Source organism: Brassica napus, chromosome C9, assembly GCF_020379485.1.
Source record: "Brassica napus cultivar Da-Ae chromosome C9, Da-Ae, whole genome shotgun sequence".
In the NCBI taxonomy this organism is placed as follows: domain Eukaryota; kingdom Viridiplantae; phylum Streptophyta; class Magnoliopsida; order Brassicales; family Brassicaceae; genus Brassica; species Brassica napus.
The window spans coordinates 45,379,234-45,440,181 of NC_063452.1; the positions used below are offsets into that span (position 1 = coordinate 45,379,234).

General features: G+C 42.4%; 3 protein-coding genes and 2 long non-coding RNA genes across 12 annotated transcripts in view; all 5 read right to left on the bottom strand.

Moving 5' to 3' along the window:
* LOC106417431 overlaps nucleotides 1-326 on the bottom strand; it is a 979-nt gene extending 653 nt beyond the window's left edge. The window contains exon 1 of the mRNA XM_013858240.1: nucleotides 33-326. Coding sequence (XP_013713694.1) covers nucleotides 33-326 — 294 coding nt within the window. The remainder of the gene's footprint in view (nucleotides 1-32) is intronic.
* Nucleotides 327-22,282: 21,956 nt separating this feature from the next.
* Nucleotides 22,283-24,673, bottom strand: LOC106408801. 8 transcript variants are annotated; one of them, XR_007328722.1, is made up of 9 exons: nucleotides 24,340-24,673; nucleotides 24,149-24,252; nucleotides 23,887-24,032; nucleotides 23,702-23,814; nucleotides 23,470-23,539; nucleotides 23,323-23,383; nucleotides 23,090-23,234; nucleotides 22,933-22,987; nucleotides 22,283-22,654 (listed from the first exon to the last, which is right to left on the bottom strand). It is a non-coding gene; the product is annotated as an uncharacterized LOC106408801 (long non-coding RNA). The 8 variants fall into 8 exon arrangements; XR_007328720.1 differs by having other exon boundaries at nucleotides 23,470-23,548; XR_007328719.1 differs by having other exon boundaries at nucleotides 23,470-23,548; nucleotides 23,696-23,814.
* Nucleotides 24,674-29,285: 4,612 nt separating this feature from the next.
* Nucleotides 29,286-34,719, bottom strand: LOC106416626 (FHA domain-containing protein PS1). Its single transcript, XM_048768642.1, has 7 exons — nucleotides 34,238-34,719; nucleotides 33,906-34,126; nucleotides 33,054-33,752; nucleotides 30,676-32,916; nucleotides 30,462-30,597; nucleotides 29,796-30,160; nucleotides 29,286-29,716 (listed from the first exon to the last, which is right to left on the bottom strand). Exons 1-7 carry the CDS (start codon nucleotides 34,518-34,520, stop codon nucleotides 29,465-29,467), a joined length of 4,197 nt encoding a protein of 1,398 aa, XP_048624599.1. The 5' UTR covers nucleotides 34,521-34,719; the 3' UTR covers nucleotides 29,286-29,464.
* A 16,683-nt stretch (nucleotides 34,720-51,402) lies between these two features.
* LOC125592931 lies at nucleotides 51,403-56,074 on the bottom strand. The gene is made up of 2 exons (XR_007328723.1): nucleotides 51,824-56,074; nucleotides 51,403-51,699 (listed from the first exon to the last, which is right to left on the bottom strand). It is a non-coding gene; the product is annotated as an uncharacterized LOC125592931 (long non-coding RNA).
* Nucleotides 56,075-56,952: 878 nt separating this feature from the next.
* Nucleotides 56,953-57,967, bottom strand: LOC106417429. Its single transcript, XM_013858238.1, has 2 exons — nucleotides 57,555-57,967; nucleotides 56,953-57,505 (listed from the first exon to the last, which is right to left on the bottom strand). The coding sequence occupies exons 1-2, from the start codon at nucleotides 57,965-57,967 to the stop codon at nucleotides 56,953-56,955; spliced, it is 966 nt and encodes a 321-aa protein (XP_013713692.1).
* Between the last annotated feature and the right edge of the window lie 2,981 nt (nucleotides 57,968-60,948).

Genomic DNA, 60,948 nt, shown 5'->3' on the forward strand with positions numbered 1-60,948 from the left:
TGATCGACGACCAAGAATTCCATGATTTTTACGACGCTCCCAGCTTTAACCAAGAGGTTGATTGAGCCAAGGGTCATAGTAGCGTCTCCTGAGAGTCCGAAAATTGGACTGGGACCTTCTGTGATGGCGCACAGGTCGATTTCCATTCTCTTGAGGGTGCTTTTATAGATAATGTTGGCCGAGCATCCGGTGTCGACCAACACTCTTGCTACGACGATGTCCTGGATTGTCAGTTCGATGACAAGGAGATCGTTGTGAGGTTTGACCTGGTCGGCCGTTACTATGTCCTTGAAAGAGACGACATCGTGAGCTACTGGAGCGGACATCTTGTATCTTTAATCTTTAATCGTTTGTGATTTTTGAGTTAAAGAATTCGACCCCCCCCCCCTCCTTCTAGCGCCAAACTGTGGGAACCGGAATTCACACCGTCGATTTTAATGAATAAGTATGGAGGAAAATCAAGAAAACCCGATTTTCCCTGAAGGTCTGAATTCTGTGCGTAATCACTTTCAGAGCGTAAAAAGATAGATAGCAAGATAAAGATAAATAGTTGCTCGGAGGCGTTTTATTAATGAAATAGTATGAATACGGGACGTCTCCGAGAGTAGTAGAGATATGCTAACTAGACAAAAGCAGAACAGAAAGGCGGCAAAACGTTCTAAGCCTTGCCTTGCTAGTCTAACCACCTAAGTTCTAAGTTCCCTAAGCTAGTAGGAGTTCTCTAAGTCTAAATTCTCGGATCCCTTTTCTTATGCTCCAGCTCTCCTTATATAGTTGTTTTAGGTCGGTGGCCCATTTACTCCTTTGCCTTTGGGTCCAAGTTTATCTCTTTTGGGAATATTCCATTTTTTCGTCGATCTTTGTAGTTATCCTCGAATCTTGATATTTATCTTCGGAAACTTAACGTTTATCCTACTTCCGTGAGTTAGGATAAACCGTCATAACTCCCATTGGGCTCGGGTCCCTTTTAAATCGTAGATTGGCCTCTAGACACGTTTAGATTCTCTCGGGCCGTTTTTAGGCCTTCGGACTTTTCTACGATTTTAGTCGTAAAACTTCGAGAGTAAATCTGATCGAGACGAAACGAGAGGTATATGATCCATGTTGGGGTCAAAAACGGTTACGACGAAGTTAACATTCAAAACGTCCAAAGAAGAAAACGAAAAACCTTCTTCGACAAATACTTTTTCGAAATAGATTCTTCCTTACGAAAAGCTTTTCGGAGGAAACACGAGACATCAGACAAGAGCTCGAAAAGGGTCACTACGTAGCGACCGAGCGTTCATCCCGCTCGGTCGCTACGTAGCGACCGAGTCTAAGCCGAAGCTCGGTCGCTACGTAGCGACCGAGCGTCTGTTCCGCTCGATCGCTATGCAGCGACCGAGCTCTTCCGAAACGTCGATACGACATTAGTCCATGCATTCTCGTCTACCCTTCGATGATATCTATCGAAGACCGTATCAAACCCATTTCATGTTCCCCGCCATTCTAAGTTATCGATCAAACTTTACCGAACAAACCGCAGAAAGTTCGTTCTTTATCGAAAGAAGCCGTAATAAACACTTCGAGTCAGAAGACGGCCCAAAGGGACCTAAGACATGACTCGAGGCCCAACTTACAATTTCTTAACCAACAGCCCGTAAGCCGCATGACGGTTTACGCTTGGTTCGCAAGGAAAGATAAATGTCAAGTTTCCGCAGATAAATACAAAATTTTGAAGATAATTACGAAGATCGGAAAAAATGGAATATCTCCATTTTTATGCTATGGCGGCTTAAGGGCAGAAGAGGAAAAGCGTAAACCGACCGAGGAGCCAGTATATAACGAGTCCTAGGCGAGAGGCATGGAAAGGACTTTTCTCAGAGCACACTTAGAACTTAGAGCAATTAGGCATATTTCCGTTTTTGTTATTCGAGCTGCGACTCAACTAGGTTATTGTCGTCTTAGGGTTTTAGAACTAGGAATCTCGCCGACAGCTCTCGTAGCCCAGGCTCTTACCTTGTTGTAACGCTCAAACGCGAATTCGGAATAAATCGACTTTGCTCTCTTTTCGATTTCTTACACTTTATCGTTGTTATTATTGTGTTCTGATTGCTTGGCGTGTGGTATTAGCAGATATCCGGGACCTCTGGGAAATTAGGGTTTTCCTAGTTTCCTTATTTAAACGGAAATCGACAGTGCGAATTTTGGTTCCCACAGTTTGGCACTAGAAGGAGGGGGGTACGGATCAATCTAACCCGCAAAAGCCACTCAACGATCAGGAACGATATGCAAGACTCAATGTGTGCGAACGTCATCACGTTCAAGGGGGGAGCAACAGTCGATCGAGCCAAACCTCGAAACGATCTCCTTGTTATCGAACTGACGATCCGAGATATCGACGTCGCTAGGGTAATAATCGACACCGGAAGTTCGGCCGATATCATCTTCAAAGATACTCTCGAGAAAATGGGGATCGATCAATCCGAAATTGTGAAGTACCCTAGCCCACTACTGGGACTTTTGGGAGAAACGACCATGGCCTACGGGTCGATTAATTTCGCAGTCAAAGCCGGAACCATGTGAAGAGTCACAGAGTTTCTAGTCGTTAATCGTCCCGCATCTTACAACGTTATCATGGGAACGCCATGGTTGAACACCATGCGTGCCATCCCATCAACGTACCATCTTTGCCTCAAGTTTCCAACCCCTAACTGAGTCGAGGTAATATGGGGAAACCCAAGAGTATCACAGGTGTGTTACGGCGCAGAACAAAAACGAAAAAGACCAGACCTCGAGACCACTCCTAGAAAAACGGAGAAAAAGGTCTCCAACCAGGATTCGCGAAGTCAATATTCGGGTGAACTCTTCTGGCAGTCTCGTAACATCACGGCTCTAGAGAAAAAACGCGAACCAACTTGCGAACCTGTGGTCACAGTCTGTCTCGACGAAGCATCTCCGGAACGATGCGTCGAGATCAGAGCCAATCTCCGCGAGCCTTTGAGGACAGAGCTCATAACCTGTCTAAAAAAGAACCTCAATACTTTTGCATGGGCCGCGGAAGATATGCCAGGGATTGACATTAACATAACGTGTCATGAATTAAATATCGATCTGACCTTCAAACCCGTCAAAAAAAGGCGGAAGCTAGGACCTGAACGGGCTTCCGCGGTCAACGACGAGGTCAAAAGTTGCTTAAAGTCGGGTCAATAACGGAAGTGAGGTATCCAGACTGGCTCGCTAACCATGTAGTAGTCAAAAAGAAAAACGGAAAATGGCGAGTTTGCGTGGATTTTACCGACCTAAACAAGGCATGTCCAAAAGATAGTTTCCCTCTACCACATATCGATCGATTAGTAGAAGCAACGGCGGGAAACGAACTTCTGTCTTTCATGGACGCCTTCTCAGGTTACAGCCAATTATGATGAACCCTGATGATCGCGAGAAGACTGCGTTCATTACCGATCGCGGAACCTATTGCTACAGGGTAATGCCCTTCGGCCTCAAAAACGCTGGCGCAACTTACTAACGACTCGTGAACCGTATGTTCTCTAAACAACTCGGTAAAACGATGGAGGTTTATATCGACGACATGCTCGTCAAATCCCTCAAAGCAAAGGATCACGTATCACATCTCGAGGAATGTTTCGCGCAGTTAATTCCCATAACATGAAGCTCAACCCGACAAAATGCAGGTTTGCCGTGGCATCATCGGAATTCCTCGGCTACCTAGTCACATTCCGCGGCATCGAAGCTAATCCAAAACAGATCAACGCACTGATCGAGATGGCTTCACCGAAGAATAAGCGGGAAGTCCAAAGGCTGACCGGTAGAGTCGTGGCACTTAACCGGTTTATTTCACGATCAACAGACAAGTGCCTGCCCTTCTACGATGTCTTACGGGGAAATAAAAAATTTGAATGGTCGGAAGAATACGAAAACGCTTTCCAACAGCTGAAGCGGTATTTAGCTTCCCCCCTAGTCCTTGCAAAACCTGTGGAGGGGGAACCTTTGTTCTTGTACATCGCTGTATCGGCAACAGCTATGAGCGGCGTGCTGATCAAGGAAGAACGCGGCGAACAGAAACCTATTTTCTATATAAGCAAAACCTTGCTGGATGCCGAATCTAGATACCCGCTAATGGAAAAATTAGCATGCGCGGTCGTAACATCGGCCCGAAAACTAAGACCATATTTCCAATCCCACACGATCGTCGTCCTCACGACTTTTCCCCTACGGACGATTCTGCATAGACTCGGGCCGGTTGGTCAAATGGGCGGTCGAATTGAGCGACTACGATATCGAGTACTGACCGATAACAAGCGCAAAGTCACAAGTGCTTGCGGACATCTTGGTCGAACTACCGACAGAGACCATAACCAACGAGGAACCAAATTCCACTTGGCTCCTTCACGTCGACGGATCCTCGTCCAAGCAGGGATCAGGCATCAGAATTCGCCTCACATGTCCGACGAGCGAGATCTTAGAGAAATCATTCAGGCTGGAATTCCACGCCTCAAACAACGAAGCCGAATACGAAGCACTCGTCGCAGGGCTGCGTTTGGCTCATTGCTTGAAGATACGAAACATCCACGCTTACTGCGACTCCCAGTTAGTGGCAACTCAGTTCAGCGGAGAGTGTGAAGCCAGGGACGAACAGATGGACGCGTACCTCAAACTGGTCCAAAAAATAGCTCAAAAGTTTGACTGTTTTACCCTTACGCGAATTCCCCGTTCCGAAAATGTCCAGGCAGATGCTCTCGCGGCCTTAGCATCAAGTTCTGACCCAGGACTTAAAAGGATAATTCCGGTCGAGTTCATCGAACATCCGAGCATCGGACCACAAATCGTCGTCAACCTCATAGAAGGTCAAGATGACAAAGAAGAAGAAGTTACAATACGACCGCAATCGGAGCAATCTGATTACGGCTGCGATACCCCCATGGCTGCAGACAATTCGAGACTAAATTATCAATGGACACCTGCCCACCGAGAAATGGGCAGCCCGCAAAGTCCGAACACAGGCCGCGCGCTACGTAACAGTGGACGGCGAAATTTACAAATGGAGATTCTCCGGACCACTCAAGGTGTGCCTGCAAGGGGAAAAAGCGAGAAAAGTGATGGAAGAAGTACATTCTGGGTCCTGCGGCAATCATTCCGGCGGAAGATCACTGGCAGTGAAAATCAAGCGCCATGGATACTACTGGCCAACGATGATCGGAGATTGCGAGAAGTTCGCACGAAAATGCGAAAAATGCCAGAGGCATGCTCCAACCATCCGACAACCAGCCGAAGTTCTCTCCTCCATCACATCGCCCTATCATTTTATGCGCTGGGCCATGGACATTATCGGTCCCCTTCATAATTCAAAGCAAAAGCGTTTCCTTTTAGTCCTCACCGATTTCTTTTCAAAATGGGTAGAGGCAGATTCATACGCAAGTATAAAAGATGTACACGTCGAAAGTTTCGTATGGAGAAACATCATCTGTAGGCATGGAGTTCCTTACGAAATCGTAACCGATAACGGATCTCAGTTTATCTCCACTCGGTTCGAGGCGTTCTGCGAAAAATGGAAGATACGACTTAACAAATCAACGCCCAGATATCCGCAGTGTAAAGGACAAGCTGAAACGATTAATAAAACCATTCTCGACGGACTGAAGAAACGCTAAGAGGCCAAAAAAGGCAGGTGGGCCGACGAACTCGAGGGAGTCCTCTGGTCCCACCGTACCACCCCGAGGCGAGCAACAGGAGAAACCCATTTCGCTCTGGTGTACAGAACGGAATGCATGATTCCCGCAGAAGTAGAGTTCCCCGATGTTCGAAGAAGATTACTTCCCGAACGAGAGGAGCTCGACAACGCAATGCTCGTCGACGATCTCGATCACATTAACGAGCGCCGAGATCGAGCGCTCATCCGTATTCAAAATTACCAACACGCAGCCGCAAAGTACTACAATTCCAACGTACGGAATCGCAGATTTAATCAGGGAGATCTGGTCCTTCGCAAAGTCTTCCAAAACACCGCTGAACGAAACGCGGGAAAACTCGGAGCAAACTGGGAAGGACCCTATAAAATCGAAAAAGTCGTCCGACCGGGTTCCTACGAAATAGCCAACATGCAAGGCATAAAAATTCCAAGGACTTGGAACGCGATGCATCTCAAAAAATACTATCACTAAACAAACCAACTCACGATGACCGAACTACGAGACGGCTTGATCTCCATAAGGAGTACGTAGGCAGTTTGTCGAAAGGCAAATTCAGCTGTCCCCCCTCATTAAAAGCGGGGGGAGTGGATACGTATACTCGTATACTCTCAAACTCGGAAACATCCGACCACGCCTTCGATGTTTCGGACATTTCTTAACCAAACAAATTATCTTTCATCCGCAAAACATTTTCGATATTCGAAAATAAATCAGCCGTTAGGAGAAGCAGCCTTTGGCATTGCGAGACGTCGCGAGAGATGCCTCGAGGGTTACTTCTTCCGAACGACGAAAACGGACACTCCGTCAAAAAATGACGAACATTTTAACACATATCTTGCGCAAAAAACTCTAAACGACGGCATCTGCCGCCAAGTTCGGTGCTGATCACATCGAACTCTTGAACGTCCTAAACAGACATAGCCATCTCACGAAGATGACTCTCGTACATCCGACACAAGGATAATAGCGCTATAAATAAAACCCGAAATTTTGGTCCAGCCCTTCCGGTTGGCTTAAAAATTGTCTCCGGAGAGATGCTCGATTCATATCTAACAAGTCATATAAGCCGAGAAGCTATCGCAGACTTTAAATCGGTACGAATCAGGTTAAAATCGCGACAGATAAATCGATAGCCGGCTAGTCACTGCATAAAATCTTAAAACCGAAAGTAAACCTAGGTCTTGCCCTAAACCCAGCGCACTGGTCTCTAACATCTCAAGGCATGATATCCAAAAGATACGAGATCCCAAAACCATGCCTCTATGTTTATATTCGACATCTTCAGATATCCCGCGAAGTCGATATCTCGCGGAAAAACTCTCGAAACAGATCTCGAACGAAACATTCACATCGAAGAAGGATATGAGACGACAACTCATCACCCTTCTTCCACGCCATACGTAAACTTATGAAAAATGCAACTCAATCATCTTGTCATAAAAAGAAAGCGGCAGGGATTCAAAGCCACATACGGCCAGTCCCGAAACATGAAATGAGGCCATTTAAGGCCGAAACATCAAACATAGAAAAAAAATCTCTCCGCAAGAGATCTAACCAAAGTCATCCTCAGAACTCACTCTCCCTCTTCACCCGTCGCTTCGTCCAAGCGTGGAGCCACATCACCTCCGCCTTCTCCGAGCACCGGATCTTTCCCCCCTGGGCCTTCTGAACACGTCGGAAGAAAGCACGCGGATCTCATGTCAGCTAGGATGAGATCAAAATCTCCATCCACGACTGCCAAATATCCCTTGCAGCCGGACAGTCGGGCCTCTTCGGCCTCTAAGGTCGGAGGAGTCTCACTCTGGAACGACTGAACCACGGCCATCCCGCCCTCAATCGTCGCCAAGGCTAAATCCCTATTCCGGATGCACTCGAGGGAGCTCAGAAAGGCGGAGATCTTCGCCAAGCGAGCCTGAAACTCAGAACGAAGGGCGTCGTTGGCCCCTCGAATCCCGCGGCTCGCTAACCCTGCATCGCCCTCGATCTGACGCTGAAGACGACTCACCTCCGAAGATTTGGCCTTCCTGGCTTTCTTTTCCTCAAGCAATGAACTTGCCGTCTTCCCGAAGTCCCTCTCGAGCTCCCCTATCGCGACCTCGAGTTTCGACACTTTCACGGAGTGAGAATCCTTGACAGCCGTCAACATGGCCTCAGTTTCAGACCATCTACCCTGCAGCTCCAACAACTCCCCGGCGAGACGACTAGTCTCAGAACCGCACTCGCTGATCATCTCGTCGATCAACGACATGAACTGCAAAATGAGAAGAAAGTTACGGATCCGTTGTCTTTCAGAGAAATATGTAACAATCAAGAGAGTAAGCGAGCGACAAACCTTTCTGCGAAGCTCCGACTGTAACACCCCCGAACCGTCCTAGGCATAGGTCAACCCACCGGCCAACAATCAAACAAGAACATGACCGACGGACGACCCACACCAAGGGTGGGAGATGAAAGGCCAACCGGCCAGCCAACAATCAAACAACAACATGACTGACCGTCCAACCCAACACCATGGTCCGGAAGCGCTACGTGACGAGTTAGGGACGATCCGGCCAGAGTCACAAAATTTACTCCACGACCTCGACCAGTTCGACCACTAACACGTCCGGCTGCGTCAAGGAACAAGGCTTTGCAACCTGTACCTAGAGTTAGCGTTTTCCGTTAGATCGAGGCCTAAGGCTTTTCAACCCGTACCACGACCTAACGTTGTGTTAGACCGGACTAGTCAAATATCAGAGTACTCATGAAGCGCATATAAAACAATTACTTTTATTGATTTAAGAAATATTCATACATTGAATAATTCAAGACTGGGTCCGGCCTAATGCCAAATCGAGTCAACATAACACAATTCACAATACCGTTTACAAAAGGCATGAAAATCTACACCGGCGGTCCTAACGTCCAGCACCATGCTATCCAATCATCCTTACCTAAAGCGACCTGCAAAAAGGACAACGGAGTTGGATGAGTAATCTAGTATTACTCAGTGAGCTGGCGGCCTCTACCCGCAACCTAGACTCTAACCCAGACAACCCAAAATAACAATCAATCTAGCCCTAGCATGCAATATAAGCTAAGGCTAAGCAAACCGTTACTAAGTTAGACTTGGCCTCCTGCCATAATCCAACTTCCAAGTAACGGGAACCTGCATTAAAACAAGTCAACAACCAATCCCTAGTTAACCATATATACGCCTGAGTTCAGTACTCATGTAGTGTTAGACACTTAGACTATACAAGTATCATGAGCCGGTCGACCAACAATCAAACAAGAACATGATCGGCCAACCAATGATACCGCATAGCTTTAATATCCACCACCCTTCACAAGCAATCCCTCAAACACATACAGGCCAACGTCAGGCCTACACTAACAAAATACACATCAAGCCTAATCCGGTACCTAAACCAGACTTAGGACTTAATGTCAGAACCTGCAAACAAAGCAATCAACAACCACAACCACAATAATAATAAGATAGTAACTACCAATGACTCGATCTTACTCGTAACACTGTATATCGGTGCTACATTAACTCGAGGGTTCCATAACCCTCTACGACACACAATACTCTAACCTGGGCCCTGGTGACTTCGTGTTCCTCCTCTCTATCGGCAATATCCTATCTCCCTACCACAAAGGCCAGAAGAAGGAACTTTCAACCGACCGCGGCCCACAGTCCTTCGGGTCACCGCGCGACAGCCCACAGTCCTTCGGGTCACTGCCACATTACACCGTTGTGTAATCACTCAGCCATAGGCCATGACCCCATCTATCTGAGTCTTCCCGATCCAGCGAATAAGGGGTTTCCTTGAACCCGCTGAATACGAGGCCGAGGAAACACTAGTCCACCCCAAAACATGCCTAGCATGGGCGGGTTTCGCACCTGTTGTCGGCATAACACACACTCGACACAATTATCCCTAGGAAAGACCTAAGGGACAAGACTCCATCCCAAAACTAAACAATATATAGGAGTCTACGACAATATCAACCAATACTCGTAGTCCAGCCTATATGGCATAGGACCCGTAGTATCAACATCACAACCAGGAGATCGGCCTATATGGCCAAAGATCTCCTAAACGACAACATTATGACTAAACAACTCAACCAGTTAGTCACTCCCTTACCAAGAGATGACTAACCTCAATCAACAAGATTAATTAAACGAGCAAGCATTCAATTAAATCAACTCAATCAATCTACTCAATCAAACCGTTACCCAGATAGTTCGGCCTCATGCTACAACACTATCTTTAAAGATAACGGGAATCTGCACTCAACCATATCAACACGCAAGAATATAAATCATGATGCATCCTAGTCGTAGTCAGGTTATTATCTCAGTCTTAATTCCATTTCATCTCAGCTAGCCCGTGCTAAACTGAGTCCGGTTTAATAAATAACCCCAAGGACTACCATGCAACAGTGTGAGCATTCTACTCTATATGAATACTCGATCTTCCCTAAGTTCCAAGTGGAACTCAAACAAAACCAACTCACAGTGTTCTAGGCGAGAAGCACTTGGTTAATCGGAGAGGACTTAGCCAAAACCCAAGGGACGACTTGACTGGACTGGACTGAACTGATCTCGACTTGGACAGAACCTCGGCTTCACCATGAAGAAACTGACAAGCCTCGACAGACTGATCTGCACTCGGACAGAACCTCCTTTAGCTTCTGGACAGTTCTTCGGACTTCCCGGCGGAGTATCGAGCAGAACTTCGACTGATCTGAACCCGTAGAACTGAACTAACTCCGGACAGCATCTCCACTTGATCATCAAAGGAACTGAGTGGCCTGGACGAATTCAGTTGGACAGAACCGTCCCTAGGCGCTGACTCGAAATCAGTAGAGAACTGACCTCGAAAACTCTCTAAAACTCTTGAAATAGCTCGGAATCACTTGCTTTCTTTTTCTACTTCTCTCTCACGTTTTTAACTTGGTTTGGACAGGTCTGGATGTGAAGAAATGAGCTGGGTCGTGGGGTATTTATAGGAGACACCAGCCAATCAGCTTCAGGTTGGTGGCAGCCCGTGTGTCGCTTCGCATGGCTCCGGACGCATGCGCGGCGGCACCTCGTGCTCCACATGTCAGGCTGCATGTCCAGGACACATGCAGGACACCACCACTCCTCCCACATGTCAGGATGCATGCCTGTAGTGCATGCAAGAAGCCACACCAGTACACACATGTCGATCAGCATGCTTCGGTTGCATGCGCGGAGACACCTCGTGCTTGGTCGATCCACCTCGTGCTTCTACATGTCAGGCTGCATGTACAGATTCCATGCACGGCGACACCTCGAGCTTCTGGAGACACTCAGCTTGTTAGATGCTTGACACCACGTTCTGAACCCATGCAACGAGCCACCTCGAGCTTCTCGGTCGGTTTACGCGATTTTTACCCTTCCGGCAAATTTCTGACCCGTGATCAATCCCGAATATTTTTCCGCTCCCGTTCTGATGCTCTAAATATTTTTAATAGACTCCAGATGAATTCTGATATCCTGTAAAAATATTTCCCGAGCCTCCGGCTTCCTCGAAGAATTCCATAATACCGAAATTAGGGTTTTCGCCCAATTTCAGGTTTTCCCGTCGTGCTTCGATCCCGTCGTGCTTGCTTCCCGTCGTGCTTATTCCCGTCCTGCTTCCAACTTATGATGTCTCCAGAATAATATTTTACTGATATGAAGATTTTCCGAGAAAACTTCGTGATGAAGAAACGTCGGTCTTCAAAAACGTCGAGCTTCTAAACCGTCGTGCTTCCAAAATTGTTATGCTTCCAAAACGTCCGTCTGATCAATCTAAGACATCTTCTAACTATGGTCGAGCAACTTATTCGACTCATAGTTCACCCACGATCACTTCTTCGACCACCTCGTTCTTCGAAATTTCCCGATCGATCTTTACCGCCCACGATTCGACCACCACAAAGACACTCGACCATTCTCTTTTTTTTTTTTTTTTTTTAACGGGTTTCTACATTCTCCCCCTCTTAATAGAATTCGTCCTCGAATTCTTAGTTGCGCAATTGCTCATCTTCGCGACATTCTCCACTCGTCTCCATAACCTCTTTACTCTGTCCACAATCGTTCCTTAAGTGTCCTCCTCAAGGCCTCCACAATCGTCTTCAGTTGAATGATCGCTGGGTCATCTCTTACTGTTGCTCTGCCATAATCCCCATGATACGAACTTGTCCAGATTCCTCAAATCCTTCTCGATCTTCCTTTTCCCAAGTACTGATGAAGTCCTTTCCCAACGAAGTCTTGTTCCTCACCATCTGTCCAGTCCATACCACAGCCCAGTTCTCTGAATCTGTCTCTCCTCTTTCGCTTCGGGTTTGAGTTTGGCCTCGAACTCCCTCTACTTTAAGGTTTTCATCCCTTAAAGTTCCGATCAACGAACACACTTACTCGCTGCAATTCAAAAGAACACTTCACACACAAGTTAGTAGACAACTAATCCCAACAGTCTACTAACAACAACCTAGCAATGCTAATCAAACAACCTAGCAATGCTAACCAGCAACCTAACAGTGCTAACCAGCAACCTAGAAATTCTAGATTCCACTATCTCAATCGTAATTCCTTAAACAATAAATCTTATTGCTGGACGTGACCGGTTTCCCTAATGCCTTTTGTGACTCATTTTGACTCGATAAATATTTAAAACCGATTAAATCATGAGGTCCGGAAGCATGGACGAAACCATGCTCTGATACCACCTCGGTAACACCCCCGAACCGTCCTAGGCATAGGTCAACCCACCGGCCAACAATCAAACAAGAACATGACCGACGGACGACCCACACCAAGGGTTGGAGATGAAAGGCCAACCGGCCAGCCAACAATCAAACAAGAACATGACTGACCGTCCAACCCAACACCATGGTCCGGAAGCGCTACGTGACGGGTTAGGGACGATCCGGCCAGAGTCACAAAATTTACTCCACGACCTCGACCAGTTCGTCCACTAACACGTCCCGCTGCGTCAAGGCACAAGGCTTTGCAACCTGTACCTAGAGTTAGCGTTTTCCGTTAGATCGAGGCCTAAGGCTTTTCAACCCGTACCACGACCTAACGTTGTGTTAGACCGGACTAGTCAAATATCAGAGTACTCATGAAGCGCATATAAAACAATTACTTTTATTGATTTAAGAAATATTCATACATTGAATAATTCAAGACTGGGCCCGGCCTAATGCCAAATCGAGTCAACATAACACAATTCACAATACCGTTTACAAAAGGCATGAAAATCTACACCGGCGGTCCTAACGTCCAGCACCATGCTATCCAATCATCCTTACCTAAAGCGACCTGCAAAAAGGACAACGGAGTTGGATGAGTAATCTAGTATTACTCAGTGAGCTGGCGGCCTCTACCCGCAACCTAGACTCTAACCCAGACAACCCAAAATAACAATCAATCTAGCCCTAGCATGCAATATAAGCTAAGGCTAAGCAAACCGTTACTAAGTTAGACTTGGCCTCCTGCCATAATCCAACTTCAAGTAACGGGAACCTGCATTAAAACAAGTCAACAACCAATCCCTAGTTAACCATATATACGCCTGAGTTCAGTACTCATGTAGTGTTAGACACTTAGACTATACAAGTATCATGAGCCGGTCGACCAACAATCAAACAAGAACATGATCGGCCAACCAATGATACCGCATAGCTTTAATATCCACCACCCTTCACAAGCAATCCCTCAAACACATACAGGCCAACGTCAGGCCTACACTAACAAAATACACATCAAGCCTAATCCGGTACCTAAACCAGACTTAGGACTTAATGTCAGAACCTGCAAACAAAGCAATCAACAACCACAACCACAATAATAATAAGATAGTAACTACCAATGACTCGATCTTACTCGTAACACTGTATATCGGTGCTACATTAACTCGAGGGTTCCATAACCCTCTACGACACACAATACTCTAACCTGGGCCCTGGTGACTTCGTGTTCCTCCTCTCTATCGGCAATATCCTATCTCCCTACCACAAAGGCCAGAAGAAGGAACTTTCAACCGACCGCGGCCCACAGTCCTTCGGGTCACCGCGCGATAGCCCACAGTCCTTCGGGTCACTGCCACATTACACCGTCGTGTAATCACTCAGCCATAGGCCATGACCCCGTCTATCTGAGTCTTCCCGATCCAGCGAATAAGGGGTTTCCTTGAACCCGCTGAATACGAGGGCGAGGAAACACTAGTCCACCCCAAAACATGCCTAGCATGGGCGGGTTTCGCACCTGCTGTCGGCATAACACACACTCGACACAATTATCCCTAGGAAAGACCTAAGGGACAAGACTCCAACCCAAAACTAAACAATATATAGGAGTCTACGACAATATCAACCAATACTCGTAGTCCAGCCTATATGGCATAGGACCCGTAGTATCAACATCACAACCAGGAGATCGGCCTATATGGCCAAAGATCTCCTAAACAACAACATTATCACTAAACAACTCAACCAGTTAGTCACTCCCTTACCAAGAGATGACTAACCTCAATCAACAAGATTAATTAAACGAGCAAGCATTTAATTAAATCTACTCAATCAATCTACTCAATCAAACCGTTACCCAGATAGTTCGGCCTCATGCTACGACACTATCTTTAAAGATAACGGGAATCTGCACTCAACCATATCAACACGCAAGAATATAAATCATGATGCATCCTAGTCCTAGTCAGGTTATTATCTCAGTCTTAATTCCATTTCATCTCAGCTAGCCCGTGCTAAACTGAGTCCGGTTTAATAAATAACCCCAAGGACTACCATGCAACAGTGTGAGCATTCTACTCTATATGAATACTCGATCTTCCCTAAGTTCCAAGTGGAACTCAAACAAAACCAACTCACAGTGTTCTAGGCGAGAAGCAGCTGGTTAATCGGTGAGGACTTAGCCAAAACCCAAGGGATGACTTGACTGGACTGGACTGAACTGATCTCGACTTGGACAGAACCTCGGCTTCACCATGAAGAACTGACAAGCCTCGACAGACTGATCTGGACTCGGACAGAACCTCCTTTAGTTTCTGGACAGTTCTTCGGACTTCCCGGCAGAGTATCGAGCAGAAATTTGACTGATCCGAACCCGTAGAACTGAACTAACTCCGGACAGCGTCTCCACTTGATCATCAAAGGAACTGAGTGGCCTGGACGAATTCAGTTGGACAGAACCGTCCCTAGGCGCTGACTCGAAATCAGTAGAGAATTGACCTCGAAAACTCTCTAAAACTCTCGAAATAGCTCGGAATCACTTGCTTTCTTTTTCTACTTCTCTCTCACGTTTTTAACTTGGTTTGGACAGGTCTGGATGTGAAGAAATGAGCTGGGGTCGTGGGGTATTTATAGGAGACACCAGCCAATCAGCTTCAGGTTGGTGGCAGCCCGTGTGTCGCTTCGCATGGCTCCGGACGCATGCGCGGCGGCACCTCGTGCTCCACATCTCAGGCTGCATGTCCAGGACACATGCAGGACGCCACCAATCCTCCCACATGTCAGGATGCATGCCTGTAGTGCATGCAAGAAGCCACACCAGTACACACATGTCGATCAGCATGCTTCGGTTGCATGCGCGGAGACACCTCGTGCTTGGTCGATCCACCTCGTGCTTCTACATGTCAGGCTGCATGTACAGCTTCCATGCACGGCGACACCTCGAGCTTCTGGAGACACTCAGATTTTTAGATGCTTGACACCACGTTCTGAACCCATGCAACGAGCCACCTCGAGCTTCTCGGTCGGTTTACGCGATTGTTTACCCTTCCGGCAAATTTCTGACCCGTGATCAATCCCGAATATTTTTCCGCTCCCGTTCTGATGCTCTAAATATTTTTAATAGACTCCAGATGAATTCTGATATCCTGTAAAAATATTTCTCGAGCATCTGGCTTCCTCGAAGAATTCCATAATACCGAAATTAGGATTTTCTCCCAATTTCAGGTTTTCCCGTCGTGCTTCGATCCCGTCGTGGTTGCTTCCCGTCGTGCTTAATTCCCATCCTGCTTCCAACTTATGATGTCTCCAGAATAATATTTTACTGATATGAAGATTTTCCGAGAAAACTTCGTGATGAAGAAACGTCGGTCTTCAAAAACGTCGAGCTTCTAAACGGATTCGACCACCACAAATACACTCGACCATTCTCTTTTTTTTTTTTTTTAACGGGTTTCTACACCGACGCTATGCTCGAGTCTCCTTGCTGCGAAGATTCCCCGTCACCGCCCTTGGTAAACTTTCTCTTCCGGCCCTTAGGCTGAGCAACCGGAACAACACTCGGAGCGCGCAGCGCTAGAACAATCTCTTTCCTGGCCGGAGGAGGAGGCATAGAGTCAGCAGCCATCTCCTTATCTTCGACGAGAATTGGAGTTGTGGACGATCCAGCAGGTGAAGCCGAAGCATCCGGAAGGACCGAGCCTGCGAAAGTTCCCGTATCTCGCGGAGTTACGCCCTCGGTCCCATGACCCGGAGCAACGGCCAGTGCAGAAGAGGACGGGAACTCGGCGCCGGCTTGAACCTGTTCTTTCTCGGCTTGGCGACGAACTAGTCTCTCTCAGAAGGAGAGATGGTCGGCAACACAAGCCGGCGCTTCGACCGGAGAAGTCGGAATCGGCGCCGGAGAGGTGGCCTCGCCCATCTCCACATCGGAACTTCTCTTGTCACCATGGGAAGAAGACATTTTAAAGGTAAAAGATTTGGAGCTAGAGAGGTTTTGAAGGTTTGAAGAAGGGAAGGTGTGAAGCAAATGAATGACAAAAGCTCACTACTTATAGAAGTATAGGCTCGGAATTTTATATTTTTTAATAAAAACTTTATCGAGAATTCTCTTCCGCGGAGTTTGAAGTAAACTTCGTTCAATACGCCTAACTTTGCCAAAATCGTCAAACCGCGCGATAGAGTCTCGACTCTAACGAGATGGGGGGCTAACTGTTGGGGTCAAAAATGGTTACGACGAAGTTAACATTCAAAACGTCCGAAGAAGATAGATTCTTCCTTACGAAAAACCTTCTTCGACAAATACTTTTTCGAAATAGATTCTTCCTTACGAAAAGCTTTGCGGAGGAAACACGAGACATCGGACAAGAGCTCGAAAATGGTCGCTATGCAGTGACCGAACGCGTGTTCTGCTCGGTCGCTACGTAGCGACCGAGAGTTTGTCCCGCTCGGTCGCTACGTAGCGACCGAGTCCAAGCCAAAGCTCGGCCGCTACGTAGCGACCGAGCGTTTGTTCCGCTCGATCGCTACGCAGCGACCGAGCTCATCCGAAATGTCGATACGACATTAGTCCATGCATACTCGTCTACCCTTCGATGCTATCTCCCGAAGACCGTAGCGAACCCATTTCACGTTCCCCGCCATTCTAAGTTATCGATCAAACTTTACCGAACAAACCGCGGAAAGTTCGTTCTTTATCGAAAGAAGCCGTAATAAACGCTTCGAGTCAGAAGATGGCCCAAAGGGACCTAAGACATGACTCGAGCCCAACTTACGATTTCTTAACCAACAGCCCGTAAGCCGCATGACGGTTTACGCTTGGTTCGCAAGGAAAGATAAATGTCAAGTTTCCGCGGATAAATACGAAATTTTGAAGATAATTACGAAGATCTGAAAAAATGGAATATCTCCATTTTTATGCTATGGCGGCTTAAGGGCAGAAGAGGAAAAGCGTAAACCGACCGAGGAGCCAGTATATAAGGAGTCCTAGGCGAGAGGCATGGAAAGGATTTTTCTCAGAGCAAACTTAGCACTTAGAGCAATTAGGCATATTTCCGTTTTTGTTATTCGAGCTGCGACTCAACTAGGTTATTGCCGTCTTAGGGTTTTAGAACTAGGAATCTCGCCGACAGCTCTCGTAGCCCAGGCTCTTACCTTGTTGTAACGCTCAAACGTGAATTCAGAATAAATCTACTTTGCTCTCTTTTCGATTTCTTACACTTTATCGTTGTTATTATTGTGTTCCGATTGCTTGGCGTGTGGTATTAGCAGATATCCGGTACCTCTGGGAAATTAGGGTTTTCCTAGTTTCCTTATTTAAACGGAAATCGACAGTGCGAATTTCGGTTCCCACAATCCAAAAGTCGGATATCACAACTATACGGAGGACACGAGAGTCAAAACGAGTCGGACTGACCGGGATTGGATTGTCCTCGCCCTAGGGCGAGGTGAACCGGGCGCGGATCGTCCTCGCCAATGGGCGAGGTGACCGTGGTGCTGGTTGTCCTCGCCCATGGGTTAGGTGGCCTTGGTGATGGTCGTCCTCGCCCATGGGCGAGGTGACCGTGGTGCTGGTCGTCCTCGCCCATGGGCGAGGTGACCTTGGTGATGGTCGTCCTCGCCCACGGGCGAGGTGACCGTGGTGCTGGTAGTCCTCGCCCAGGGGCGAGGTGACCTCGGTGATGGTCGTCCTCCCCCATGGGCGAGGCGGACAAGTGAGAACGGTCCGGTTCTCGGGTCTTGACCTGTCTCTTTTCATACCGATCTTTCCGGAGACCCTCATCCATAAGTATATGTATTCTTCTGATCTTTCTTTCAAGAAATCTTTCGTGAAGAATTTGCTAAAATGATAATCTTAGCCGTTGATTTCGAGATAACCGTTTTTGACCCCAACAATGGATGGAGTTTGTGGCTGATTATGATCTGGAGATAGCTTACAATCCAGGTAAGGTGAATCTCATAGCAGACGCATTGAGCCGGAGACGGGCTGAGGTCTCGGCAAGCGTGAGGCAGACGAGTTGGAAGGGATGGTTCGGTCGGGAGTGATGAGCCATTGGGGTTGGAGGCAGTGGATCAGGCTGATCTACTTACCAAGATACAACGTGCTCAGTTGTTGGACGAGAACTTGCAGAAGGTGGCTCGCAATGACAAGACAGAGTACCAAAGGACGAGAAATGGTACCATCTTAGTTAATGGGAGAGTCAGTGTACCGAATGACAAGGAACTCAAGGAGGAGATCCTGAGACAGGCTCATAAATCTAAGTTCTCGGTTCACCCAGGGTTGAACAAGATGTATAGGGATCTGAAACGGTATTACCATTGGGTAAGGATGAAGAAGGATGTGGCTGAGTGGGTGGCTAAGTCTCCAACTTGCCAACTCGTGAAGGCTGAACATCAGGTACCTGGTGGGATTCTTCAAAGTCTTCCTATACCAGAGTAGAAATGGGATCATATTACCATGGACTTTGTGACCAGATTTTCCACGACCAGGAACCGGAAAGACGCGTTCTGGGTAGTGGTCGATCGGTTAACAAAGTCGGCCCATTTCTTACCAATCCGAAAAGGAGACGGGGTCGATCAGATCGTCCGGATCTACTTAGATGAGATAGTACGCTTGCATGGAGTGCCGGCTAGTATTGTCTCAGACAGAAATCCTAGGTTCACTTCTTATTTCTGGCAGGCTTTCCAAAAGGCTTTGGGAACAAGAGTGAACATGAGCACAGCCTATCATCCTCAGACGGACGGACAGTCGGAAAGGACGATCCGGACTTTGGAGGATATGCTTAGGGCAGTGGTTCTGGATTGGGGCGACTCATTGGAGAAGCACTTACCCTTGATTGAGTTTGCTTAAAATAACAGTTTCCACAACAGCATTGGTATGTCACCATACGAGGCATTATATGGGCGGCCCTGTAGAACACCACTATGCTGGACCCAAGTGGGGGAGCGTAGTATGTTGGGTCCTGAAATTGTGGAGGAAACAACTAAGAAGATACAGTTCTTAAAGGAAAAGATGAAGGAAGCTCAGGATCGCCAAAAGAGTTATGTAGAACCAGAATTGCTGGGAAGAAGAACCAGAATTGCTGGGAAGAAAAAATTGGATCCTAGATACGTAGGTCCGTTCAGGGTCATTGAAAGAGTGGGGACGGTGGCTTACAAACTGAACTTGCCATCGGCGATGGACGCGTTTCACAATGTGTTCCATGTGTCTCAGCTCCGCAAATGCTTGACGGATCAGGATATTGTATTGTCTGAGATTCCTGCTGATCTTGGTAAGAACCAAACCTTAGAGACAAGGCCGGTTCGAATTTTAGATCGGACAGAGAAGGCAACTAGGAAGAAGACAATTCCAATGATCAAGGTCATTTTGTAATACAATGGCAAGGATGTTATCACTTGGGAAACAGAGGCAAGGATGAAGGCAGAGTATCCTGAGTGGTACAATCAGTTCGTTCAAGAAGAAACACTTAGCACGGATTCGAGGACGAATCCATTGCTAGTGGGGGAGACTTGTAGTGTCCCCGATCCTAGATAGGATTGACCGGGACGAGCCATGGTGCGGGGAGACACACCAGTCAGGTCATCAGAACTAAAGACAAGCGTATCATGGCTCAATGAGATGGTTAAGGATATCAGGAAGCTGAGACTTAACCAGAATGGAGTAAAGGCGAGTATAAGAGAGCTGGACGAGTGATCCGGTAGCTGGGCGAGGTCCGGATCAAGCTCAATCAGCCGGTGGAAGTGTGGAGTTAGCTCAATCAGTACTGATCAGCTCACTGGAGCTGAAGGACTAGCTCACTCAGATGGGGACAAATAGTGGCCAGCTCAACTCAGCTTGGCGGAGTGTTCCGGTCCGAACCAGTGTGGTCAAGGCCGAGCGGGTACTAGGCCGAGCGGGTGGTTCATGTGGAGCGATGGGATCGTGTGAGGCCAAGGCTGAACCAGAGCATGGGCAAAGGCTAAGGGAGTTGGTTTTCGATGGGGAAACTGCCAAGAAGCAGTTGGAGCGGTTGAGGGCCGGTTGGGAGTAGTTGGTGGCGAAAGGGTGAAAAGGGACAAGTGGCACCATTTCGGCCAATCCTTGGCAACCGATCGCCCAGGCAGTTACCAGACCCCTCTCTCTATAAATATAAGTCTCTGGGGTCGGTTTTGCGCATGAATTTCCTTAGGGAAAACTCTGAGCAAATCGAGAGAGAGAGGGACAAGAGGGAGAGATCGCCGGCCAAGAAAGGAACCGTGCAAGTGGTGGTTTGATCTATTCCGGCAAGGCTTGGGATGGATACCAGACAGAAGGACAAGGAGAAGGATGTGGCTCCAGGGGAAAGAACTCCTAAGGTTAGTGGTGTAGGCCGTGAACCATCGGCCCTAGCCGGCGGTTAATCCGATCGGGCTTGTGGCTGGTTTGGTGATCGAATGCATCCAACTCTCCCTCCCCTCTATTCCGCCTTATCTCTTGTATATTATGATGTTATATGATTGTTCAGATGTGGAGAGATAGAACCATGGCCCTGGGCCGGTTCGGATATGAAGTCCTAGGCCTTTGGCCAGACTTGGACATAATCGGTTTCACCATGGACTGATCGGATAGATCTAGACCTCGTGATTGTGGACCGGTTATGGCTTGGTACTAGGCGCGCCTGATCCTATCCAGGATCTGAGTGTGGCCGGTTGTTGTTGGATAGATTTGGGATAGATATGGTTAAGGAACATTAGGGAACCGAACCATGCATATTTAGATGTTGATGTTAGGATATCGGCCATGTATTGATTAATGTGTATGGATTGGTTTTAGGTTCAGACTTGGACCGTGGTAAAGGAAAGGCACAGTGAAGACTCAAGCCATGGGAAGATGTGTGGTGAATGGGTCATTATTGATAAGTGTGAAGTATTGATAGCCTATTGTGTAAACTGTGAACTTATGATAGACTAAGTGTGTAATCTAGTAGTATGAACTTATGAATGATGTATGAATCTCATTTATTATATATACAATCGATTTGTCCCTTATGCTATCTTGTTACAACCTCAATTGCATTGGAATGAACTTAGAAACTATTGACTTAAAACCGGAATCACATAGACCTAAGTAGGATGTATGGCTGCGGATCAGTTTGGGTCTAAGGACCGGGATCGGGTCATTACATTTGTCCTTCCCTTCATGTGTACCATAGTCCATATGATCCCACTGTCAAAAATCCATGTCTTCACCATGACTTTGCTCCACCTTACTCTCAATAGAAGTTAGCCTTTTTTCTATTTTCTTAGCCCTTCTTCTCAAAAGCCGCTGGTTCTTTTCAATATCATTCATCCTTGAGCCTAGAGACTCCAGCTTTGTCTCCACCGTTAAGTTAAGTCCAACAAATCCTTCTCCCATGAACTCCAAAATCCTTTCTTCCAGACTTTGCAACCTCGAATCTAAACCAGAATTAGAGGATGATCCTTCTGCAAACGTCACCTTTTCTTTGTCTTTCTTTTTTGGCAACACTCGTGCAGCTTGATCTAACTCATATCACTACAAGAAAAATGTCCTTTCTTAGCGTAAGAAAACAGCTATAATATGATTTTGTTAGCGTTATTGAAACCGCTGTGTCTGCCCCAGCTATCTTAGGTTCCCCATATATGATAGCAGTTAAAAAACTGCTACATATAGGAAGCATATTGCTATGGTAAATAAAACTTTATGATAGCTTTTATTTTGATAAAACTTTATGATAGCTTTTATTTTGAATGTTATCGTCTTTTTTATCATAGTAATATATCAATGCTATACCTATTATCGATAGTGTGCTATTAAAACCTGTTTATAGAGTCATGTTTTTTGCAAATCAGATTTACATAAAATATAATATTTAATTTATATTTCATTAATAAACCAAAATGTATTTACATCAGTATCCCAAAAAAACCTAAAATTTCTAAGGCATTCATGTTCTATCTTCTAGTGCCGCCACCTATCTCTTCTTCTTGCTTGGCTCCATCTCTACCACCATTGCTAGATTCCTCTTCCATCTACCTCGCCGCATCCTGTTCTTCCTCTGTGTCTCTGTCTTCTCTCCTTGACTCCTTCTCCTCCTCTCTTCTTCTTATTCTTGCTCAGTTCCCACCACCACAGCTAGCTTCCTCTGCCATCTCCACACCACAGTTTCTTCAGATCCAGCGTTGAAGAGAAGACAGGCTCTGTCGCAAGACGTCTTTGACTTCATTGGTTCATTTCTCTACATTAAGAATCAAAGTGAAAGTCTCAGAACATAACAAGTGATTGACTAATTAAACCGGATAATACATCTTAAAAGAACAATCCAAACTTCACTTAACAGAACCGTAAGTGATATATACAAACAACCACAAATGCAAAACAAGGATATCAGTTCAGACACATGACAACTAAACAACAGCTTAACAACAACTAAATGTAATGTAACAAAAACAGATTTGTTAAACAACATCTTAACAACCAACTAAATGGATAAAAATAATGAAGAAAGATACATACAGTTGCGTTGGAGTTGTGTGTTACTGAACCACAACAAACTGGCCTCGTTAAGAACCTAGAGACAGTAAAACTGAAAGTTCTCAAAATATTGTCATAAATAAAAGAAGAATCGGCTGAAAAGGACCACTAAAAGAACACAATAGCAAACACAACGTACACCTAGGGCAGAAGAAGAATATGTATATCAAGCAGAGGGAGAACTATGGAAATAAAAACGATGATAACTCAGATCGAGTTTCCAAGCCCTGTAGCGATGAGAAAGATGAACAACAATCCTTTAGAAAGAGAACAGAAACCGATATCTACATAACCAAAAAACACAAGGCTCAGCACATATATAAATGACTTGCAATAAAGAGAAACGTAAAAGAAAATGGCTCAAAATTGTACTGAGAAGAGCAAGTAACAACGTCCCTTCTTTTGGCTTGGTTTAAGTCCTCACATACTCAATCTGAGACCAACATTCCATATAATCAGGCATGGTGTAACCAGGACTGTAACAAAGTGAAGTTTCAACTATATAGAAGAATTACACACAAGAGGTGTCACCAGAAGGAATATCCCACTCTGTTAGAGAGTCTGTCTTGCAACCCGAGGATCTTGAAACCTGCAGATTCTTTCTCAGTAACCATACAAAGATACACAGACATGAGTAAAATCATAAATTAGCACATACACAGACATGAGCAAAATCATACACAGACATGAGTAAAATCATAAGAACCTGATTTGTACATCAGAAAATAAATTTATTAACACATACACAGACATGAGTAAAATCATAAGAACCTGAAAGCAGAGTAGTCTACAGCTTGTTGAGTGTTTAAAGGAGGCTCAGCTAGCAGCATTGGATGCTCCTTAGGATCAATAATCAGACAACTCCTTCAGATATTAAAAAAAACATATTAGAGATGACATGAAACAACAATAAAGAGAAAAACTAAGGACGTATACCGTCTTTGATCCCTGCAGTAATTCAAGGCTTGAGATCCCACGTAGAGCTTGCGTTCACCCTTCCCCTTTTCAGACTTCGGATCCTCGGAATTGGAATTTGTCTTTGAAGAATCAACATCCACATCCATCGCTACTGCCCCAACAACCTTACGAACACATAAGAAGAACCCTAAGTTATTAACTAAAATGTCTCAAGAAACAAGGGACTAAAACGCAAATCTACAATAACACCAAGCTCTGGCGAAAATGGAGTGAACTTTACGGAAGGGAAAACGGCCTTGGGAGCATCTTCGCCGACGTTGCTAGCCTTGCAAGTGTGTGAACCCAAGTCCACCACTATAGCTGACACTTCACGGTGGAACAAACCTACCACAGAAAGATTCAGACTTTATAACAAGAATATAATCAAGGAGAGAAAAAAGAAGCAATTCAAGGGTTAGGAGAGAAACCCACCTCCGCCGTAGATGGCTGCTGGAGAGCTAATCGGAGAACACGGGACAGGGCTGTCTGTAAACTCACGGTCAACACACCAAACGAAAATTAGGGTTTGGTACAAACATCGTCCACCAAAAACACAGATCTAAATCGACTTTTGAGGAAAGAGGGGTACGAAACAGAGAGAAGAGAGAGAGAGAGAGAGAGAGAGAGAGAGGTGGTGTTGAAAGTCGCACAACGGTGGTCGACTTTCAACCCTTTGTTTTTCCTAGGTGTTTTTTTTTCTTCTCGATGATTCTATTTGGTGACTCTCTGATTTTTCACCTTTAAGTATAGAAAGTGTTATTGATAAGGGGGAAATTTTTATAACTTTAGCGCTTTTCTTATTTTTAGGCGGTATGCGTGTTTTTTATTCCCGCTTTGTTAATTTTTCGTGATAGCACTAAATCACTGTTATGAATATGGACCGAAAATTAAAAACTTATCTATGACAGCAGTTTGAAAATCAACTCTATCACAATATGCTATCAATACCCTTTTTTCTCGTAGTGTATAGCTCTTTCCACCAAATATTCTTCGGCTTCACATTTAACCAGTAGTTCCAAGTATCACTTGGGTCTTGGGCTGTCCTAGCGGTCATACTCTCGCTCCACATCAATGATACGAGCCAGCATAATTTGCTCACCAATAGTTGGAACCAACACACTGTTAATAACCTGAAAATAAAACAAAAAGTTAGATAAGTTAAATTTTCTGTTCTACTAGCACAACATATATGTCTATAACTATATACATGTACCTTTATTTCTCCAAGCGCAGCATGTATGTCTTCCAAAGGATAACCCTTAAGACTGGACTTTGTAAACCGGCTCTTGCACATCCTTGGACAGTCTTCACTAGCGTCGTCTGAATAGATTCTAAACGTTTTTCCCATATCCGGAATACACTCAAAAGCCAGAACCTAGTACATCCAGTTTCACAGTGTCAGATTTCAATTATATAATAACTAAAAATTTACTAAACTATATGTTTTACCTCTAACAGGATTATGAAACCAGGAAAGGTGCATGCCTCTTTCACTTCACCCTTCAGATGGTTCATCACATGTTTAATCTCCTTTCTTGCATCCTCAAATGTTAGACGACCCCAGGGAAATGATCTGCAAGCTTCTAAATTATCCACCATCCTTAATATGAAGAGGTCTAATGTCCAGAATCCTTCGGCTTTTCTCTGATAACCCGGCCAAGAAAAAACAAGACAGTCATCTTCAATCTGTCTGGACACGGCGGCATAGACAACATCTTCTGCTTCACATCACTGATGGTGATCTTCTTTCTGTCATGGAAGTAATAATCCACAAACTTATAACTCCCCAACTTCTCGTAGTTTGGTGGATAATCACCGCAGTCTAAGCCAGAGATGAGGGCATGCTCCCTCATAGAATAGCGGATGTGTACACCATTAATCGTAAACCATGCAACATCATCTTCTGGAGTACAAATGGTGCGCAGGAGTAACATCATCCACATCCCTTGGAGCTTCAGGTTATCTTCGCCTGACATGTGGAAGAAATGTCGAAACTGAGGATGGCTTGTGAACCATTGAGCCCCAGGCTTAACCTTGATGACATTTATTGTTTTCGTCACAAAGAACTTAGTTTGTATCTTGCAAGTCTTTGGAAACTCACTGCTTTTGAAGTAGAACTCAAGGGGTTGCATTGGTTGCATTTCCTGCAATCAAAATACATATATACATATTAGTAATGGTAGTAATACAAGAAGTACTAGTAGTACTACTAATTACTACTCAACATTACTCACTAACAATAACAATGAATACAAAATATATACCTCCTTTTCGGACCCCCCCCTATCGGACCCCTCCCTTTCGGACTCATCTAAGGCTGAGAGCGATTCTACACTCGGTGCTCTCACTGGCTCTCTCACTGGCCTACTCTTCTTACTCTTCTTACTCTTCTTATTGCTCTTGTGAACTACCGGTTCCGGCTTTTTTGCAATTGAGTCCGGTTTTCTGATTCTAAGAAATTGACGACGCCTTTCATTGGCGACTCCCTTTTGATTTCCCTTCATAACTTTCATGTACAAGACATTACAACACTCAATCACTCTAAATTCAAACCGCAAAACAACAACACAACATCAACAAAGTCTCATCAACAACACGATTCATCTTCCTTAATCAATTTTATTAACAAAAATTAAATACAATTTATCACTCAAATCGGAAACACACAAAAAAACGCATCAGTCTACATACAGATTCGATGTAATATATACCTAAACAAGAGATTTACCAAGTTCTTATCCAATTTCAGAGCCAATATCTAAACATAAGACACATTCAAAGTTTTCCCCAAATTTGTTTTCAAATCTACATACAAATTCGACCAAATAACAACCAAATAAAGGGAAACTAATCATTTACCACAAGGAACAAAGATGGAGCCTCAATTTCGACAAAGAAGGAAGAAGAAACGAACCGGTCTCGACTTTAGGGTTTCAGACAAGAGAGACAAAGAGATAGTTGAGAAACGAGAAATGATAGGGATAGCTTAATGGATTTTCGAATTAGATGGAGAACGAACAAGGAGGAACAAAGATGGATACTCTAGGGTTTCAATTGGAGATTTCGCAATAGAGAGTGTCGAGAGGGGAGAGACGATGTAATGAGGGAAATTTTGGGAGAGAAGGAGTTGAGTTATTCAAAACGACATCGTTTTGGTTTAGCTGGGTCGGGTTTTAGGGTTTGTTTTGTGTGGGTCAGATCTTTAATGTTGGATCTTGTAAATATTTAATTTCTGTTAGGAGCAATCCGTCTTTAGCCACTTTTTCTATTTAAAAAAAAAAATAAAAACAAATTATATTACTCACTCCGTTTCATAATAGATGATGTTTTAGAAGATGTTTTTTGTTTCAAAATAGATGATGTTTTGATATATTTATATTATCTTTAACTTTACTGAAAACTGTGTAACCAATCAGATTTTACAGTCATTTTTATAATTGGTTAAATGATATTTAAAATATACTTTTTAAATATACTTTTTAGAGGAAACTAAATTTCTTAATATTTGTGCATCAAAGCAAAACATCAATATATCGTGAAATAGGTATATGGAGTTAATCTCCGAGTTCAATCGGTAGAGATGCAGACGTAAGCTCGATCAAAAGATATATATCTCCAATCACTTTTTTTTTTTACTTTGGGTAGTTGCCTTTGGCTAAATTAACATGTGAAAACTACTTTAATTTTTTAATTCACTCTGACTAAATTTGATTAGCCTCGTTTGATTGATTAGGAAAGGAGAAGACAAACAGTAAATAAAAGACTGCTTTTAGCTCTCCCTCTCCTCTTCTTCGTCCTTCCTCAGATTTCTAAGCAGCTTAACACAAACCAATCTTTGACATTTTTCTTCTTCAATGGCGCTGATACAACATTGTTCCGTCTCTGCATCACCCCCGTTTAGTTTACGCCAGAGAAATGGATCGGTTGGACTTTCGTAATCAAACACACTCTCAGCAGTCACAGATTCATCGATTTGAAGATTAGGGTTCGTCCAGAGTGAACGAGTTGAATTGGGGGAGATTAAGAGACTTCCCGGTATAAGATTAGGTTTTACCAACTCCTCGTCGTTTTAAATAAAATTTATGTTGTTTTATGCGAACATGTCTACGTTTTCTCTACGAATGAAACACAACGTTTCGTGTTAACGGGAGACGTTCAGTTTTGACGATAAAAGTTACGGAGGGGCAAAACATTAACGGACAAAAAGATATAAAGATGAGGGTTTATTTTACGGAATTTTTAGTTGAAGGTTTATTTTTACCACTAGTTTAAGATCCGCGCAATTGCGCAGAATGAATATTATATATAAAAATATCTTTTATATATTATTATTTATTTTTATTCATTTACGTATTATCTATATAATTAAATTAGAGTAAACACATAAATCAAAACAACACATTTTGTTTATTTACGCTACTTTTTTTATAAATAAATCAAAACAATTATTTTTTATTTTATATGGTATATAACTAAATTTCAATGACATGGACATAAATATATATTATATTTTAATATAAATATTTATTATTTAAAATTTATACTTATATGATAAACACAAAATTTCTAATGTGAGATTTTTTTAATACAAATTTCAAAATTAAAATATTAAGGTTTCAATTATTTTCAATACAAATTTAGAAATTATCATATTTAAGTATTTTTCTATGTTATATAGTTTAATTTTAAAATGTATTATGAGATTTCATATTCATACGATTTATGATTATTTGTATCTTGTTATTACCAAGAAAGTTAAATCATTGATCACAAAATTTTAGTGTGAGACATTTAATGATTTTAGTAATTTATAGTCATTTTAATGATTCAAAATATATCATATAAGAAAAAATTAATTTTTTAATTATATGGTTAATATGGTTGTTTAATATCTTTTAATAATACAAAATTAAAAAAGAGCTAAGATACAAAAATTGTTATCAAATATTTATTATTCATAATCATTAATTGTCATATATATGTTAATCATATTAGGCAATTCCGTAGCTTTTATTTAAGGAAAGTGCGAGAAAATTCTTTTGTACACTATTTCTCAATTTAATAGTTAATTTAATAAAAAGTATAATATAAGTTAAGATGACCAACCAATTTCTTTAAGAATTATGAATTTCATCCTAACATATGGCTACAAAACAATGTTGTAATGATTCTCAATTAATATATAAGGAATTGATCTTTAGCGGAGAGTTTAAATTACTAAAAATCCTATTTAAAATAATAATGTTAAGCTAGGCTCATTAAATGGTCCGACTTTTAATCAGCAGATAAAAAGTAAAACTCTAAATTAATAAATCAGATCGCTGATTATTTTCAGAGAACATTCCAAAACTTTATGCTATATATTTAAGCTTAACGATTACTCCAATATTCAAATTTTCTTAGGTACGACGATCGCTATAGCTGGAAGACAAATGTAATTCCAACAACAAAATGTCATGATGATATGAAAATGTCATTATCCTAAAAAAATCCCATGTGTGAGCGAGTTGAAATGATTTAGCTTACATGAAATTTGAGAACGAAAAAAAGAGATGCATCAATGAATGTGGCCATACTGAGAATTATAGAGCAGTATGAGCTTCAAGCCTTTTGCTGCTGTTGCATCAATCTCTCCTCTTCTTCCTCCATTGAACGTTAGCTTTCGGTTGTCGTACCTTTCTCTCAACACAGTATCGTCTTCATGACTCCAAGTCCTTCCTCTCGGCAAACTCTCTGGCCACATAAACCTCTCCGAGTACGGATTCTTCAGACTCTCGTAGAACTCATGTGCCGTCTCGCACATTACACCCTGAATCCAAAACCAAATTGTTCTTATTACAAAAAATTGCTTTGTTATAAAAATACTTAATATAGATCAATAAAATCACCTCTGCCATGGCTTTGATCTTGAGAGTTACATCGTTGCTAAGAAGAACGAGTTGTACATCTCTGTTACGGTTTCTGTGAATAAGTGCACATTCGAGAACTTGATCTTCTGATGTGGGAGAATCGATCTCCGGTGCATAACTATTCCAGTCAAGTGAAAACGGAAATGAATATCCATTTGACTGAGAAGTGACTGGTGGTGTTGGTGCAGTTGCTTTAGTTTCCTCTGATGGGCTTTGGACTTGAATCCACCATTTGGTACTAACTTTACACTCTTGGATCCAGTCCAGAGCTGAGGAAGCCATCTCTGCTGTTCTACTAAACAGAAGACAGCGACCGCGCTTCATCTCATTTAGTTCCCTTAACACTGAACATTGACACGAAATGTGAGCTATGTTTCTAATAGTAGAAATATTGTCAAGAAGTCTCTGATTCATATGAGAAATATAAATTTGAATGATCAAAGCAAATTCAGCCTCAGAGGCATGTTTGTCTACTAGAACTTATGTTTTCACGTAGACAATTCTTCTAGATCTTTATACTCGGTTCATCTTCCATATGCATTTGCAGCCTTGTCGTTTAGAAATGTAAATGGTTTTATGGTTTGTATTTAGGCGCTAAGTGAAGACAGAAATTATTATCAGACACAGAGGGTTTAAGGTTTTTACCTGTTCTTGGTACGACCATATGTGTCCCCTTGAGACCTTGGAGTAGGTGCAATGGTTTCCTAGATTCCTTGTTGAGGAGGGAAGAAGTGTCCAACACAATGGTCCGTTTCATCTTCTTCTTACCATCAGAAAGGTTCTAAAACACACAGGGAACTTATGGTTAGGATAAGGACTACACAAAGAATCGAAGACAATCAAATTGATAATGACTTACAGAAGACGAACGAAGCCCCCAAGAAATGTTGTTTCGTGCTGCTGCAGTAGAAGAAGCCTCGGTGTATGATTGGCTCTGGGACGAAGATTTGTCAAGCAGATGTTGAAAAGGTGCTCGTTCAGCTTTCTTCTTTTGTGCCACAGGCTCATGCGCTACCTTTGAGTTGCTACTCATGCAGTGAACATCTTGTTTCTGTTCGACCATCACGTTTTGTTCCACTTGATTATCAAAGAATTGTTTACGCATTGCCTTAGAGGAGGAACCTTTAGTATCTTTAATCTCACCAACTTCTCGCAAGCGTTTTAGCATATGAGAGTTTGGGGTCAGGTTCTCCTTGTCAGGAGTAAAGATCTCTGGTTCTAGTTTCAGATAACTAGGCTTATCACTTAGAGCATGTTTTCTCTGCAACTGGGCTTTTGGTTTCCCAATCTGTTTTTGCTTTCCTTCACTCTTGTTGGTCCGGACCTGTAGAACAGAAGCAGCTTTCCCCCTCCTAGACCAAATATTGTTTGTGCTCAATCTTCTCGAGGAGCTTCTTGAGCTATCCATCTCAGACAGTACATCATATCTAACAGCGAGTGTTTGGGGACTCTGGTTTTCTTGACTTCCAGTATAATCAGAAGGCAGTTTTTGAGTCGGTTTTGTATCCTCCTTATCAGTATATCCTTTTCCCTCTATTTCGCTTAGGCTGTAAGATTCTTCAGATCTCCCAGAGCCAAATGACATTTCTGTTTTGGATTCCTGATTTGGTGTCAACGAGAAACGTTGTGTACCACTCTGTCTTTGTTCCTCCGAATGGCACGAGATTCTCCCATCATCAAACATTTGTTCAGTCTCTCTGCTTATTGCTGATATTTTGTTCTGATCTCCTGCAAGGTTCACTTCACTCAAGATCTCAGATGGATCCCCAAGTTCACTCTCGGGAAGTAGCTGCCTACTCGACCATAGACTTCGGATATCTACTGTCTTGTCAGCGAACAAACAATCAGATACTATACTGACTTCGCTTGAACTGATCCTGAGTTCTCTGTTGCTTTTTGTATGTAGGTTCTGACTATCGGCCTCTATGGCTACTTCAGAGTCTAAGTGGCCTCGGGCATCTCCTATTAACTTTGGCTGAATTTGAGGAGAGGAGGATACTTCAATAACTTGCCTAAAGACCTCGGTAACTCCATCCTCTTCGTGGCTCTGAATGTCAACTTTAGTTAGTGGTTCTGCAGATGCTTCCTGTATTTTCTCTGTCACAAAACATATTTCTTCGCTGACTTCTTGACGAGGGCTCATAATCTCAACCTCTGCAGCCAGTTCAAATGCAGAACAACCCGGGGCTTCAAGTAATGGAACAGAAGCAGATTTACCGCTCCTAGAGCTATTCATCTGAGAAAGTGCATCATCGCTTATGCCATTTTCAGTTAAAATTTCTATCAGTCGGTCAGATTGAGAAGAGGAACTGGGAGATACATCAATTTCTCCATTGTCTATGTGAATCTGATTTTCAGCCTCAGTTAGTGGTTCAGCATATATTTCCATTACTTGCTTGGTGTCACACTCATTTTCTCCACAGACTTCTTGACAAAGGCTCAAAGTCTTAGCCTCTGCAGCCAATTCAAAAGGAGCACAACCTGAGTCTTCAAAGACACCATCAGACTGAGCCTTTCTTAGGGAGCTGCAGATACTTGAATTTTCTGTGTTGGCTTCCATAATAATTACGGTCAATTCTGGTGAAGCCTGGACAACATATGTGAGCTGTAGATCTTCTGTCTCAGTGGAATCTCGTTGGAGTTGAAGCGATGAAGTCTCCTTTGCAGCTAGATATGGATCATCCTCCCCATAAGGGACTGAAGACTCTATCATCTCTGGCATCACATCCAGAAGCAGACCACCGTTTCCTCTGGCATCCCATTCATCAGCCTCTTCAGGAACTTCAGGTTCATAACAAGCTAAGGCCTCCGGGTAGCTATCACTCTGCGGCTTACTTGAGCCACAGCTGGTAATTGGCATTTCTACTGCGGCTTCTTCAACATCCAACTCTAACTTTGATGAAGTCTGCAAATCTTCATTGGATTGTAGCTTTTCTGTATTGGCAGAATCTTTAGGTAGTGACGAAACCCTTGGAGGTGCAACTGGCAACAAAACTTCCCTTGTTGTATCCTCATCATCCTCACTAGGGACTGATGAACCACTTCCTTCAGACGTCACATCTAAATGTCCATCTCCATCATCACCTGAATCCGCTAGTGACTGCAATAAAAGCAAGATTACACATCTAGGCAAAGAAAGTAACTGTAGCCAAGCAAGATAAGGAAAAACAGATAAACAAACAATGAAGTTTCAGTGCAGTTAAGGGCTTAGCAAAAGCATATGAGAGAAGGTCGAACCTGAAATGCAACCATTTGATTTTCTCCACAGACTTCTTGACAAAGGCTCAAAGTCTCAACCTCTGCAGCCAATTCAAAAGAAGCACAATCTGAGTCTTCAAAGACACCATCAATCTGTGCCTTTCTTAGGGAGCTGCAGCTACTTGAATTTTCTGTGTTGGCTTCCATAATAATTACGGTCAATTTTGGTGAAGCCTGGACAACATCTGTGAGCTGTAGATCTTCTGTCTCAGTGGAATCTCGTTGGAGTTGAAGCGATGAAGTCTCCTTTGCAGCTAGATATGGATCATCCTCCCTATTAAGGACTGAAGACTCTATCATCTCTGGCATCACATCCAGAAGCAGACAACCGTCTCCTCTGACATCCCATTCATCAGCCTCTGCAGGAACTTCAGGTTCATAACAAGCTAAGGCCTCCGGGCAGCTACCACTCTGCGGCTTACTTGAGGCGCAGCTGCTAATTGGCATTTCTGCTGCGGCTTCTTCAACATCCAACTCCCACCTTGATGAAGTCTGCAAATCTTCACTGGATTGTAGCTTTTCTGTATTGACAGAATCTCTAGGTATTGACGAAACGCTTGGAGGTGCAACTGGCAACAAAACTGCCCTTGTTGTATCCTCATCATCCTCACTAGGGACTACTGATGAACCACTTCCTTCAGATGTCACATCCAAATGTCCATCTCCATCATCACCTGACTGCAAAAAAAAAAAGAAGCAAGATTACACATCCAGGCAAAGAAAGTAACATGAGCCAAGCAAGATAAGAAAAAACAGATAAAGTTTCAGTGCAGTTAAGGGCGTAGCAAAAGCTACAAGGAAGAAAACATTATGAGAGAAGGTCGAACGAACCTGACGTGCAACCACTAGATTTTCTGCTTCAGGCTCTTCATCTTGTTCCATCGGTGTAGATGGTGGAACAAATGGATTATCGGAATCATACGCACGGCTCAGTGGAATCCAATGCAGCCTATAGATCCTAGTCGAACCCCCAATCCTAATAACATCACCTTCCTTCACCTCAACACAAGCATCTGGCTCAACTTTCTGATCCGCAACCCATGTCCCATGCACTAAATCGAAAAATTCAAAACCAATCCAATCAACAACCAGAAACGCATACACCGAGAACCAAATCGATGAGGAAACAATTTAATTTAAGAAATCGAAGAGATGGCTGGTACCAGAGGAGAGATCCGTGACAAAGAGCTTCTGACGAGAGGGGAGAGAGCGGATCTGCAAGTGGAATCTGCTGATGCTAGGATGCGTTAGGAGAATGTCGCAGTCTGGATGCCGGCCGACGAGCAGAATCTCCTCTGCCTCCGGCGAAGAGAAATCGGGACTACTGTTGTTGACGACGAATATGTTTTTGAGAATCGCGCCGTTTTTTAACACAGTGAAGACGGGGATCGTCTTCTCCGGGGCTCGTTGGTTCTCCATCGCCTCCTCTTCTTCGACCTCCTTCATGGATGAGAGGGAGAGATTGTCGAATTTAGGGTTTCGAAACGAAGGAGATGATGAGTGGAGAAGATTAAGCGAGCAGAATCAATAGTGTTTTTTCAGATCTCGTACTCTCTTGGCGATTTGTACGAGTTTTCATTTTGAAAATGAGGGTTAGCCGTTGAAGAAAGTGCCGAGAATCGACGACCTATGTTATGTAACGGCTGTTATTATTTCAAATTTGTTAAACCGACTATCTAAATCCTTAGATAATCGACGGTTAAGCCGGGTTAGATTATTCTCTTTCGAATTCAATTCCGTATCCGGTTAGGGTTATCTTTCCATTTCGGTCTCAAAACTAAACCGAAGTAGAATTTTATGGCTTGGTTATGTTTTGCTTGGTTCGAACCATTTCAAAACTAAATACATGAATAGAAAACAACTGGTTGCAAAGTGAGAGAGTATACATAAATGTGAGAAAAATCATGTGATAAGAGAGATAGAGAGATCTTCCATGTTAAGAATATAAACATGCTTAAATAACACCACATTTCATTGTTCTCAAGTCAAACACGAAAAAATCCTATTTTTTTTTCAATTTATCAGTCATGGTTCTAATTCGTGCTAAAAACTTATGCACTGCTAATAAAATCTGATTCATAAGACAAGTCGATTTTTTTGTGTATTAACGCAGAGAAGAAAGGGAAAGACTAGAGACTAAAAAACAAACAAAGATTATCACTGTAGTGATCAAAAGTGGTCATGTCCTGACTCTCGACCAGAGAACCACAACGAGAAATATGTACATTATTAGCGCTGAAAATATGCTATATTAGATGTTTGATAGCGAATTCATAAATGCTATGTATACGGCATCCATCATAGATACCCTCTATACGATAGCATTTTTTTAACGATACGAAATATGCAGATTTGATAGCAATACTTGGATGATATTGTCGACTTAACTATTAGCATTACTTTCCTGCTATTATAGGTCCTTATTTAACCTAAAAATAATTATAATTAAAAATAAAATAATCAAAAATTAAAAATAAATCCAAAATTGTTTTATAATTAAAAATAAAATAAATTTTATTTATAAATTAAATTTAGTTTACAATAAATTTGGTTTACAAAACTAAACAAACAATACATAAATATATTACTCTAGTCTTAACTAAAACAACTAGTTAATGTAAACCTAACTAAAACTAAATCTAAACCTAATAGACGCTTCAGCCGCCATCTCCACCTTCGCAAAGCTTCAGCCACTGTCCACGATTCAAACTGGCCACCATCTGCTGTCCTCGCCACCATCTGCTGTCCTCGCCACCGTAGTCACTCTCTGTCCGCCATTGTCAACAGCACGATGTCACCAAGTCATCAAACCATCACACTCAGCCACCATTTTCGAGACCACCACCATCAAACTTCTTCAGCCTCCTTGTTTATACGGGATTCAGTTGATCGGAATGATGAACTTCAAGATGGGTGACTAAAGACGTTTTTATTAGAATCCGACAAAGGGTTACAAGATTGATGGGAAATAAGGAGACAAGATTTGAGGTCTAAGCAACAAGATCAGAATGATCGTTTAGAAACCCTAGATCTAGCCGCTTAGTGTGTAGGTTGTCCAAAAGTCCACTGCTCGTTGCCTCCTCCTCCACTCTTATAGCGCCTCTGTTCGTGATGCCCTAATCGCACTTATCCTATGGGCCCTGTCACCAAAGGCCGAGTATGCGGGCCTTGGTATTATTTCGTCTAAGCCGAGTACGACTGATCATCTTAGCCGATTGGCTTAAAGTACTCTAGGGTCGAGCCGACGTCTTTAGCCGCTAAGCCGACTAAACTCAACCGAAATTGTCGGGCTACGGCCTGTTATTTGATGGGCCTTGTGGAGGGATGCAATCCATCTCCTACAATAAGTCCCCCCCCAGTTCACTTGTGAGAGGCTTGTCGGTCTCAGTGAATTTGTGGGTCAGGTTCGTTCATATAACAGGACGTAATGCCAGCGACAACTCGCTTTGCCAGTGTATGATTTTAGTCGCCTGTTGCATCTAGTCGCTCCGAGCTGCGTCTTTTGATGATGCGTTGTGTTTTACTCGGGGGGTAAACAACTCGCTTTGCCTGTGTATGATTTTAGTCGCCTGTTGGATCTAGTCGCGCCGAGCTGCGTCTTTTCATGATGCATTGTGTTTTACTCGGGGGGTAAAATTCTCCGGTTTTAGAGCCCGGGCGGTCTTTGGATGGTTAGTTCTGTTGAGTCGGTTTAGACCAGAACCGGAGATTAATTTCAGCTCGAATTCCTGATTGAAAACCGGTTTGAGCGAGAAGCCGAACCGTCGCGAGTAAGTTTTTGGGCATTTAGGCGGCCTTCGAAGCCCATTTAGGCCTTTGTAGACCTAATGATGATGCTTCGAAGAATGCGCCTCGTTTTTGCTATAAATAGGCTTCTCCTCTTCACTTTCGTCATTCTTCTCTGCAGACTCAGGTATCCTACTTTCTCTCCCTTCTCTCTACTTTTGTTTTCTCTCTCTAGATAAGTCTCCCATAGAATACGCTTAGAACTTTATCGGTTTAGTCGTTCCCCCCGAGTAGAAAGATGGCTTCGAAGGGTCGATTATCGCGTGAAGAGAAGGGGAAAATCACTGCTGCCCCATCAAGCCCCGCTAGGGACGCGGACGGCGGTCCGCCGGATGAGTTTGACGTAATTCATCGCGATGCCCTGAGAGACACGGAGAATATGAGCCTCTCTCAACGCCTTCTAGTCGCTGATGCTCATAGGCAATTTCGTGAAGAGGCCGAGGAGAACGTTGAGGATGAGGGTAGAGAAACAAGTGGCTCAGAAGCACCTAGTCAAGTCGCGAGATCTCGGAGGCGGACTCAGCGGAGAGGTCAGTTTGATCAGTCAGCTTCTTGTCCATCGCCGAGGAGTGTTCCTTTTGACGAGTTAGACTGCCGCCCCATAGTATATCATCCTGGTGGAATCTTTGAGGAGCTTCCTCCGCTTCCTCGAGAGGTGTTACGCGACCCGCAGGTTCAATCGTGGGGGAACGTATTCAGTTCTTGTTCCTCTAGCGAGACCGTGAAGAGGTTATTAAGGGAGAGCGGCGGCGCCAGTGTCACTTTTCTTATTCCATCTGCCGAGCAGCGCCCGTGGTCGCCTCCGGTCGGATATCAATGTGTATATGAATCCTATTTCCAGGACCAGACCAAGCTCTGGTTCCCAATCCCTCGGCTGATCACGTCGTACGCGTTTCGTCGGGATATTGCTATTTCTCAGTTGCTGAACGGGTCACTGCGTATTGCGGTCATGCTGATGGTCATGGCTGCGGAGATGGATATCTCGATGAGTGTGAGGGTGTTCGAAGAGTTGACTTTCATGAAGGCGGAGCCAAACGGGATCTTTTCGGTAAAGATGCGGGCAAATTACAACGTCTTGACGGGCCATCCTAACAAGACGCAGGATTGCCAGCGAGCTTATTTCTATGTTAAGTCTGACGAGCATGCCTTCGAAGAGCCTCCAGGGGACGACTATCGCGTTTTATGGAATCCGTTACTCGGTAGAGTTTTGACTGTTTTACTCGCGTTATGATTAGGAGTTCTAACACCCTTCTTTCTTTCGCAGTTCGTCACCCTAACACGATCGCCTATCCTGAAAAGTTCTTTGAGAACGCTCAACTTATCGCAGCGCACAGTCATCTTCGTTGGCCGGACCTTAGCCGAGAGTGGATTCGTCGCCAGCAAGCTAGGATCGCTAGAGGTAAGGACGCTGTTTTCGTTTAGAGAAGTTATGAACCGTTGGAGTTCTTATATTGGGTTTTCTTTTCCTTCTGCAGTTGATTGGGAGTCGAGGCTTCCTTGTGTACTAGGCACTCGCAAATCACGTCTCTCGTTATTTACCCGGGAGCAGCAAAAACTTCTCGACAAAGCCAGAGAGATGGAGGGAATCCCGGATTTGAGCGCGCTGCTTAGAGGGAAGCTCCAAATGATTTCGTCTTCTGCTGGTACTTCGGAGGTCAGACCTACTCGCGCAGATGGGGACGCGGACTCGGAGCCTCCAGCCCGTAGCCCTCCGAAGGAAAGGGCTACCAAAAGCAAGAAACAGAGCCCAGAGGAACAGCCTTCTACTCTTGAAAGGAATGTTCCTTTAGAGATGGCCCCGTCTTCCGCTGATGCCTCTGAAGTCGCGGCGAAGAAAAAGAAGAAGAAGAAAGACGGCAAGAAGAGGTCTCGCGAGGAGACTTTTATGGAACCAGCGGGGACCTCAGCGGCTATGGGGAGTGATGATATGGGAAGACTTGACCCGATCGATTCTACTCGGGGGTCATCTGAAGGGTGTCCCAAGAAGAAGACTAGGAGGACAGCCGCGGGGGATGAAGGTCGACGTGATGGGACCCCCGTTCCCGAGGGCCCTTCTAAAAGCGGAGGCGGCTCTCAGGATGGATCTCCATCGAGTAAAAGAGCCCCTTCTTCTGCCGCGAGGGGGAAAGATGGTGAGAGTGGAGGTTCTCTTCCGCAGATGTCGGGAAGAGGATTCCCGGATCGCGTAGAATTCTTGTACGACGAGAGGACTCCGCTGGTGCTGAACCCGCTTCGATGCGCGGAGTTAACCCGTCAGATCCGTGGCGGGACGAAGGAGTTGCCGCCGCTCGATGACTTGTATTTCAAGAAGGAGTATATTGATGCAGCTGTGGCGAGCAAAAGGGTAACCTCGTTTTCCCTTGCTTTTTCTTTCTTGCAAATTTTTTAAGTGTTTATTGCTTTATGCAGAGTGACGGGAGCATGAATTATCTCGTGGAGAAGTACGATAGCACCTTGAAGCAGACGATGACCCAGCTGGGCGCCTCGGAGAAGCTCGCACGAACCAGGTTGGGCGTGATCGAGAGGTTACGTGCCGAAAACAAAAAGGCCGGCGACCAAGCGGTCAAAGAGAAAGAGGTCCTCCGGGTTAAGTTTGAGGAGTTGAAAGAGAAGCTGAAGTCTGACCGTCTTGCGAAGAAGGAAGCTTTACGCGAGAAAGCTCGCTTAGAGCGGTTGGTCGCTTCCCTTGAGGGAGAGAAGGCCGAGCTCGAGGAAGAGAGGGGGGCTGTCGTTGAAACGCTGATCAAGGAGAGGAAACGTCTGAGGAACTCTAGGGTGCAGGAGGTCACCCGCGAGAGGATCAAGGTTCAAACGGCTATGGCGGACAAGTCTACTCGCTGCGTTGATAAGATGAAGGGTTATCTGGATCGCCTTAACGCGCTAGAGAAGGCCAAGAGTCTGTACGGGCAGGCTTCAGGGACGAAAAAGTGCCTTGAGATGATAAGAGATAGCGGGACTGAGATCCCGCAAAGTATGATCGACATCTTTTCGGAACAGGAGAAGGTGCATGAGGCTGAGGTCGCTAAGCTCCGTCTTGAGCCATTCTCCGAGGATGACTTTGCTCTCTCTCCTCTCAACCTCCCTTCTCGATTTGTAAGTGAAGATCTCATGGGGGTACTCGACCCGTACGGATCGAACGTTGGTTTGATTGGCCACGAATCGGCTTCCCAGCTGATCACTTCCCGCGAGGCGACCGAAGATCCAGTCGATGAGCCGATGATAGACATCACTTCCGCTCCGTCGGAGCGTATGGTCGTTCCCGAAGGAACTCCCACCGAGGAGCGTCCTGACGGGAACGATCTCAAGGCGACCGGGGACGCGATTCAAGCAGACACAGGGAATGTAGCCGCCGAAGATCCGGTCCTGGTTTCTTCGTCCGAGGAGCGAGAAGAGGACGAGGTGGGTGAGGAAGAGAACAGGTCGTCGCCGGCACTTATCAAAGAGACGGTCCGAGATTTGTCAGCTTCAGACCCTCCTGCTCAGGTTGAAGACCTTGACGCTCAAGCCGTTGAAGAAGAAACGGCTGAACCGCTTGCCCCGAGCAGGGACGACCAAGACATTGTCGTTTGATCTCGTTGTATGTAATAATAGGATGTTTTCTTCTGTGGTCTTGACAGACCTTGTTGTTGTGTTTTTAGACTCTCTTTTTTCTTCGTGCTTTCGGCCTATCTGTAGTGTTTGGAAACATCAGATTTTTATCATTAACCTTTTGCAAATGGACAAGTGATGAACCGGTAATTGGTTTTACTCGGCTGTTATCATGTTTCGATTTGGAGTTAAATCCAAGGCATCTACTCGGTCGAGTAGAAGTGACCACGGGGGCGCATCTACTCATAACAAGTTGTCCAATTTTGCTAACAAAGAGTTGAGTATAAGAGTGGAAGGTTCTTCTGTCTGTTTCCTCAGTGACAATTAAGTAACCGGGTAGCTAAGCCGTTACATTTTAGTCGAGAAAAGGCAAGGATTCACTCTGTTTAGTCGGTTCAATGCTTAGGCATAGGTGAATCGCGACTGTTTAAGGTCCTGGAGCCAAGTGTCTGATCAGGACATAGCTTGTAAGCAAAGGAGTGTGAGCGTCCGCGTATCCTATGCTGGAGGTACGAGAGCCATTCGATATGAAAGCCATTATCTATTCGATTGAGATCTAGGTAAGGTTTTGACTTTGGTTTTGTTACAACTGAACCTGTTTAAGGCTGCCTACGTACCTCGGTTGAGGATCAAGCCATTCGTAGTTCGTTTTTCCCGAGTAAAAGTGGCCGTGAGTGGCGCATTTACTCGGTCGAGTAGAAGTGACCATAGGGTGCATCTACTCGGTTTTTTTTTGTTACAGCTGAACCTGTTTAAGGCTGCCTACGTACCTCGGTTGAGGATCAAGTAGCATCTCCTTGTTGAGCTCGACGTATTGAGGCATCTTGGAACGTCGAAGGCTTGAAACGTTAACTTCAGCAGGAGCCATTGCTTCGACTCCGTAGGCGAGGGAGAAAGGTGTCGCTTTAGTCGATCCTCGCGGGGTTGTGCGGTGGCTCCATAGGACTCCGTTGAGTTCGTCGGCCCAGTGACCCTTTTTCAGGTCCAAACGCTTCTTAATGCCATCGATGATGAGTTTGTTTGAGGATTCTGCATGTCCGTTACCTTGCGGGTAGCGAGGGGTGGAGGGGCTTAATCGAATGTTCCACTTGCTACAGAACTCCTTGAAATTACCTGACATGAACTGCGATCCGTTGTCGGTGACAATTTCATAAGGTAGACCATGGCGGCAAATAATGTTTTTCCAGACGAAACCGCGGACTTCTTTGTCTGTGACTTGAGCGTATGCTTCAGCTTCGATCCATTTAGTGAAGTAGTCGGTGAGGACCAGGATGAAGCGTCTTTGGCGGGAACAAGGAAGCGGTCCTATGATATCCATCGCCCATCGCATGAACGGGTAAGGGGCGGTGGTTGTGCGCAACATCTCGGTTGGGCAATGGATGCTGGGGGCGTGTCGTTGGCACTTGTCGCAGCTTCTCGCGTATGACTCGCAATCAGCGTTCATTGTCGGCCAAAAGAACCCTAAGCTCCTTACTTTGATTGCTAACGCGCGTCCGCCCGAATGATTTCCGCCAGCGCCTTCATGCGTCTCTGCCATAACCCTTGCTGTCTCATCGCCATGGATGCATTTGAGGAGGACTTTACTCGCCGTCCATCTGTGCAGTTCATCGTCGAGAACGACGTAATGGGCGCTGCGGGTTTTTAGCCGGCGGGCTGCCCATTTTTCTGCTGGGAGTTCCCCCTTCGAGAGGTAGTCGATGAACTCAGTTCTCCAATCTGGGCCAAATCCGTCGTCGTCTGGAGCAATGGGCTCGACAACCTGGGCGATGAGGGTTTTGTCGGTCAGAATATCGATGCTTGGTTTCTCGATACGATGTATCGGGATTGTTCGTTTAACTTGGTCATGAAGCTTGCTACCAAGGGCTGCGAGGGCGTCGGCGCAGATGTTTTCGCCTCTGGGAACTTTGATGAGTTCGAAGGACTCAAACTCTGCTGCTAGGCTTTGCACTATTTTGAGATAGGCGTCCATTCGATCGTTGCGGGCATCGTAGTCGCCACTGAACTGATTGGCGACTAACTGGGAGTCGCAATAGGCGCTTAGTCGTTTAGCTTTTACGGCTTTTGCTAAGCGGAGTCCGGCGATCAAAGATTCGTATTCTGCCTCGTTGTTTGAAGCGGGAAAGCCAAAGCTAAAAGACTGTCTGATTAGCTCTCCGGTCGGAGACTGTAATTGGACTCCGGCGCCTGCTCCTTTGTTGGTCGACGATCCATCGACGTGCAGCGTCCAGTTCAAACTTGGGAGTGCGAGATCTTGTTCCAACTCTGGGGCCAGTTCGACCAAGAAGTCCGCAAGAACCTGTGACTTTGCTGCAGTGCGGTTCTTGTAGATGATATCGAGCTCGCCAAGTTCAATGGCCCACTTTGTGAGTCTTCCAGACCTGTTGGTGTTTTGGAGTATCGTTCGGAGAGGCTGATCAGTCAACACTTCTACCGAATGCGATTGGAAATAGGGTCGAAGCTTTCTCGCTGCTTCGACGACTGCTAAGGCCATCTTCTCCAGAGTCGGGTATCGCGTTTCTGGCCCGGTCATGCGCCGGCTCGTATAGAAGATGGGCTTTTGCTCGCCGCGGTCTTCCTTTATCAGGACGCTGCTGACGGCAGCTTGTGATACTGCGACATAGAGAGACAGGACGTCACCGACGTCCGGCTTAGCGAGTACAGGAGGTGTTGTCAGGTATTGCTTGAGTTGAGTAAATGCCTCCTCGCACTTCTCGTCCCAAATGAACTTCTTGTTTCCTCTCAGGAGATCGTAGAAAGGCAAGCACTTGTCAGTGGATCTGGCAATGAACCGGTTTAGAGCGGCTATTCTCCCCGTGAGTCGTTGTACTTCTCTACTGTTTTTTGGACTCGGGAGGTTCAGGACCGCGGATATCTGTTTCGGGTTCGCCTCAATTCCTCGCTGCGTGACAATGTAGCCGAGGAACTCGCCAGAGGAGACTCCGAACGTGCACTTTGCCGGGTTCAGCTTCATGCCGTACTTGTTGAGAGTTTCGAAGCATTCTTGCAGGTGACTGAGGTGATCAGTGGCGTGGAGAGACTTAACCAGCATGTCGTCGATGTATACTTCCATGGTGATACCCAATTTATCTGCGAACATCTTGTTTACGAGCCGTTGGTAGGTTGCTCCAGCGTTCTTTAAGCCGAACGGCATGACCTTATAGCAGTAGGTTCCCCTATCTGTGATGAAGGCTGTCTTCTCGCGATCGTCCGGGTGCATCATTATTTGGTTGTATCCAGAGAAAGCGTCCATAAAGGTTAGCATCTCGTTTCCAGCCGTAGACTCGACTAAACGGTCGATGTTGGGAAGAGGGTAGCTGTCCTTTGGGCAGGCTTTATTTAAGTCGGTAAAGTCGACGCAGACGCGCCACTTGCCATTTTTCTTTTTGACGACTACTGGGTTCGCCAACCATTCGGGGTAGCGGACTTCGGCAATCGAACCTGCACCGAGTAACCGGTCGACTTCTTCATTTACAGCCTTAGACCTATCGGGACCGAGTTTGCGTCTCTTCTGGCGGATGGGCTTGAAAGTTGGATCGACATTTAGTTCATGAGTCGTTATAGTCGGATCAATGCCTTTCATGTCTGCCATAGACCAAGCGAACGTGGAAATGTTCTTTCTGAGAAAATCCAGAATTGACTGCTGCATTTCCTCAGAAAGGTACGCGCCAACCCTCACAATTCGACTCTGGTCGACGTCGTCAATAGGTAACTCTAGGACTTCGCTTTCTTGAGAGCAGACTTTTGAGGTTGGAGTAGATACTGAGTTTACGGATAATGACGACCGCTGAAGTTTGACTGTGGCGACTAGGAGATCTCTGGCGGCTCTCTGGTCCCCGCGCAACGTTTTAATCTTCCCGTCCGTGCCAGGGAACTTGACGCACTGGTGGTAAGTGGAAGGAATGGCTTGCATTGAGTGTAACCAAGGGGTACCGAGTATAGCGTGATACGGAGCTTTCGTGCTTACGACGGCAAACTTGACTGTTCGAGTAACGCCGCATGCACGCACCGGGAGGCGGATCGTTCCCAAGATAGTTTCTGAAGACCCGTTGAATCCGGTTAACGTTCTGGAGGACGCTTTTATGTCATCGAGGTCGACTCCCATCTTCTGCAGGGTTTCTCGGAAGATGAGATCGACGGAACTTCCGGTGTCGATAAGGATTTTGGTGACATCGTACTCTCCAATTCCAAGGACGACGAGGAGTGGATCATTATGGGGCGTGTGGACACCCACAGCGTCATCTGGTGAGAAGGTTATCGGAGGATGACTTGTCGGTTTAGTCGGCCATTTCTGGGACGTCGCGACTTGTCGACGATAATCTTTCACGGAACGGACTGAGTCCCCGTTAGGGGGGGAGCCTCCCATGATAACGTTCAAAGACTGCCCCGCTTGTACTCGCTTAGAGTCCAGTAGGGCGCGGAGGTCTTTGGATATGCTGGTCTCGGGTGGTGAAGATTGAGACTGACCTTTAACTCGCTCCAACTGTCGTCGTAAGTCTGTTGGTTTTGAACGGTTGAGCTTTACGCGAAGATCGCATGCGCCGGAATTGAGTTTATCTCGGAGATCGCTAACTGGTCTTTCGTTGTCGTTAGCGTCGCTTGCCGAGATGCGTCGAGACTTCCGTGCATCCAGCATTGTTCGGAGATCTCTGTGCTTGGAAGTGCTTTCGTTTTCTGATTCGAACTTCCGTTTAAGGACGTCTCTCAGATCTCCGAATACAAGAGCATCGTCGTTCTCTTCATCGGACGACAAGGATTGCTGAGAGAGTATCACCTCGATGCGTCTGCGGTTAGCCGGGTGCTCTTCGTCGGCTGAGGAGTCTCCCTCGCCGTTATCCTTCGGGGCTTGTTCCTCGTCATCTCGTCGCGAAGCATCGTTTTGCTGTCCTTTTCCTGTGGCTTTGCGTTGGGCTCTTCTTTCCTTATTCTTGCTCCAGCTTTTACCGTTCTTTGGTTTAGTTTTCAAGGGCTCGAACTTAAACCCGCCGCTCGCGAGAGAAGAGAGATAATGTGCGTAGAGAGATTTGCATTCCGTTGTATCGTGTCCCTTGACGTCGTGATATTTGCAGTGCTTGGTGAGATCGATGGTCCTGGAAGGCCCCGCTGCTGATCCGGCTCCCGCCGTAGGTTGGGTGGTGCAAACAGTGTCGACTTGTTTGTCGGATGTTTCGAGTTCTCTTACCCACTTGTTCCACCCCTCTCCGCGAACCACGAGAGTAGAGATCGGTTCGTTATTCTCGTTGACGACATACATGTATCCGTCTTTGCGGCCGTTTTTGTCGTTTGGAGCGTGCTGGCGCGGCTCTTGTCGCGTGTTGGCGTTTTTAGCCGCTGGCGCTTTGGGTGCGTTCATCTTGCTGAGAATGGCGTTGGTATCTTCTTCCATTCGGATGAAGTTGTCGGATCGCGCGATAGCGTCCTGAAGCGACGTAGTTGGATTTTGGTATAAATCCTCCCAGAATTTAGAACGAACCCACAAAGTGTTTCGCAAGGCGTCAATGGCAATACCGTCTGGAATGTCAATCCTGGAGACTACGGCTTTGAACTTCTCCATGTAGTCGCGAAGACTCTGGTCTTTAGTTTGGTTGAGGTTCCACAAGCTAGAGGCAGTGGCGCTGCGCTTGGTGAACATAATGTAAGTCTTGAGAAAAGCTGCTGATAAGTCGCGGAAACATCCGATCGAGTTCTCCTCCAACTGGGAGAACCAAGTCAGGGCTTGCTCGTGAAGAGTCTCAACGAACATCTGGCAGTAACCTGCGTCCCTTTCGTCGTTAGGGAGTCGAGCTCGCGCCATCGCGATGTTAAAAGCTGTCATATGTTCCACCGAGTCACCGCCGGGCTTATACTCGGGTAGGCGCAGCTTCTCTATCTTCCCGAGTGCACGCTAGTCAGCGCGCGAGTAAAAGGAGTACGTGAGGTTGCGGCGAGTACACTCTCTATTTGCGGAGCTGCGCTGGTTACTTGGTGGATCTTTTCGCCCATTTGTTGAAGGCTGAGTTTGAGCTCAGCGAGCTCGCGTATTGTAGTGAGATCTGGACCTGCTGGGAGAGCATCTGCGAGAAGGGCTTCGTTGGGCTCCGAGTCGTCGGAAACATGGTCGACTCCGGTGGCCGTAGGGTTTGTGTTGAAGAGGCGGCGTCGTATCTGCTGGGAACGGCTCGTCTGTCCGTCAGGAGCTGTGAGCGCCGCGACCAACGCAGCGAGTTGGTCGTTGGTTGTCTTTTGGACTTCGTCTTGGCGAGCGAGTCGAGCCATGACGGAGCTCATGAAATCTGAGGTAATGGGTGGCGCGGCTGCAGGAGTAGGCGTCGGTTCCTCGCCCGGAGCGCCGAAGGCGGCGTCGTCTTGAGCCATGTAGATCTAGAACGTTACTTTAGTCGCCCCACGGTGGGCGCCAATTGTTTATACGGGATTCAGTTGATCGGAATGATGAACTTCAAGATGGGTGACTAAAGACGTTTTTATTAGAATCCGACAAAGGGTTACAAGATTGATGGGAAATAAGGAGACAAGATTTGAGGTCTAAGCAACAAGATCAGAATGATCGTTTAGAAACCCTAGATCTAGCCGCTTAGTGTGTAGGTTGTCCAAAAGTCCACTGCTCGTTGCCTCCTCCTCCACTCTTATAGCGCCTCTGTTCGTGATGCCCTAATCGCACTTATCCTATGGGCCCTGTCACCAAAGGCCGAGTATGCGGGCCTTGGTATTATTTCGTCTAAGCCGAGTACGACTGATCATCTTAGCCGATTGGCTTAAAGTACTCTAGGGTCGAGCCGACGTCTTTAGCCGCTAAGCCGACTAAACTCAACCAAAATTGTCGGGCTACGGCCTGTTATTTGATGGGCCTTGTGGAGGAATGCAGTCCATCTCCTACACTCCTCCACCTTCTTTAACTAAGAACATAAAAACAAATACACAAGAGAATCGAATACATAAGAACAACAAAAAATCAACCTCGTCTTCCAAGGACGAAATCCTCCGAACAACTGCTCTTATGTCGATTGCAGAGGAACGGAGAGGAGCCACGAGAGGAGCCACGAGAGGAGCAGAGAGGAGAGTGAACTGGAGAAGAGACCACTCCTTACAACAGCGGAGAAGAAAGAGGAGATGAGTGATCGCAAAGGAGAAAGAAGAGATGAGATACGACAGATACGAAAGAAGAGATGAGAAATACGACAGATCTGGAGAGAGAGAGAGGAGATTTAAAAAAATAAAATATTAAAAAGCAAAGCACTGAGATCGTTAGATCAACTTCTATCAATGGTTTAGATTAAAAACTGAGCAATCTTTGCCTTCTTATTTCATTGCCCAACAACAATTCACTTTTCTTACATGTTTTAAAACATACTCCCATCAGATACGAATGTACGATGTTCTATCTTTTTATTTTGTATATAAATGTATGATGTTTTGAGATATAATTAATGTATTTATTTTTAAAATTTAAACATAAATTAAAAAGTAAAATTCTGAGTAGTGAAACTTTATTGATATAACCAAAAAGTAACAATTAAAATAGTGTATTTATTGTTTCTTAATATATGTGTAAAACCTTAAACATCATATATTTAAATCCAGAAGGAGTATATATGAATGATCTTATTTGACGAAAAACAAATGATTTTTAATATTTGTATATAGAACCAATTGTTATATTTTGGATCTATGATTATGATTTAATTTCAACAATTTTTAAAAATTAAGTTTACAGGTTAAGTTTATGATCAATTTAAAAGTTTGGAATTTTAGGAATATGGTTTGGGGGTTTAAGGGATATAATTTGGGGTTTAATACTAAAGTTCATAGTTAAGGTTTTCAAAAATAAAGTTCTGAATTTATGATCAAAATGACTAGATTTTAATTTTTATAAGTGGTATAAAAATAAGGATTAAACTTTATGATTAGCCAAAAAACAAAATTATGTGTTCTATCCTCTTCTCAAAGTTTAGTGTTTATGATATAAATTTTAAAGTTTAGATCTTAACTTTTTAAGTTTGAAGTATATTTTGCGTCTGTGGAATATGATTAGGGGAATAGTGTTTGGGGTTAAGATTTGAGGTTATAGTGTGAAAATAAGATTTGTGTTTAGGAAATTACAGTTTAAGATTAAGATGATTAAATTTTGAATTTAATTTTAAGATTTGAAGTTATAATATTAAAAGATTAGAGTTTTAAAGGTTGTCTTTATAGTTTAGGGTTTAAAATCATGTTTAGGGTTTAGGGGTTCAAATAGCTTTTCTTAGCGTTAGAAAAAATGCTATTATATGTTTTTGATAGCATTGCTGAAGCCGATTAAATAATTCATTTGGCGCTTAAGTTTAATTTCACGATAAGTATTGGCGGAATCAATGATTTTATCTTCCCATTCCCTTAATTTTCTGAATAGCATTAATTAAGTGTTATTTTAGGTTCCATTCTATCATAGCATTCATCTAACGCTATTATATAATACGGAAATTTCTAAATCATAGACGATAGTAGTTCAGTAAAACGTGCTATAACAATCTGCTATCAATGTAGATTTTTTCGTAGTTAACAGATAGGAAGGCTCTGTGCGGGTCAAAGTAATTCTGAGTTGAGAAGCTCTTCCAGTTTTTTTCGCAAGACTCGGTTGAGACTCTTTGCAAAGTATATATACTCCACCCACTGCAATTGTGTTTGGTCACATGATCATTATCATTTACATATGCAACTAGTTGATGTGCGGACTAATATATATATATATATATATATATATCTACCAATTTTTAACTAATATTTATTTATAATAAAAATTATTAAATTAGATATAAATTTAGATTAATATTATAATTATGAAACTTCAATATTCATATTGGTAATCAATATGTTAAATTATGTTTTTTTTTGTTTCATATTTTTATTTATGGGATATGGATTTTGGATAAAAAAATAGTCTATAGTAATAATCAAATTAAGAAACTTAGATTTGAAATTAAAAACTTATTGTATTTGGACTGAAAAATTATAATTAATTACAACCCATAAAACGTCAACAAAATTAAATGGCCTAAGGGTGTTCAATCCAATAAAACCGAACCATCTAAAACCAAACCGAAAAAAATGGTTTGGATTTGGTAGTATCATATTAACTGATCCAACTGAAGAAACCGATTAATTAAATGATCCAACTGAAGAAACCAGACGAACAGATGTTATTTAAAAAATCCCAATATATGGATATGGTTCAGTATATTAACTGATCCAACTGAAGAAATCGATTAATTAAAATATATTAGTATCATTATGTATAAATTTATAATAATCTGTATCTGGATAATAAAAATGAGACTCACTAGGGATGTACAAAAAACGCTCTGGTGCGATAAGAAAGGCGACTGATACGTACACACCGTTTCATCTCTTTTGATCATCGCCGGCAGTTCAGGCCACCGGTTTTTATGGCTTTTATTCTTTGTTTCCACAGTATATAAATGATTTGTATTCTATCACTACTTATGTTTGGTATCATATTCAAACGACATCATCATCCACTCATTCGCCGTCGTTGTTCTCCTCAATCATTCCGGAAAACGCCTTGTGGCACAGTTATGATCATTGGGTTAATTTCACTATGTTTATTTCCGGGATTAGAGAGGTGTTTCTCGGATAAATCTCGTCGAATTTAATGCTTTAATTTCTCCACTTGGGAGCATGATTATCTGGCAAATCCCTTGGGTTTTGCTGGCGTTTTTCCGGCAACAAATCTCCACTGTTTTGTTGGCAACATCCCCGAGCAGTTACTGCACGATGTATCTCTTTCTCCGGTCAATCCTGGAGTCACAATCATTCCTTAAGCCATTTTGGCCGGGAGACTATGACAACGCGATCATCATGCAACTGATGTCATCAGATTCAGTTATGACCTCTAGAGTACAGTGGAGAGATCGTATGCACAAGAAAATTGTGAGTTGAGAGATGAACCTTTGTGTGATAGGGTTGTTTCCGTCATTGGAATATTTTCAATCCAAAGTTCAGAGATGGTTCATCAATTCAAGCAACAAGGGTATTTATTTGGTCTTGGTCAGGGATTTGCTACACTCATTGGAAATAGTTTCAGGTTTGTTTGATGGTTATTCGTCTTTGGCTGGATATTATTAATTTCATAGAGAGGATATCATCAAGGGTGTTTGGATGGAAGTCACTGGAAATTAAATGGTTAAGGTATCGGCATCGCAAGGATAGTATTATGGAGACTACTATTATACCAAGAACACAGATACGGACTGATTGGTACCATGTCGACCTTTCAAAGCATGTTCCGGATGCAATGGGTTTTTACTATACGATTTGGGCAAAATAAAATGTCAAAATGGCATACCAATCGTATTAAAGTGAGACAAATTCTAAAGAAGGAAAATAACAGATCATATATTCTTTTAGCGTGTAAGGCTTACTGCAAAAGAAAGCAACGTCAATCTACACTTCTACAAATGATTTGTCTTCAGCATAAGTAGCATAGTTCTGTTTATGTAATAATTTGTATTCCATTGCTTTGTAAATGATTCCATAACTCTATTTGTATTTCGATTTATCAATAAAGATCATATTAGACGTTAAAAGAATCTGTATTTGAATCAATATTTCCAATAAAGATTAGAGAAACAGGCTATAATATTAGTCATTAAAACCATAAACTAAATATAAGATAAACATAATTATAATATTACATGTAGATATTGTTAATATCAACTGTTAATATATATTTGATTAAATGATCTAAATATCATGCTAATTATATATTAGAATTTTTAAAAATGATAGTATATATATCGGTAGAATTGGTTAATGTTTATTAATTATCTTAAATATTATGATAATTTATATATTAAAATAAAAAATTTAGATAATTTTATAAATTAAACTAATGATTTATCTTAAAATCATGGAGAAGATGACAAGTAAGCAAATTCACTAAGATCATTGAGAAAATAACAAGTAAGTAAATTTAATTCTCAAATAATAATATAGGTCACATGATCATTATCCTTTACATATGCAATGACAACACACGTGGGAGATGCTAATCGTTAACACCATGCTTAAAGACTATATATTGTGGTCTGGTCATATGATCATATCATAATCCGAGACCTTTTATCTAGTATACGAACTCAATGACCCTTGTAAACCCTTACTCCCTATGGATGGTGTACTCTCTAACCATGGACCCTGAGACGTCCAAATAATTGTTTGTAGTCTACCATGCTAGTCTACAAGGAAAAGATGTGTAGATCTGCATGACAAAGTTTCAAAAGTAGCTCCCAGTCACTTGATACCATATGAAAACTGTAAATTAGCCTAGTGCGATCATTGGATAAAAAAAGAGCATTGAAGGGTAAAAGAAGAAGAAGTTGTACCAGAACGAAAGGGAGCTTAAACCAATAAGAACAAGAACATATGGAAGTTGAGACCTTCACAATTAGCACCAGAGCATGAAACGCAATTAATCCCATAATCCAAGGTTCCTGACAAAAACATTAATATACTACAATGTTAACCAAAAACCCTGATGAGGTAATGAATCCAAATCACAGAATGAAACGCAACCCTACAATACCGACAATGCAATTCTGCTGATTCTAAATGGATCACAATAGGAAAAGAGACTCATCACCTTCCAATCAATTGCTTGGAAATAATGCATGAAATTCTCGTAAGCAGGTATAACACCCCGACCTCCACTGAATTGAAACCTATCTATTGACCTTAATATTCGTCTAACTTGTACTACATGAATAGGCAGTCTACAAGTGTATGAATCCTTATGGCATTCTAAAGGAGATCAAAACTAAAAAAAAAAAAAAAAAAACTGAGCAAAAACTGAGAAGAGAACTGTTTAGACCATATGCAATGGTTGGCTCTATTTTTTTGTATAATGGAATAATACTAACAAACTAACGTCTTTAACAGAAATTGTATAACAAAAACAAAACAAAAATCAATATAACAAGTCTAATTAGAAAATTCATATGTTAATATTTGACTCAACATAAAAACTAAATTGGATATGCAATAACCCGAAATAAAAATTTGAAGAAAGCAACTTATAATAAAAAAAAATTAACCAAATTATATCATAAATATGTATAGATGTGATGGTTTTTATATACATTACCTATCTATAAGTATATGGATCGGCTCTAATATCGAGCTTTTTTAAAATAATATTTGTGATTTGCTTCATTTTTTATGGATAACATATTTTGTTATTTTCTTTGATTTGAATTTTTACGGATATCTAAATTTTATGGATCCAATGGACACAAATAATGGATCAAATTAAATTTAATGGAGAATCTAGTCACTCCTGGTTGTGACTTGAAAAGAATAGTCTTTTGGACTTTTCTTTTACAAGGAATATTATTCATATGACGAATGCGCAAAAAAAAGTTATATCATTAACCGAATACTTGTGCATGCAACTAAGGTCCCCACATTTGTTCCTTTATTTGCACATTTATTAACTTTCATTAAGCATTAAAGGCACTTGAAGCGGTGAGAAACCATGATGAATTTCTGAAAAGAAAGTTTAAATATTTTTAATTATTGAGTTATTGTTATAAATAAAGAAGAGAAGAGGGGAAGAGAAATTGGTGTGTCTTATTCCACGAATAATAAACTCCTTATATAGGGATATAATATAAGGGTTTAACTTGGAGACCAAGTACAAGTAAATTTTGGTGAACAAGACTTTCTATAATTGACATCACAATAAATATAACACTTCTCCTTGATGTCTATTATACGCGTATGATACTGCCTCGTTAAAAACCTTACCAGAAAAACCAAGTGGAAAAAATCATGGTTAAGGAAAAAAGAGTGCAGCGTGCAATTACTTCCCCTCATGTATACTAACGTCAAGATCCTTGAGACGACGTAATCCGATAAGATGAACCAACTTCTTGAAAGTAGAAGTGGGTAGCGCCTTGGTGAATAAGTCAGCTAAATTGTCACTTGAACGAATTTGAACGACACGAACATCGCCATTCTTCTGTAGATCATGGGTGAAAAAGAATTTCGGTAGAATGTGCTTTGTCCTGTCTCCTTTGATGTATCCAACTTTGAGTTGAGCGATACATGCAGCATTATCCTCATACATGACTGTTGGGGATTCTTTCCCTGTAGATAGACCACAATCTGCTCGTATATGTTGAATGACAGATCTTAACCATACACACTCGCGACTAGCTTCATGAATGGCTAAAATCTCTGCGTGGTTGGAAGAAGTAGCTGCAATTGTTTGCTTCATCGAACGCCAAGAGATAGCAGTTCCACCACAAGTAAACATATATCCTGTTTGTGATCTAGCATTGTGGGGATCAGACATGTATCCAGCATCTGCAAAACCAATCAAATCTTCTGTGGATGGGTTAGGAAAGAATATTCCCATGTCTTTTGTACCTTGGAGGTATCAGAGTATATGTTTTATCCCATTCTAATGCCTACGAGTTGGGCATGAACTAAACCTTGCCAGTAGATTCACTGCAAATGATATATCAGGTCTTGTATGACTGGCAAGGTACATTAATGCCCCTATAGCACTTAAGTATGGTACTTCAGGACCAAGAACTTCTTCATTCTTCTCTCTAGGGCGGAAGGGATCTTTATTCACATTGAGTGATCTTACCACCATTGGACAACTCAAAGGATGTGCTTGATCCATAGAAAATCGTTTAGCAACATTTTCTGTGTAGGTTTCTTGATGCACTAAGATTCCATTCTTAAGGTGCTCAATTTGTAGTCCCAAACAAAACCTTGTTTTTCCAAGATCTTTCATCTCAAATTCTTTCTTCAAGTAATCCATTGTAATTGAAATCTCTTCAGGAGTTCCAATAATGTTTAAATCATCAACATACACTGCAATTATAACATATCCTTTCTCAAATCTTTTTATAAAGATACATGGACTGATATGATCGTTTTTATAGCCTTCTTTAAACAAGTACTCACTTAGGCGAGTATACCACATACGTTCTGATTGTTTCGGTCCATAAAGAGATCGATTTAACTTTATGCTATAACTTTCTCGAGAATTAGAATTTGCTGCTTCTGGTAGTTTAAATCCTTCTGGGACTTTCATGTAAATGTCAGTATCTAGTGGGCCATATAAGTAAGCTGTGACTACGTCCATTAAGCGTAAATCAAGTCCTTCCTTTATCGCCAGACTGATAAGGAACCTGAATGTAGTACCATCCACCACAGGAGAGTATGTCTCTTCATAATCAATTCCTGGTATTTGTGAAAATCCTTGAGCAACTAAACGTGCTTTGTATCTCACAATCTCACCATTTTCATTCCTCTTCCGCACAAAAACTCATTTATATCCCACTGGTTTTACACCTTTAGGTGTACGGACTACAGGTCCAAACACTGCTCTTTTTGCAAGAGATTTTAATTCAACATCTATTGCTTCTTTCCATTTTGACCAATCACTTCTTCGTGTACACTCTATAATAGATTTTGGTTCATGATCCTCATCCATAAGATCAACTGCTACATTGTATACAAAAATATCATCGACGTCGATTTGCTTTCGGTTTCATTTCATTCCAGACATGACATAGTTAGTTGAGATCTTTTCATTATCAGGTACCTGAATTTTTTCTTGTGTCATGTTCTCTTCTGGAGATTTTTCATTTGTTGTTATTACCTCGATTTCATTATTACCAATTTCTGCTCCTTTTCTTTTTTGAGGATTTTTATCTTTAGAACCGATAGGTCTACAACGCTTCAGGCGTGCCTTAGACTCATTAGCAGGTTGATTTTGTCCTTCTTGGACATTCATTCTAACGAGAGCATTTACAGCTGGGATATGTGACATGGTCACTCTTTTTGGGTCAGTAAATGCATCTGGCAACTGGTTTGCTAAGCTTTGTAAATGAATTATCTTTTGGACTTCTAAATCACATTCTTTAGTTCGAGGATCAAAATAAGATAATGATAATTCATTCCAGTTGATATCTTTTCCCAACTGTTTCTTTTCTTCCCCTAATGTTGGAAAAACAGATTCATTAAAATGACAGTCTGCAAATCGGGCCTTAAATAAATCCCCTGTGGATGGCTCTAAGTATTAAATTATTGATGGAGAATCATATCCAACATATATTCCTAACCTTCTTTGAGGTCCCATTTTAGATCGCTGTGGTGGAGCAATCGGAACATATACAACACATCCAAATATCTTAAGATGGGAAATATTTGGCTCCTGACCCATAATTAATTGTGATGGGGAGAATTGATGATTACTCGTTGGCCTTATGTGAATCAACGCTGCTGCATGTAATATAGAATGCCCCCATGCAGAGACTGGAAGTTTTGATTTCATAAGCAATAGTCTAGCAATCAACTGAAGACGTTTAATTAACGATTCAACTAAACCATTTTGTGTGTGAACATGTGCTACAGGATGTTCAACACTTATCCCAATAGACATGCAATGATCATTAAAAGCTTGGGACATGAATTCACCAGCATTGTCTAGGTGAATTGCCTTAAGGGGAAAATCTGGAAAACGTGCTCGTAATTTGATCAATTGAGCAAGCAGTCTCGCAAACGCCAGGTTGCGAGTTGATAACAAAGAAACTGTGACCATCTTGTTGATGCGTCAACTAGAACCATAAAATATCTAAAGGTTCCACATGGTGGGTGAATCGGCCCACAAATGTCTCCTTGAATATGTTCCAGAAAGTTTATTGATTCATGAATTATCTTGGCTGGTGAAGGCCTTATAATCAATTTTCCTTGAGAACAAGCAGCACATGAATAATCATTAGGAAGAATCTTCTGGTTCTTCAGTGGATGCCCACATGAATTTGTGATTATCTTTTGCATCATTGTTGAACCGGGATGGCCTAGCCGGTCATGCCAAACAGTAATATTTTCAGTAAACTTCTGGTTTACTATGGCATTTGCCTCAATTGCACTAATCTTAGTGTAATATAATCCAATGGAGAATGTTGGTAGTATTTCTACTACTTTCTTAGAGCCATGAATAATGCTTGTAATGTGAAGAAATTCAATATTTCCTTCATTGATAGTCTCAATATGATATCCATTTATGCGAATATCTTTAAAACTTAGTAAGTTTCTTTGAGACTTAGGGGAATACAATGCATCAACAATTTCAAGTTGTGCTCCCATAGGAAGTATTATGTTTGCTCTTCCGGAGCCTTCAATTATCTTTGCACTACCTGTTATAGTGCTCACACTTGCTTCTCTATTTATTAAATGAGAAAAGTATTTCTTATTTTTCAGAATTGTGTGACTAGTTGTACTGTCTGCTAAGCATAAATCTCCACCATCCATTTCTCTTCAAATAAATAAATAAAATAAATTATAATCTCATATAAAATAATAAAATAGATTAAATTCATTAATGCAAAAGAAACAACATGTAAATAAAAAACAAAGCCAATAACTAAAAGCCAAATAATTAAAGCCAATAAATAAACTAAAACAAAGCATCTCTTAAATAGTTATTGCTCAATCACTTTTTCTCTTCGTCAATGAGAAAATCGGAAAGGTCAAGGTGAGTGGCATCACCAAAATCAAAGTCATCCTCTCCACCTTCGTACACCATGTTTGTTTCCACATTCTTTCTCTTTTGTTTTATTGACTGTTGATACAAGGCAATAAGATGTGTTGGTGTACGGCACGTACGAGCCCAATGGTCTTTACTTCCACATCGGTAGCATTCATTTTCTTGTTTGTCACCTTCTTTCTTTTCCCATTTCTGGTGAGAATTAGAGTTCTTAAAAGAAACTCCTTGGACTCGAATTTGACCATATCCACGTCCACGTGTATCTCTACGACCATGTCCACGACCATGACCACGATCATGACCACGACCGCGACCATGAGTGTAGCCATTTCCTCGGCCAGTGTTGTTCTGTTCAGTCACATTCGCTTCAGGGAATGGAGCAGAACCAGTTGGACGTAGTACATGATTTTTCATCAAAAGTTCATTGTTTTGCTCAGTCACAAGGAGACAAGATATAAGTTGAGAATACTTCTGGAATCCCTTTTTCACGGTATTGTGTCTGCAGGACAACATTATTTGCATAAAAAGTAGAGAATGTTTTCTCTAACTTATCAGCTTCCGTGATTTTCTCCCCACATAACTCCAACTTGGAAGTAATTTTGGACAAGGCTGAGTTGTAATCACTTACAGACTTAAAGTCTTGTAATCTCAGATGTGTCCATTCATAACGAGCTTTAGGTAAAATCACAGTTTTCTGGTGATCATACCTTTCCTTTAAGTCGTTCCAAAATACTTGTGGATCTTTCACAGTCAAATACTCATTTTTGAGATCCCCATGGAGGCGATGACGAAGGAATATCATAGCCTTTGCTTTATCTTGATTTCCGGCTTGATTTCCTTGTAGGATTGTACCTTCAAATCCCTTTGCACTAAGGGAAAATTCGGCATCTAGTGTCCAAGCCAAATAGTTGTTTCCAGTGATATCAAGAACTTCAAATTCAAGACTAGAAATTTTCGACATAGTTCACTGAAATAATAAAATAGTAATCAAATTTTTATAAATAAATAAGTAAAAATGAAATCATCCTTATTAAAAAGTAAATAAACTATATATATATATATATGCATATATTTGCGTACAAAAAGTAAAAGGTAATATCAATATTTTATAATCAATGCATTAACGTTTCTCACAAGTAAAAATATATATATTGATTCAAGATTCCATGCAGATAATATATCTCAAGTTATTCCAGTTTAGGTAAAAGAAAGAAATAATAATAATCATAGCTCCACAAAACAAAACGTGTTACCAAACTATCAATCTACACGGCAAAGCAATAATGAGTTAACAATCTACATGTATTAGTGTGCTAAAATAAACTCGTGTGATGTTGACCAATTCGAGCAAAGCATATCTATATGTTAAAGAACAATATTATGGGATGCAGCCATAAGAACAATATTAATAAAAATATGGTATGCAACCGTAAAGTTCTAAGATCAATGCAGCTGTTAATAGCTAGCATGTATAAGAATTAAAATGTGTACAAGCGATGTGATTAACTACTATGATTTAAAGGCATTGGTAGTTCACATGTTTAATAATAAACCATGAATCTATAGCCGTATTCAATTTAAAGATAGCGATTGGTTATGACTATAGACAGCTATATAAAATAACAATAAAAGAGTATTAAGCCATATAAAAGAAGTAATAGCGTATGATTATTCGTGATTCGGTTTATAACGTCGAAATGATCTCAACGAGATTCAATGATTTTCATTCATTGAAAACAAGGTCGAATCAATATGGTCGACTAAAAACTTATAAACTCAATCAATCAAGTATGTGTCTGAACTCTGAACTATGAATCCATTCTTATAAACCATGAATTGATAATAAGCATGATTTGAAATAGGATTGAACAGAAACTAAAAATATAACATAATAAGAATCTATACCTATTAGCTCAAGATCGTTAGAGCTTCGGATAACGTGTTATAAATAAAGAAGAGAAGAGAGGAAGAGGAATTGATGTGTCTTATTCCACGAGTAATGAACTCCTTATATAGGGATACAATATGAGGGTTTAGCTTTTAGACCAAGTACAAGTAAATCTTGGTGAACAAGACTTTCTATAATTGACATCACAATAAATATAACAGTTATTGAATAGTTGACAAATCGTATAGGGGTTTCTAAACCTTGAGAATGTTTGTTGTAGAATGGACGATTCTTTTCTTGGTCCTCCTTTTTCTATTTTTTTTTACTTTGTTAATCTTAAAAACTAGGTGTTTTCTTGCACAATGTGCAGTAATAAATTTATAAATTTAAATTATATTTAAAAATAAAATTTTATTATTATTTTAGATTCTATTATTTTCTTATTTTAATATAAATTTTAATTTAATTAAACTTAAAATAAATAAACCATTTAGTTTATTTTAAATTATATTAAAGAATAGATATGTATATATTTAAAATTATAATCTTAGATATATTTTTTATCTGTTTATTTTGGATAAAATACATTAAATCAACTTGCAAAAAATTATATAAAATTTTTATAATTATCAGAAAGTACAACTAAACAATAATTTTAAATTTTGTAGATATATAAAGAACGTAATAATATTACGATAAAAAAGGTTATATTTAAAAAAAATTGTAAAAGAATTTTGAAAATCATTTAGTATTAAATTGTAGAATAAAAAAGAAATAAATAATATTTTGAATTTTTAAAATATTATTATATTTTATCATTATATTATTTAATATCATGTTTGAATAGATTTACTTAAATGATGATGGATAATGGGGAATTTTCAGTTTTACCACTTTCTTGATACCATTATTTATATTTACCACCATTAAAGAGATACTTTCAAAAATATGTTATTCTATAAGAGGCGAAAGACTCTTATATCCTTGTTTTCGATAAATATAATAAATAATTATTTCAATAAATAAATAAAAATTATGTTTTCGAATGATACTTTTTCAAATTCAAATTTTTTTTATAAATTTTTTTTTGAATTTTTTTTTTCAAAATTTCTTAATGAAATCGAAAATTATTTTTGAAACTAATTTTTCAAAATTGTGTCTATATTTTTTAAGTATTTATTTATATACTTATTAGAATCCTAAATTTCACATTCCAAAAATCCTACTCCACCTCTCAACCCTTAACCTTAAGTCTATACCATGTAATGTCCTGTTATCGCATTCCAAAAACGGTTATGAAGAAACTAACGAGTGCGGTGGCACAATTTTGGTGGAGTCAAGGGAACAATACTAGAAGTATGCACTGGAAGCCATTTGATAAACTTTCTAGTCCTAAGGATGAATGGGGTCTAGGATTTAAAGACGTAACATATTTTAATATAGCTATGCTTGGGAAGCAACTTTGGTGATTGATAGAGAAACCGAACACTTTGTTCTCTCATGTTTTTAAAGGACGGTATTTTAGGAATGCATAACCCTTGGAACCAATTAGATCGTACTCATCGTCCTATGGCTGGCACATTATTGTTTTTGCAAGATCTCTGGTTAACAAATGACTAATCAAAAGGATGAGATCAGGATCTTCTATCTCAGTATGGAATAATCCTTGGTTTTATCCACTCCCCCGAAACCATCAAATAAAAAACAAACAAAACTTTTAACTGGACCTTACGGTGGACTCACTCATCAATGGAGCATCGAGAACATGAAATTTACAGGTCATTTGGACGTTGGTGGATCTCACGATGTGGAAATGATTGAAAGTATACCTTTAAGCCGAAATCAGATAGCAGATCGTGATGGATGGTATTTCACTAATAATGGGAGATACACGATTAAATCTTGTTATCAAGTAGAACGAGTGTATCCAGACAGAGAGAGAACACTTCCAGAGTATGGTCCCTCGGTCTCTCCACTGAAGGCTTTCTGTTGGAAAGTACGGCGCCCTCCAAAAATGAAACATTTCTTATGACAAGTGGTATCACGATGTAATG

Bases quoted from the DNA above. Each gene is read 5' to 3' on its own strand.
- LOC106417429 (XM_013858238.1), bottom strand. From the start codon at position 57,967: ATGTCGAAAATTTCTAGTCTTGAATTTGAAGTTCTTGATATCACTGGA. The intron at 57,506-57,554 runs GTTAGAGAAAAC...GTTGTCCTGCAG, and splicing joins AAAATCACGGAAGCTGATAA to ACACAATACCGTGAAAAAGG.
- LOC106416626 (XM_048768642.1), bottom strand. From the start codon at position 34,520: ATGAAGGAGGTCGAAGAAGAGGAGGCGATGGAGAACCAACGAGCCCCG. The intron at 34,127-34,237 runs GTACCAGCCATC...TTTTCGATTTAG, and splicing joins TGTCACGGATCTCTCCTCTG to TGCATGGGACATGGGTTGCG. The intron at 32,917-33,053 runs GTTCGACCTTCT...CTTTTATTGCAG, and splicing joins ATCAAATGGTTGCATTTCAG to TCACTAGCGGATTCAGGTGA.